At 31.1% G+C, this 72089-nt stretch overlaps 6 protein-coding genes across 6 annotated transcripts; 3 read left to right on the forward strand and 3 right to left on the reverse strand.

The window, feature by feature from the left end:
* Positions 1–2167: 2167 nt before the first annotated feature.
* Positions 2168–15102, forward strand: HELRODRAFT_109477 (hypothetical protein; the record flags this gene model as incomplete). Its single annotated transcript, XM_009013719.1, has 11 exons — positions 2168–2259; positions 2334–2464; positions 7508–7641; positions 7879–7988; positions 9300–9424; positions 9733–9852; positions 9929–10057; positions 12481–12629; positions 12859–13080; positions 13814–13934; positions 14221–15102. 11 exons carry the CDS (start codon positions 2168–2170, stop codon positions 14358–14360), a joined length of 1473 nt encoding a protein of 490 aa, XP_009011967.1. The 3' UTR covers positions 14361–15102.
* Positions 15103–23173: 8071 nt separating this feature from the next.
* Positions 23174–39289, forward strand: HELRODRAFT_73133 (hypothetical protein; the record flags this gene model as incomplete). Its single annotated transcript, XM_009013720.1, has 8 exons — positions 23174–23207; positions 25337–25477; positions 26817–27040; positions 37369–37464; positions 37899–37965; positions 38188–38342; positions 38625–38695; positions 39220–39289. Coding segments are annotated over 8 exons (858 nt in total), but the record flags the coding sequence as incomplete, so codon positions are not given.
* A 3170-nt stretch (positions 39290–42459) lies between these two features.
* Positions 42460–43411, reverse strand: HELRODRAFT_168024 (hypothetical protein; the record flags this gene model as incomplete). Its single annotated transcript, XM_009013721.1, has 3 exons — positions 42460–42554; positions 42781–43063; positions 43355–43411. The coding sequence occupies 3 exons, from the start codon at positions 43409–43411 to the stop codon at positions 42460–42462; spliced, it is 435 nt and encodes a 144-aa protein (XP_009011969.1).
* A 2118-nt stretch (positions 43412–45529) lies between these two features.
* Positions 45530–49051, reverse strand: HELRODRAFT_186716 (hypothetical protein). Its single transcript, XM_009013722.1, has 7 exons — positions 48964–49051; positions 48308–48346; positions 47710–48151; positions 47458–47619; positions 47088–47282; positions 46793–47014; positions 45530–45957 (listed from the first exon to the last, which is right to left on the reverse strand). Exons 3-7 carry the CDS (start codon positions 48122–48124, stop codon positions 45557–45559), a joined length of 1395 nt encoding a protein of 464 aa, XP_009011970.1. The 5' UTR covers positions 48125–48151; positions 48308–48346; positions 48964–49051; the 3' UTR covers positions 45530–45556.
* Positions 49052–53963: 4912 nt separating this feature from the next.
* HELRODRAFT_156397 (hypothetical protein) lies at positions 53964–59400 on the forward strand (the record flags this gene model as incomplete). The annotated part of the gene is made up of 7 exons (XM_009013723.1): positions 53964–54060; positions 54640–54757; positions 55281–55402; positions 55503–55636; positions 56452–56528; positions 58172–58328; positions 59239–59400. 7 exons carry the CDS (start codon positions 53964–53966, stop codon positions 59398–59400), a joined length of 867 nt encoding a protein of 288 aa, XP_009011971.1.
* A 3581-nt stretch (positions 59401–62981) lies between these two features.
* Positions 62982–66064, reverse strand: HELRODRAFT_73049 (hypothetical protein; the record flags this gene model as incomplete). The annotated part of the gene is made up of 6 exons (XM_009013724.1): positions 62982–63070; positions 63132–63293; positions 63582–63704; positions 64711–64912; positions 65801–65873; positions 66000–66064. Coding segments are annotated over 6 exons (714 nt in total), but the record flags the coding sequence as incomplete, so codon positions are not given.
* Between the last annotated feature and the right edge of the window lie 6025 nt (positions 66065–72089).

A 72089-nucleotide genomic window follows, 5' to 3' on the forward strand; every position in this document is an offset into this window, starting at 1 on the left:
AAAGCATGGCGACTGCAATAGTTTCAAAAAACTTATTTTGTATCTTCCGGGCTCTGCCGTTCGTTTGAATGAACGAGTGTTTGAGTTTTTGGAAATACAAAATTAAGTTTAGATAACACCAAAGTTGCCATTCATTCATTGGTATAAATAGGCAAAAATAAATTTGTGATAAAAAAAATACAAATGACTGGCATTTATTGACTGTTTCTGTCGCTTGTGCTTGTTTTCCCAACAAAATACTCATTTCTTTGTTTATTTTTCAAAATGAAACTTTATCAAATTGTTAATTACCGTATTGTAGCCGCATTATCACTTACAAATATCGTAATTTTATTCAGGAGATTATTAATTATCACTTACGAAGTTCAGAGCTGATCTCAAGACCCATCTGTTTGCAAAATTTATTGAGGAGCGCTGTTGATCATCGCGGAAATAGCGCTTTATAAGCTAATTGATTGATTGTATGATTGATTAATAATTTTAAGCTTAAAAACAATAAAATTTCACCCTTTTTGGTATATCCTTTTGAAAATACAATAGTATTATTAATCAAAAAATATTAAACTCCGCTTACATCAACTTATCTGTTTTTTATGTTGAAATTGCAGATTATATTGTATCAATTTTCCGAGGTACCCTTGGTTCTCTTCACCAGTTCAGTTTTATCCTTGTTTCATATATTGAAAATACCCTATTTTTAAAATACCCTTAAATATAACAGATGTGTTACGTCCATGAACATTATCATCCGAAATTTATTTTACATTTATTTACATATCTCATTCTTGCTATACAAGCCAAACTATTTATTTTTGTTTAATGATTTGTATCATTCCTCTTATGAAGACATGATTATTAATTAGGTCAGATCATATGGGGTTTAAAATAGGGTCAAATCAAGTAAATTGTGTTTGTTTACATAACATGCTGACGGTTGCATGCTGTCAAACGCAGGCACGTGCGTGACGAAGATCGCTGTCGTGTTAGTTTTTTTTAAATCTTATGTTTATAATATTGCTTGTATTTCAAAATTTTAATCGATTATTTGTAACGAAATGTGCAAATGGTAACTTTTTTGACAAAACTGTCGTCATTTTAGTTTAGTATTTAGTTTGCAACTTGATTAGAGTTGAGTGAGATGATCATTTTTTTTGCCATTTGTTTTATTTATTTTTTTATAATTTATAATATGAATAATTGAGTTATAATAAAATATTTAATATTATAATTATATATAATAGATAGGTATTTAAATTCAAATGAATTATTTAGTTATTATTTATTAATTAAAAATTAACTAATTAATTAATTAAAGATTATTATTTATTATTAACTCTTTCAACAGTTAACTCATAACTGTGATATGTATTTTTATTTAATTAACTGTTCGTTAACTTAATGTTAACCATTAACAACTTCAACAAAAGTTAATTAAAGTTGAGAAGTTACAGTTGAAAAAGTTAAGAAGAGCAGTCTAGTTAGTTTTTTTAACTTATAATTTTTAAGTTATTTATTTTGTATAATTTAACGGTTAAAACTAAAACCATTTAATATTTAAGAAAGTGAAATTTTGACCAATAAATGAATAAAATAATTATTTTAGTTATTGATTATTAAATTCTATCATATTATTATTCATTTCCACCCACATTTCTTAGTTTTCCTAGTTGAATTAAATATTAAAATTAAAAGCTTGGTAATGCCATATTAGGCTTTGTAAAGCCTTTTCATTTTTATATTTATTTGATTTATTATAATATTAATTATAATGTGTGTTAGGCTTGAGTGTCTTGTGTTTCTTTCCCTTTCTATCCTGTTTTGTTGATGTTGAATTAATGCTGTTTATTTTATTGCAATTTCAAATATATAGTCATTCATTCATTCATTCATTCGTTACTCTCTCGGTTGTTTGCAGTCTTCACATTGCTAATCAATACCATCCGTCTATCAACAATGAGATTTTTTTTTATTTCAATACACAATATTGAACACTGTTGTGCTTTATAAATTGATAAAATCACGATAATGAATTTTTATATTTCTGTGGAAATATTTTATGACTTACATGCTGGCTTTACATTAATTAAGCATTGTTTTTATTTTCGTTTTTCATGTTACTAAAATAAAAATGTTAAACAGCTTGCTATATAGTACAGACTGTGGGCACATGGAGGAAGCATGTGGTGTGTTTGGATGCATCTCCAGAAGCATAAATGTTGCTGACACGATAGCCGTTGGTTTGACAGGCTTACAACATAGGTATGCCTTAGATATTTTATCTATTAATCACGTTTATTTCCAAGTTGTTCATTGTTAACATTTCAAATCTCAAGAGGTCAAGAGAGTGCAGGAATTGTTATGAGTTCTGGCACAGATGACAGTTATGTAGAGCACAAAGGCATGGGACTTGTTGAACATGTTTTTAAAGATAACTTGCTCAAACTTCAGGGCCATATTGGATTAGGTATATTTTTTAAAAATATTTAAAAATTTTTGTGGTAAATATAAGCTAATAAAAATATTATAATGTCTGTTCCAGCTTTAAGTATATTTTTTATAAAACTTAGTATTTATTACACAAACAACAAAACCTCATCCCTTGTTTTTTAAAATAATTACAATACTAAATCAGAATTGATAATGAAAAGCAGCCATCTAGTATATTCTTTTCATTGTAGAATATATTGGATTTACTACTATGACTTATCAACAATGCATACACAAAATGGTGCAATGAAAAATCATCCAATGGATTCACACCAAATAAAAACAACAAGGGAAATATTAAACTCAAATATCAAAGTGTTATATTACAACCATATGTCCTGGTTATGACATTAAACTGACCCTCACTGCCTTGTGAGTGATGTTGGATCATCAAAGGCTAGGCCCACCGCTTATAACTGTGGTTGCGTAAGGAAGGGCGTCCTGCGTAAAAATTAGCCAAATAAATTACTTATGATGACAGAAGTGACAATGGTTTCATCATAGGTAGCCAAACGGCAACCCCCGATCTCGGGGAAAATGTCGTCTAAACGTGTGTTGTGTATATTACAACCATAATATAAGTAATTTGAGAATGGCAGAGGCTATATTAATAGAAAAGAGAAACCCTGTAATAAACATCCAACTACAGGCTGTAACGATCCTTCCAACAAAGAAATAACTCACACAAAGAAACAATGGAAGTTAGAGTTCCTTTGTTAAAAATACTTAAATACCAGATTAACTACATATAACAATATCACAAACTCTATTTCGCTGATGATTGTAAAGATTACCGATAAAAGTGTTTATGTATATATATGAAATTTTTATGTATATATGAAAAATACAGTCTAAAATAATTAGAAATTTTTTTTTTAATTGGAATAAATTGAATAATATTGATAAAGTTATTGTTCGAAAAATAGGAAAACTTAGTTACAAACTCACCAATGCGGAAAATGTGGGGATATTTCTTTATATCTGTATATACATCAATCTGTATCCATATATATATATATATATATATATATATATATATATATATATATATATATATATATATATATATATATATATATATATACACGAATATTTATATGGCGCTAATTGAAAAGTTTTTCAAAAGCGCTTACAAATAAAGTAACATACAAAATAGTCGAATAAATCAAAAATTAAATAAACATTAGATCAGTAAAAAAATGAACATCAATGATTGACACTACTGCGAAAATAAATATGTTTTCAACATCTTCTTAAATTTGCAATACCCAGAGCAGGGTCTCGTAGGTCTTAGGGAAGACCGTTACAGACTCTAGGACCAAACACGACAAAGCTTCTAGCTCCAAGTTTCGTTTGAGCCAACGGCACCGACAGATAGTTTAAATCGTCCGAACGCAGGCCGAGGGAAGACGATGCTTTCGACTGACATTTGTTCTTCAAAACTCTGGTGCGGAATTATTCACACTCTTGAACACTATTGTGCAAACTTTAAAAATTATTCGCTTGTCGACAGTCAACCAATGAAGCTGAGCAAGAATCGGAGATACATGATCAAATTTATACGCACCATGAACAATTTTTGCTGCACGGTTTTGAATAGACTGTAACATTCTAATAGATTTATCGGGTAAACCATAATACATACTGTTGCAGTAGTCCAACCGAGAGTGAATGAACGCATGCATTAAACCTTCAACCGTGCTTTTGTCCAAAACTGAAGTGGATTCGTTTCAACAGTATCTCATAGTCGACGCAGTCAAAAGCCGCGCTCATATCTAGGAACGCTAGCAATGAAATTTCCTGTTGTCGTCATCGCAACTGTTGTGAAGGTTTTTGCAAAGCATTTTGTTAACGTCATTCCACAATCGCTTTGGATTACCTTTATTTTCGTCCAAATGAGTTTGCCAAAACATATTTTTTTTTCAGTAAAAACACGGTTTTTCATCTTGATAGCATTGACCCATTCTTGTCTGCTACTATTTAATAAAGTTCTCCTGTAACATCTTTCCAATTTTCGACACTTCCTTTTTAGGTGCCTGCATTTTTCATCAAACCATATGACATTCAAATCACATCGACTCTCAACCATATGCAATGGTGCAACCTTATTGACAATATTATAGACTGTGCTATTGAACAGTTCAAACATCTCATCAACGTCCATGCCATCACAGGGTGTGCTTATAGGGGAATCGTGAATAAGCCTAATGAATTCATCATCCTTCACTCGCTTCCACGACCGAACCATCTTCATAATTCGTACAGGTTTTTTAAACTTGAAAGGCAGACAAACTTTAACTAGGCCATGATCGGAATAAATTCCACTTGGAAAAACTTGAGTTTCAGAGACAAGAATATCACAAGAAATGGCAATCAGGTCTAATATGCCACCTAGTTCGTGAGTCGGTTCATTAATAACATTTCTAATATGAAATAAATCGAAAATTTAAAACAGAGTTAACGTGTGCGGGCTGTCACGTCTATCAACACGGACATTAAAACCACCTGTAACAACTAAATTGGAAGTTAATATTGTCATACTCTCCAAAACAGATGACAGTTCCTTAAAAAACATAGGAGTGACAGGCAAAGACCCAGGTCTGTAGATGGCCAGGAATAAGTAGTCGTTCCGATTGCATATAATTTTTATTGCGATGGCTTCAAAAGTATTTAGTTGTGGTAGTTCCAGTCTTCTAAATTTAAAAATAGACCTAAAGTAAATTATTAATCCTCCATGATTAGCATCATATGGTCTAAGGTAATCAACATAACTGTACTCTGCAGGTTTAGCAGATAAAACAGATATTTCGTCGTGAGATCTATGCCAGGTTTCAGCTAAAATAAGAACATCAATTTAATCTCTAATTATTTCATTCACATCATCAGATTTTTTATAATTGACCTTATATTCAACAAACCTAATCTGAGTTTTTCGTCTTTTTGATTGAAGTCCTTGATTTTTCTGCCGCTCGTCTTTCTCTCTGAATCATTTATATTTTTCATCACCATTTTTTTCTGAAATCAAATCTAAATCAATTTTTCCGCTGGTGGAAATTTGACAATTTTCCATCTTCCAACAGGCCCCTTCACTCTGTATAAAAAACCTTCTTTGTCCGAGTTTTCCTTCAACTTTGCCTCATCTGTCAGGGTTTTGATTTCCTTTCGCTGTTCAATCATTAAATCATGATTCAACCCCACATGACGAAGAGTAGCATCTAACGATTTCATTTTGAATAAATTTTTCACAATGGTGTTTTTTATTTTAATATCATCAAAACATATCAGTAGCGGTCGGGCCACACCGTCACTTTTTTCCTAGTCTTGCCAGCCTCGTTATGTCTGTATCAACAACCTCATTTGACAGATGTTTTGTTTTAAGATTTTCATCACTGCTATTTTGTCATTACCTGTAGTCTCCTCAGCTAGTCGAAGTCACTGACATCATTCAATGTTTTTTGAACAGTCTTAACCCCGCTTCCAATGACTTCGACAATCTTTTTAACTTCACGACTCAATGCTCGCGAACGACATATTCATTTCAGTTTTTAGATTGTTTAATTCACCACATAGAATGTCAGGTTGATTGAATTGGTTCAACTTCTCTTCACTGGCGCTAACCGATGAATTAATGTTTTCAATTGCAGATTTAATTTCCCGATTTAGTTCATTCAGTTCATTGAATTTTGTTGTCACCGCATTTTTATATGACTCGACAGACTCAGTTAATTTCTTCAAACTCGGTCCCAAGCTCGAACACTTATCACAAAACCAACGTAAATTGTTATTTGTTTCCAAAATATCACAAATTTCATCTGGTAAATTCGCGCAAACTGTGTGAATGGTAATATCGCACTGGTAACATTTAATTCGTTTGTCTTTCTCTTTCGTATCCTTTCTCTTATTAGTTGAACATTTTAAACATTTCTCGTGGTTGGCCATGCTAAAATTTCAACAACAACAATAATAGGAGTGTATGCGTGCACGTTCAACAGAAAACTAATTATATATTAAACTCAAATATTAACTTAAAAAAAAACTAAATTAATTAATTAACTCCAATTAGATTTAAAAAATAAAATTATATTATTAATCTCCTAAATGTTTCCTATAGGTTAGAACCAAAATTAACGAAAAAACACGAAAAAATCAACAAGAAACGTCAGAAAAACGTAACCAAATTGAAATGCAGCCAACCAGTATGTAAGCAAATATATATATATATATATATATATATATATATATATATATATATATATATATATATATATACGTTCTCCAAAATACTTTAGTGAGAAAAATCGAAAAAACGAACTACAAACATATTAACGCCAAACATTCGGTAAAATTTATAGAATATTGTAATATATTACCAACATTTACTCGAAGTTCTGCGACCAACCGACGTAATCTAACAATCGAACAAGATTGCGAGCAGCGACTACTCCATCTCTCTCGAGAATTAGAAGTTAAAAAGAAGGTAGTTCAAGACTTGTCGAATCAACTAACTGAATTGTTGAATCAATGGGATAATAAGTTTATTTTGAATTTTAATAAACTAAACGTTCACCAAAAAACTTTAGTGAGAAAAAACGAACTACAAACATATTAACGCCAAAAATTCGGTAGAATTTATAGAATATTGTAAAAATTATAGTCTATTACCAACATATATATATATATATATATATATATATATATATATATACACACATATGGGTGCAACCCATCATTTTATCTGTCAATCTATTAGATCAATTGTGATTCATCTAAAAATGTTGCAATGCATTTGTTGTGTCTATGTGTATGCATGCCAGCAAATAGATGTATAATGTGAGTATTATTGAAATTTTACATTTACTTTTAAGGAGAGTTGAGAACTTGTGATTCACCTGTTGATCATGGATAATCTTGATTTTGAATGTGAACTTTTGTCCTTATTTTTTTTTAACTTATGAGAATTATTTTAACATTTTCTTTGGTAACTTTTATAGAAATCTGATGCATGCAAATATATTTTCAGGCCACACTAGATATTCAACTGTTGGTGTGTCGAGCATCATTAACTGTCAACCTTTTGTTGTTCAATCTAGTCTGGGCAAGATTGCAGTTGCTCACAATGGCGAACTTGTTGAAGCCAAAAAGCTCAGGAAAGAGGTTTTCAGACCTTATGTTTTATATTTGGTTTTTATTTGTTGTTGTAACAATTCGCTTAGGTGATCTTATTCCCATGGCAGCTATCTGTAAACCTGTTAAATTCTTCAACAAACTGATATCCATAATTGGTAGATAATTAAAGTTGTTAATTATGTTTTTACAAAAGAAAAAACTATGAAAATAAACTTTTTTTTATAAGTATGCTAAACTCGGTTTCAACATTAAAAATCTGTGCAGGTGCTGGATATGGGAACAGGACTAACCACTAATTCTGATTCCGAAGTTATAACTCAAATTTTGTGCCATCCTCCAAAAGTTTTAAATGATGGCCATGAGTGGCTGGATAGGTAGGTGCTTTCATTTTTTTAAATTCAATAATGAACTAACAAGAGAATAATAGTCAATAGTCGAATAATAATGTGGTACATGTATAAAAAAATAGCATTAATAATGCGCAGTGCTGGGTTTTCCATATTTTAGATTTTTACTTGAAGCTTAGCAAGCATTCAGAGTGAACATTTTCCCTCGAAACTTGAATTTTTGATTTGGCCATCATCCAGTTTTGACTGCTAAAATATGTTTCGTTCATCAAAATGTAGCACTTTTCTCACATGTGGTCAACAAGCGTCGAATCAAAAAACTAATAAATTAAATATAAATTACAAAAATGATTAAAGTTTAGAATTATTTTTGATATTTAAAATTTTTTCAAAGCCGGATTTCGGATCTGTGCCGGATTTTTGTAACCCAAGTTTTAATGTATCTATATTTATTTATGTATACATGTGTGCATATTTGTATACATTCATGTTCGTACGCGTTTATACATTGTACATTTATTAGTTCATATGTGAATATGTATGTAAATGTATTTTATTAATCATTGAACGATGAACGCAGAATAATTTGAAGCATGAAGAATTACGATTGTATATCTTGGATCATCTGACTGATCTTGATTTATATCTTAATTACTTTTAAATTACCAAGCACTATCATTGAGAAATTAGTTTTTCAAAAGGTGTTAACATGTGTGGTGCTTGTCTTCATTATGCTTCCATTTGTAATGTGCATGTTGTGTTTGCATAGAAGAGTATTTACGGAAATAGGTAATGATGAGTAGAAGATTCGATTTGTATTAAATAAGTTAATTTACTGAGTTAATAATTGATAGAAATATAATATAACAAAGTTTTATGCCGGGTTTGAGACTATTGTTGGTACGTTAATGAAGCCATAACGCTAACTTAACAAATGCACAAAACCGGCTCCAGCCAGATTTTTGTTTTTAAATCCGGTTAATTTGACTCCGGTCGAATTTGAGTAAATCAAATATGCTCCTAGCGTTCTATGTAAATTAATGGATTCAACTCAACTACTATTTTTTGTTGAAAACACAAATTTTCATAAACATAATGAAAATGTGGCTGCCTAAAAACTGGTGAAAATAAGTTTCGATCTGACCGAACCTATGGCCGATTTTTGGCCGAAACTTGCCGAAACCAAACCTTCGGTCGTTCTCTATGTTAAGCATTTATACAGCTGATGACAAAAAATAAAGATATACATATATTTTGTTTTTTATTTTAACGTCCTACCTCGGGGAACCGGGTCTCTTGACGCAAAACGTAGATTGATTGATTTGTTTTTTATTTTAGAATAAAAGAATTTATGAGTCGTTCATTAATCTCGTACTCTCTGGTCATCATGCACGACAACAAATTGTATGCAGCACGAGATCCATTCGGAAACAGACCTCTATGCATAGGAAAGATCAAACAAAGTGAAATATTGGGTTACTGCCACTACCACCTGTTCTACTGTTTATTATCATTGATTGCCAATAAGTTTTGTTTTATTGAAGATTTTTAATGTCATATAGGACGTTGCAATTGTGTTACTGAAAAATATTATTTATGAATACATAAATGCATTCAACATATTTGTCTTAAGTTGAATTTTTTTTCTTTTTTTCAATATTTTTGTGGTTGAACTCTAAAATTCTGTTCAGTATTTATATTGTCGTACAAAACAGACATGTTAATTGTTCATTGCAGTTGTTTTAAAAATGATCAAAACCAGGTTCAAGAGGGAACGTGTTGAAGGGGGAGGGAGATGAAAAGAAGGAAGAAGTAATAGGCTGGGTTGTTTCATCCGAGACGTGCCCTTTTAAATCTGTTGGAGCTGAATTGGAGAGATTTGTCAAACCAGGTTACCCACATTTATGAGAAAAAGAAATAATTAATTTTAAATAGAGTTGGTGAAATATATAAATATAAATATGCAGGTGAAATTGTTGAGATATCGCTGACTGGTTATAAAATATTACACACTGCACAAAGACCAGAAAACAAACGCCCTGCTTTCTGCATCTTTGAATATGTCTACTTCTCAAGACCAGATAGTTTTCTGGAAGGTTATTTTATTTAATGCAAACATCATATCAATTTATTTTGTCAAAATTAAACATTATTGAAGTAACGCTGAAATTTAAAAGCTTAAATTAATATTTATGGTTAACTTAGAAGATTTTTTCATTGCAGGAAATTAAAGAAAGAAAATTGTAACTTGTAAAATCTTGTATACACACACACGCAAATCAATCAATCAATCTTCGTTTTGCGTCCAGAGACCCGGTTTCCCGAGGTAGGACGTTGTTTTCTTTGCCATCAACTTTTTGCGCCAAATTAGACGATCAGTTGTATCCATTTCATTTAAATTTAGAGCTTTCATGTCTTGCTCGATTGTTTGCGACCAGGACTTCTTTGGACGGCCTTTGGGACGTGTGCCAGGTACTTCAACATCTGCAAGAGAAGTTATGGCACTGTTTCCACTTCGTTTGACATGACCAAACCACTGCAGACGGTGTTGCCGGCATTCGTCTTTTATATCATCTAAACCAGCACGACGCAGGATTTCGGTAGATTTGATGTGGTCCTTCAGACTAATTCGTTGCATCCATCGGAGCATTTTCATGTCGGTTCGTTGAAGTTGTTGTTCCAATTTGTTTGTCATTGGCCATGTTTCTGCACCATATAACAAGACCGGACGTATCAGAGATTTATAAAGTCTTGATCGTAGTGGTAGTGGGATGTCACGCCGCATCAATATAGAGGCAAGGAGATGCCATTTATTCCAGGCTGCACGTATGCGTGCTTGAACGGCAGCTTCAGCTGTTCCAGTACAATCTAGAACATCTCCTAGATATTGAAACGATGTGACTTTCTCTATTTTAATGGCTTCAAAAACAGTGCTATTTTGAATTTGTTGTTGTGGATTGATGCAAGCATACAATCTACTATACACGAGCAATTCAACTTGTTCATCCACGAAGGGGATGTTGCCAGCCAGTTTATAATGTAAGTTAAAACCAACTTACTATTAATACTTCTTTTTCTACTACTACTAGTATTTATTTATTAAAAAGTAGTCCTGGTTATGACATTAAACTGACCCTCACTGCCTTGTGAGTGATGTTGGATCATCAAAGGCTAGGCCCACCGCTTATAACTGTGGTTGCGTAAGGAAGGGCGTCCTGCGTAAAAATTAGCCAAATAAATTACTTATGATGACAGAAATGACAATGGCCCTCAGTGCGAGTGACAGATGTGAATGGCGTCGAGGGGTATTTCGGTTTCATAATAGGTAGCCAAACGGCAACCCCCGATCTCGGGGAAAATGTCGTCTAAACGTGTGTTGTTGTTGTTGTTGGATTGATGCAAGCAGGACAAACAAAATTGGATACTTTTGATAAAGTACCAACTATTTTTGAACAACGTTTGTGACACCACTGGTTACACTGCTGACACTTGATTGAATTGTTACCTACACCAGCTTTACAAACTGAACAGGGCCATCGTCCAGTAGCTGTGGATTGGATGGGTTCACCAGTGGTCATTGCTTTGGTTTTGCTGATGTTGACTTTGAATCCATGATCGGCGAGTCTGGTGTTCCAATCTTCAAACATCTGTGCTGCATTCTGCTCAGACGTGGCTGTTAAAACGATATCATCAGCATATACTAGATTCCAAATGTCACCAGTGCGTATCGGTTTTGTGATTTCTTCCATCACCGTTATAAATAAAAGTGGACTGAGAATCGAGCCTTGGTGAACTCCAACGCCGATGTCAAATGCAGCTGTGTTTCCAACCGTTGTGCTGATAAGAGTCTTGGTATTCGTATACATTTCCATCACAAGTCGAACAAGATATTCTGGAATGAGTTGTCGCTTGACAACTCCACCTGATTGCTTCACGGGGAACTCGATCAAATGTTTTTTCAAGGTCTACAAAAATATGTGATAGTTGTTGATGCTTTGCGAGGTACTTCTCTTGCAGTTGCCGAAGGATGTGAATTGCATCAATTATTGATTTCCCCGCTAGAAAACCAAATTGATAATTTCCGATTGTGATGCACACACATATATTTATTTATATTACTTATATATATATTTATATTCAAAAATGCTTCTATTCAGTAGACATTTAACCAATACGGCGTGATGGCTCAATGGTTCAAGGCGCCTGGTTTTGCTGCTGCAGTGACTGGGTTCGAATACAAAGAGATCCCCGCCTATCATATGCACTGTGTATGATGCGTAGTTTTCACGCGAATTCACAACTTTCAACCTTTAATACTAACAGAAAATATAAAATTCTAATAAAACCAAAACGCGTTATTCAACTAATCGTAGTTTGAACAATTACAACATAAATCTATACATTCAAATAGAATAATATGATACAGTCATGTCATGTGGAAAAGTAATTATATAAAATTAACCGATGACTGATTTTTTAGAGATTTTTCTGAAGTGTGTATATGTATATAAACTTTTAGGACAGCTAGTCCATTTTGTGAGAGAAAGATGTGGTGAGACATTGGCTGTTGAGCACCCAGTGGTAGGAATAGATGATGAGAAAGATGATTGGGTGGTCAGCACCGTTCCAGAATCTGCCACACCTGCGGCTATTGGGTACGCGAAAAAAGTGAGATTGTAAAATGAAATAGTTATTTGATATTATGCTTAATTTCTTTCATTTTGAAATTGTTCATGTATGTTTGCCAGCCAAGCCTACGCCGAATCACGAATGTCCTGATGTATACCAATGTTGTATAATGAACAATATTTTAGATATGATTAATTCAAAGATGTTTAATATGATTTGTATCATAATTTTCTTATATGCTATAGCTTCATCCCTTTTTTAATTTTAGCTGAAAGTGCAGTATGCCGAGGTTCTGTGCAAGAATCGCTACGTTGGAAGAAGTTTTATTCAGCCAACTCTGAACCTTCGACAAAGAACAGTGTCGATGAAATATGGAGTGCTGGAAGATCACGTCAAGAACAAAAAAATTGTTTTGGTGGATGATTCTATTGTGAGGGGAACAACCATCACTCCTATTGTTCAGTTACTCAGAAAGTCTGGAGCTCTCGAGGTTTGATGTACAAGTTGTATAATAAATCAATATAATATCATAATATGCCTGATAGATCTACTTTAAATTTTTAGTGTAATAATTTTTAGTTGATACATCGTTTAAAAAGAAATGTCGCTGGTTACCGAGCTGCTCCGTCGGTAGAAGTGCAAAAAATTAATATAGAATGCAAAAATTTAGCAACGCAATCAGAAAAAGAAAAAATAAAAAGGGCGATAAACTTGCACAGAGTACATGAGTGTTGTTTATCACACCTGATTTTGATTAAATCAAAATTATCAATCAATCAATCTTTGTTTAGCGTCCTGAGACCCAGTTTTCCGAGGTAGGACGTTGTTTTCTTTGCCATCAATTTTCTGCGCCAAATTAGACGATCAGTTGTATCCATTTCATTCAAATGTAGAGCTTTCATGTCTCGCTCGATTGTTTGATTGGTTGATATAATTTTGATTAAATTAAAATTATATCAATAAATAATCTACATAAATATTGAGAATTAAATAACTTTAGATTTCTAAAAGGATTTGAAAAAATCAAATATATATTTTTTGACTCATTACGTTTTTGATCATGTCCAATATTAAACTCTAAAAAATTTATTTTATTTACTCTAGCGTCAAAGTATTATCAATGTATGACTAAATTTTTATTATACGTTACAAAATTATAAGAATTACAAAATTACATTTGTAAATGAATAAATAAATAAGAATTAATAAAATATGATAATTAGGTGCACATCCGTGTGGCATCGCCACCCATCAAATATCCCTGCTACATGGGCATCAATATTCCCACCACTAACGAACTCATAGCCAACAAGTGTTCAGCTGATGAACTTGCCAAACATATCGGTTGGTAATTTTCCAGCATACTCTTTTTTCAGTATTTTTAATTTAATATCTTTCGACATGACGTTAGAAGGCATATGAACGTAGGTCTTTTACAAATTTTCGGTAATGTTTGATTTCGTATGATAAATAATATAAAATGAAACTACAATAACATTGTAATTTTGAAACAGCTTATCAATATGCAATTTGCGTTAACTTATTCGGTCAGCTATAAATACAGGCAAACAAACTTTAACACAAATGTTATGCATGTTTGACAATATTATTATTTTATTTAAATAATTAGGTGCAGACAGTGTTAAGTACATAAGTTTGAAAGGTCTGGAAGACTCCGTAAGACCGGAGAAGAGACAGGATTATGATGGCGGATATTGTACCGCTTGTCTCAGTAATGTTTATCCTGTTGAAATTGAAGATCTTGTCTGAATGTTTCACTTGATCTCTACTTGTATACATTTTTTTCTATTTGTATGCTTTAAACTTATTTTTTAGTTGGTTGTACTTATCCTTGGCTGTTCCTATTTAATATCAATTTCAACTAATGATTAGATCAAAATTAATTGTTCAAAAAATTGATTTTATTCGTTATAATCAGATATTCTATTAAAGATTGCCCGTTAATTGATGATTCGTGTTAAAGAATGTACTTGTCTTGTTAAGACTTACGTATTTTCAATTGCACTGATTTGTATAAATTTCTTTAGTTTATTGGTGTAATTAATCTAGTGAGTTTGCAGTGTGGTTACTGTCTACCTGCGTGTGTTTGTAGGTTGTACAGAATTTGTTGAACATGCATCTATCATTTTGTCTAACATTTCTTCATGACCTTTCCAAATTAGACAATTTTACTTTTATTTTCAGGTTACTGAATTAATTTCAGTTTTTTGTAAATGTACTTTGTTCGTGCAACTGAAATAATTTCCTAATTAAATAGGAATTTTTAACCTTATAGTTTGACAGTTGTTTATGTTAGATGACTGCTAATGCATTTTATATTAGTTTAAACATTTTAATGTGTGAACCTTAGCGAATGAGCTGTTTTATGATGATAGTTTTATGTTTGCATTGCTTCTGAATTCTACTATTTGAAGTTATAACTTTTATCTTGAGTTTTTAAAGTTTGTATTATTTGAATATGGTTTTATTAAAATTTTTAAATTTACCAAAAGGTCGTTCATCGTCGAAAATGGTTTAAGTTAGACGTTGGAATTCTTTACTATGAGGAACGAGATAACACATTATAGTTGGTTTCGGCATTTCGTTTTTGAAATTTTGTCTTCGTTAGTTTTTTTTGCAAATTTCATCAGTAACAAATGCGAGCACGCAGTGTGAAGCCTAGTTTATGCTTCATAAATCTTAACTGAAACTTCAGTTGGCGAGTAATAAATGATGTATAAAATAACTGAGTTTATTTTAGAGAAAAAAAAAGAAATCTAGCTTAAAACGAAAATCATTTTATAATTCAAATCAAATTTAAATTTTGTGTTTGGTCGGTTGGTTGGTTAGAGGGCCATTTTTCGCATTTGCCATGCTGCCTTAACAATTACTGCGTCAACTACGCAAACTGTGCGCTTTTGAATGCTGTTTGTCTCGTGTAAAAATGTTTATCGAACTTTGTAAGTTAGCTACACAGGAATGTCATTGCTTGTGTCTTTTAAATAATCGAAAAAATAATACTAATAGAACAATATTTTCATTCAAATTTGAAAAATTACCAATTTTTTCGCGCAATTTGTTAAAATTGCCTATTTGACGTTATTTCCACCCGGACAAGACTGTCATACTTTGTTTGTTTTTTAAATAAAAACAAAATATTTTAATTATCAACAATGATATGCCGCATTAAATTAACGCATGACTGAAAATTTTTTGTGTCATCATCTGCAATTGTTTCAAATTTGACGGCTGACTTGATTGCGTATCTTTTCAAGTGCACAACTTCAAATGATCATTAGCAGGCTGTTGATCGTGTACGTGGAGTGGACGATTGAAGTGTAGTCCCACTCAATAACAATTTCAAAGTCATATTCTCGTTATTTCACAACTATACAAAATTTCTCAAATTATTATTTTTATGAGACAACTTTGAAAACAACACGTGTCAAAATTAAATACAATGTAAAGATGTTTGCTCCTGTCTTTACTAAAAATCTGGAAGGATTACACACAAAAATGTGAAGAATATGAAAAATTAATATTAAAAAAATTGAAATTTTTTAAATTAATTTTCTTAAGATATAGTTAATTTCGATGGGATAATTTTGTTAAAGCCGTCAGAGTTGATCGACGAACAAACCGATGATAAGGTCGCTATCCAAAAATTGATCTTCCAGAGACTAATCAAAGTCGACGACGATGACAAGCTCAGGGAAACTGAAAGTAAAAAAGCTGAAAGTAAAACTGAAACTCTTGTAGTGACTGCAAAAAACAATGAGACCGTTGAGTATAAAAAAAAATAAAAATTTTGGTTACATCAGAAATAGATTTTATTATTTGAGAATTGAACAAGCAATGTTCATTTTCATTTACTACTTTAGTTTTTTTAAATAAAATGCATAGAAGGATTCAATCATTTTGTTTATTCTATTGATCTGATGGCTTAGTCTTTATAGTCGCCTGGTTCTATCACGCAGGGACCGGATTTGAATAAGATGCGTCGTTTAGCACGTATTCATATACGCTGTTTGTGCGTTTTTAATTCTTCTAAACTTTGGGAGAGTGTATAAGACTTTTAACCTTTTTTGGATGTATCCTCAAAAAAGTTGTAGTGTCGTTTAATCTGGTTCTTTCAAAAAATTTGAATCGAGATTTCGTTATCGTAGCGTAACCTATAAGTTTTTTGGTTGAATTTTCATAGCATCTCATTTCTTTCAAGACCAAATTCTCGTATCGTACCGTAATATTTAAAAAAGATTTGAAGATGCTCGCAGCTTCATGGCATGAATCTATGTCAATTTATTTCAATAGATAAAACCGATGATCCAACTCCACAGCTCCTTGTTTTTACTCAAATGGACTCCATGATTCCATTACATTGTGGCAAAATTATAAAGCTTCAAGATATGAGTAAACCTGTTCATATTTTGAGAGCTCAATTTTCTTTACGATCCAGGTAAACGTGATAGTATAAACAAAAAATCAAAACATTAAAACTAATATTTTTGGTGATTTATTACATTTTTCTGCGTTTTTATGTCACCTGGTAATTATGTTGCTGTGATAATGTCAATCAAACTGCAGTCATTCCCATTCCAAACTTCAATAGAATGCATTGACTGACTGTCTTCCATTGACTCACAAGAGAATTTTGCTCCATTTCTTTTGTTATTATTTAATATTTTTATTTAAATATTCAAAAATAACATTAAAAAAATACAAATACTGTGGCGTACTTTCTTATGAGCATGTAAGCAAAGCAAGAGGGAAATAATTTTTAAAAATTCTTCGTGTTTCGAGTGTATTGTTAATAAATAACTCGTTCATTTTCTTTAGACGCCGTATGACGTGTGCGTTGAACAAGTCACGTGCTACATTGTTAGTTCAAATGGTCAAACATTCAATTGAATGGAGCCTCACGAAGCTCAATTATCGTTCATCTTGACGTCATTATTCTTTGAAAAGAAGCACGCACTCATTCTTGATTCTATGGCTGTACGAAGATGCTTAAATTTATATTATCGTGAGAAAACCATGTACTTATAGAATGCCTTAACTCCGTTGGTCAAATTATAAACTTTTGTAGGTAAAATTAAATAAATTTTTAAATTCATAAAAATTAAATTAAAAATTAAATAATTCACTTCTATCGCATATTTGTTGAAAAAGTTCTGCTTAATTAATATTGATTAATTCTAACTGTTCAAAACTTGATAGAATTTTTAATTTCTTGATTGTTACGATAACCATTAAAGCAAGAAGCAAGTTCCTGGTTGGTTGGCTCAATTATCTCCGCACCCTCCCTCCTCTTCCTCCTCATCGCCATCACAATCACTCATCGTGTTCATTCAACTGAAATAATGCGGCACATAGTTTCAAGCGGTGATTTATCATCAACCAATGAAAAAACTCCCTCTTAGTCACGTGATATTCTTTCAAGCGATTAATATAAGACGCTAAATTTTAAGTTTAAGCACGACTTTAGCGTGTATTAATCGTTCAAACGTCGTCGCCATGGTAACAGACTCTCTGAAGACAAAAAGGATCGATCGTTAAGCAAAATTGGAAGATAAAAGTTGTAAATAAAAATGATAAACAAAAATTATGAAAAAAAGTAATAAAATGACTTAAGAAAATTATTAACAAAACAAGCAAGTTACAACAGTTGAGTGAAGCAAAATTATAGCAAATCCATGATGTTTACATTAATTAAGCGAAAATAAGCAAAAATGTCCACGATAGTTTAGAAAAACTTGATTTGCGTGTTTTCAATGTTTGTCGTAGGGTAATGGAAAGCACCTTTGAAATTTAATAAGATTGTCTAATTATTTATATTATTTAAAAGTAAACCAACCTCGTTTTAATAAGTTGGCTATACTGATATATAAATTAGAGAGGAATGTTGAAGTCCTATCATGAAATGGATGGATGACATCACTAAATGGACTGAGTTGAAACATTCTGTTTTGCAGCCAAAACCAATGAGTAATTTGCGCAAAATCTTTTACCTGAATTAGGGCCGTTTTAAGGTCATTGTAGACACCCTAGACACTTTCAAAGTCGTAGGTCTTCACCGACTTCATTTTTTATATTTTTTCGCTAGTGCACCTGCAATTCTTTGTGTTTTGAAATGTAAATAAATATTCCGCATTGTTAATTATTCTATGCAGACGATGTAGTTAGTCTCCATGCACGCATCGGAATTACATAATGAGCTTCGAATTCCTTATTTATCGATAATACTTGTGTTTCTTTTTTCTTAAAATTTTATGTTCCAGTGGCTTTCGTAGACCCTTGGAAAGTCCGTAGGCCCTAGGTGCAGTGCCTTCTGTACCTGTACCTAGTTGGTAACGTGACCCTGATTTGAATACAAATACAAACACAGAGATAGATAGATACAAGTAAATCAAAACTACAAATGAAGTTAACTTTACTATATACACTATAATAATTGTTTGTAAATAAAACGATCACTAGAAATTATTTGAGTTACAATTATGAATTTATTTAGCAACGCCTGGACAGCATCTACGTATGCATTTTGACAGCTTTCGGTTGCATATGCATATGCTTAAGGATAATGATGATGTAATGAGGAAATACTTTTATTCAAACTTTTCTTATTTACAGCAAAATATAAAACTAATTACACAAATCAAACTAAAAAAAATGTAAATGTAGAAAAGTTTATAGTTTAAAAATTTCCTTTGTTATGTTTCTTGATGTCAGAGGCAATATTTTTATTTTTATGCAATTAGTTTCTATCTTTGAGTTCTCCACTAAATCCTTTGTAAGAGACTGGCAAATTTTTCCACTTTAAAACAATAACATGTTTTTTTGTTATTTCATTAGGATGAGTCGTAATTCGTGAGGTGAAAACATTCGTTTTTTGTATCCAACTGAAGGTCGTTGAATCCTCGAATTAAATCTTGTAATGGAATTCTAAAAAAACAACACTTCCTGATTCAAGTTGTCCCAACATTTTATCTACCGTTAATGCAATGATACAATTATATCAGTAACAAATGCTTCTTATATTTTGTTTAGTTTTTTGATTTCTACCTCATGTCGACAAACAGTGTAGCCATTTGAGAATGGAGAATGTTCTCTGTGATTGATTAGACAGAATGGATTATTTTAAAAAATAAGATATCACTGTGTCGTTTTTTGATTTTAGAATTTTTTAAACAAAACTTTCGTTTTTAAAATGATAAAAACTGGAATTCCAGTAGATCATTCCCAAAAAACAGACAAATAGGAAAACAAGGGCGTTAAATGGCCTGGAAACGTAAAATGGCTGAAGTCCAATTAAAAAAATTGTAATATCTTTTCTTAACATGTAAGAGGAAGATGCCTCTAAACAACAAATTTGCTGCAATTTCTTGTTAGAATTTAATTTACTTGAATAGAAAAATTTACATGAATGTTTGTTTTTTGTAAAATGCAGTACCCATAACATTTTCAACCGCACCAACCAAAATATTTAACCGGATTGTCAACAGAAATTCTTGAAAAGTCAGCAAAGTATATTGAAACTGTTAATTGCAGCAATTATTTAATATAATAAAATAAAAAATAACCAGAATAGTTGTTCTTTAGAAATCGCTAACATATTATAGAGTTAAGCGCCAGGACAATACATTGGATACAATCCATTATTATTTAGAAATAAAAGCGAACCATTGATGTAGCGATGAAATTTTCTAAATGCGTAATAGCGGATAAAGTAAATAATTTTGACGATCTTCCTACCAGGTTGCAGATGAAATATCAAAATGCTTAATTTTTCAAAATTTCGATGTGATACACAGTGTGATACAATGTCAAAATGTCGACCGTGGCGTTATTAAATCAGCGTGTAATACAATTAAATAGCGTCTGATGAAAAAGAAAATGAAAGCAATCTTTTATTGAGTAACTTTGACACTGGACAAGGAAGATTTGTCAAATTCTGTCTGCTGGCATTCTTATAAGTACCTATAACATGTGTTTCAATCATTATTAGATCTTGCTGGCTAAATTAACTCCAAAAACCGTTATCGGTGATAAATTGGATTCGTTGTATTGATACTCCAATTACTAGAACGATGACCGTGACTTGAAAAATATGTTTGTAAATCCATGCAACTTTTGGTCTTTGGTTGATGCCTTTCAGTGAGTTTGAGTTAATAAACCTGTATCTTATTGTACGTTTCACTTAATTTTATTTATATTCACGAGTTATCTGAGTTCACGTAAAAATTGAAATTTATTATTTTTAAAATTACAATTTTAAGAGGAATAAAGGCTTTGTTGAAGTTAGAAAAGGGAAGGCATCACATCCTTACGACATAGAATTATGAAATGCATTTAAAACCAATGCATGAGTGTGGAGCGGGCTAAATTCGTTGCAGATTGAACAATTCTAAAATCCAAATAGTTGTAACGATAAGAATACGATAAAAGTAAAAATCCACTCACGAAATCGTTTGTCTTCCTCCGTGTTTTTTTGCATTGTAATACTTTTGCATCACATCATACTGGCCTGGCTGATGCATGCGTTATATATGAGAACGAACGTAGATTATATTCGTTACATTCGTTCAATTGGTAGACATTAAAGTTTTTGAACATTCTTAAAAGTTTCTTTTCATGAACAAAACTGTTTTATTTGATTAATATATTCAAAATAAAACAGCTAACAGTAGCCACCTTCATAACATTTCTCATCAGAAATTATCGAGTTTGTGAGTTTTATTTATTTGGCTTGAACATGCTTTTCGTTGGTCTACTATTGCTTTTTGTTTTTCAACTGAACGAAAAAGTTCAAGGTGGGTACATTTTTTTGCCTTTTATTATTTACGCAAAAACCATTTATCTAACATTTTATTGTTTCGAAAATTTGAGTCAGATGAATTAAGAGATTAAAAGATTTTTATCTGTTGGTTACAGTGCTTACTAACATCAAAAAATGTTATTTCAAAACTTCTACAGTTCTAAATTCGATTAATTTAATTTAAAAAATTTCTGTACTATAGCCACAGCAGCAGATGGTTTAAAACTTTGGCTTATATCAAATGACTTAACTTTGCTTATAATATTATTGTCACACCAAATTTCATTCAAGCTGCATATTCTCGATTCCACGATCAAATTTAAGGAATATCGTTATTGATGTAAAGATAGTAATTCAACATTTAAAATTTTTATTAGTTTCAGTATATATATAATTATATATATATATATATATATATGTGTGTGTGTGTGTGTGTGTGTGCGTGTGTGTGTATTTTTGTGCGTGCTTATGTGTGTGTGTGTTCGTGCGCGTGTTTTTTGTGTTTGTGTCTCTCTGTGTGCAAACGAACAAAGCGATTGTGTTTGCTTAATTAAAAATTTTTTCAGCCAAGTTGTTCAGTTTAATAATTATAAAAGTATATGAAAAAAACATCCCTACTAAAATATTGAAAAAGTATTTTAGAATTATCGCAGTATAATAACTTTGCGAGCACATCTCAAAAGTTGCCCGAGGAATCGTTTGGAGACTATTAATGAGTCGTAAAATTTAAATCTGACTCTTAACGCTGCGTATCAGTCTTGCTTAAACAGGCAGCGATTTCTATTTTATTACCCTACACCAAATTGGCCCTAATCTACCTACTCCATCCACATTTGCCCTAACCTACCTACTCCAACAAGTACATCAAACAAGCTTTCCTACCTGCCTTATCATCACGTGCAAGACATGGACCTCTTTAATCACTTTCTCATTCTTTTCAAATTGCCATTCGTATTTTTTCTTTTGAAATGTTTTTAAATTCATCATAAATTTGGTCAATCAATCAATGTTTCAACACGTAAGGGCCGTCCATAAAGGATGTCACGCTTAAAGGGAGGAGGGGGTCCAAATATTTGTGACACTTTGCGACGAAGGGGGGGGGGTAAACGCAAGTGTGACGTCCCTTTTTTTAAATAAACAAAAATAGAGTTACTAAATATACCAAAAGAAGAAAGCCCACGTATTCCGTTGGTTTCAGTTTCACAGCACCTGGCCAGCCTTTGGAAGAAAGCAATTCGTGATCTTTCATATTAATTCGTCATTTAATTTAGATATCAAACTGCCATCTTAAAAACTTGTCATTCGTTATTTTGACATCAATAAAAAATAAAATGCATTGAACAATTATATTGTTTAATGACTCTTCACTAAAAGGGGGGGGGGGGGTAAAGTTTTGTGACATGCTTATTTTCGGGGGGTTTGTTGATTTGTGACAGTTTGTAACACGGGGGAGGGGGTTCAAAAAACACGTTAAAAAAGAGTAACATCCTTTATGGACAACCTCCAAATATTTGTGTATTCCTAAAAATTTTATTTGCTTTGACACATGTATATTGTTACATTATCGTTTAATATATTTTTTCATTTGACAATTCATATAAGTTTTGATTATTTTAATAAGTGTTATAGTCCAATTTTTATGCTAAAATTGCATAAAGTTCTTTTTTTATACTTCAATTATTAAACGTGTTTTAGAATTTTAACTCTACTTATACGAAATTTTTAATTTGGATAAATTGTTGAAACCACTGCAGTTGCTGGCACGGAATGGTCCGAGTGGTGGACGCACAACGGCATCTCAGGTTGGTCTCATTCCAGTTATCTGTCCAGACTTAACAAACTTTCAGACATATTTAGTATTTAAACGTATGCACACTTTAAAGTAGGTTTATTGAATGATTAAAACTTCTTATAGAAAAACATTAGAAAAAATGGTTTTTTAATGATTTAGTTTTATTTAACCATTTTCTAACTATATACATCTTCAAAAAATTAATACAGCGGCATGAATCTTGCATGCGCGTTGTTCGTTGAAATACCTCGAAATTGTAATCGCATCATAGTTACTTTGAAATTTTAGATGATAGAATACTTCTGGTACTTCGAGAAAAAATGCTTTATAACTTGTGATTGAATACTTTTCAACGAAACTGAATCAAGTTGTCGGTCTGCATGATCCATGATGTTTAAACACTTTAGCATTACTTTTAACATTATTCAAATCTTTGAAATTTATTTCAAATGCGCAAGTCCATTACTTTTCTCCGATAACACAGATTAATGAATATGCTCCTGAAGTATAAGTAGCACATACGTGCATTGTATGTTATTATTAAATAAATTTTTAATCACCATATAGCAAGACAGCATTTTTCATATAACAGTTGATTAGAAACGTAAAATGGTTTTACTGAGAAGGCTGCCATACAGAAACACGTCCAAGAAGCCTTCATTAAAATGGACTTTGAAAGCACGCAAATCCATTGAATTTGTTTGAGAATCGCTGAAAAAATAATTAAAACAAATGCTCCTATATTTTCTAAGTGAAAATAACCTGAATGCTTCTCACAGTAAAATTAACATTTTAAATTCTAAATTATTAAATTCATCAATTTGTTTGATAAAATAAATTAAGTTAAAAAGTTTAGGCGAGGGTAAGGGAGCTTTTAAACTAACTAAACTATTTTGCAATTTTTTATGATTTTATTTTATTTTTTTGTTTAATCAATCTAGACCTATAATACTTGAAACTCATGATACCTAATGTTGCCTGTTAAATGCGAATGACTGAAAATGTAATTGGAACAGGAAAAGTATAATATATATATATTATTTTACTCATTTTGAATATAAAATTACTAAATGACGCAAGCTTGTGTTCAATGTTATCTATTGTACATGCATTTTGTCTAGAACCTCGTGTCAGCAGAAAGTTTTTAAAGGAGACAACCGCGTGTCGTCATTTTTCACGCAAACCTCTTCTAAACAAATATATTCCAAGTCACGCTATCTTACGAGATGTTCATGACTTTTGACCTCGACTGTGACAGGTCAGAGTAAAGTGACGTCATCATCTTTTCATACGTCACGTGGATGGTCTTATCAGAAGCTTTGCAGTCAATTAAGTTCACGACCTCAAGCGTGTGATTGCTGACGCACAGCAGCTGCAACCACTAATGGCTAAACTATGAAGACGACGACGATGATGGTTACAATGACGATGATAAGGGTGTCATTGAGGATAATATTAGTGGTGTTGATAAAACTAATTGCATTAATTTTAAAGATGTGATTAGGATTTTTTTAGTTTTTTTAATTAAAACAATCGATAATTTTTCATTGTACAAAACAATTTACTGGCGTGAATTTAACATAACAAATTCTACATTTTCGTCCCAATGTCATCGAAGCATCTTATTAAATATCTTTTGTCGCTAACACATGTTTGTTTCCAACTCAAAATATTTCCATCTTATGATTTAATATGCGTCAGACTTATTAAGAAAGTATGTTCGTAGTTGTAAACTTCATTCAGCCAAAAATTCTTTATGCAAAAAAATTTTTTTCATAAAATTTACCACTTTGTTTTAAACGTTTTCGAACTTATAAATCTTTTTTTAATTCATTTTACTTTTCTGAAAGAAGAGCCATCCTTCAATTCTAACCGCATGAACTAACTTTCATTTTTTTCAATGAAGGCATCGGAGTGCACATTCATTTGATTGATGTTTAAGCATTGTGTCGAAACTTCCTTTGTTCATACTGCATAAAAATCATTATTCCAACGCACTCAATCTCCAATTTTTTGCTTTTTTATCAAAATACTTTTTACACTTTAAAACTTTCATTAAAATCAGCTGTTGTTTGATGAACATTTAACAACACTGCTTGAAAATATTAGAAAATGTTAGTAATGAAATAAAACGTGCAGGTCCAAATTTTTGGGGCCTGGTCAATCCTGAATGGGTGTTGTGTACAAGGGGCAAGAGACAATCACCAATTGACATCAACACCAATCTTCTCCTTTTTGATGCAAGACTTAATAAAGTTCACCTTGATAGTGTTCAAGTTTGTATTCAACTTTAAACAAATTAAATAAAGTAACTAATTGAATTTTCAAATAAATTTACCATTTTTAATTTAAAATGATGTGTAAAAGTAAATAATAAACGACTGGCAAATAAGAAAATCTCTTGTAAATTTGTTAAAACGTTTCTCATACACTGCGTTATTTGAAAGAAAGTTTAACAATAATTGAGCGAACAGCTTAGAAAGCAGCATGTGACAACAAAAAGGAGTGAACGTCGGTTGAGCTGTCCGCAAAACCACCTACTAGGAAGGAAACATCAGAAGGAAAGGAGTGACAGAAAGTAGGATGAGAACGTTATTTGAGGGAGCAACACGTGACGGCCTGCTCGGAGTTGGTGCAGGCGACGAAGCATGCACGTGCATCTTCTCAGATATTGGAAATTGAAAAGTAATCGACCATCACTTCTTCCCTCCTCCTATATTTATATCGCGCTGCACATGCGCGTGCGAGATGTTCTGTGTCCGTCCATACGTGTGTGTGTGTGTGTATGTGTGTGTTGTGTGTGTGTAATTCTGCGTCTACATCTACCTATATATCTATACCTACCCGTGTATATGTATTCATACAAGTGTACATACATGTGCGTATGCGTCTTTACATTGCGTATGTATCTTTGCTTATATTTAATGTTTCTGTGTGTTTTCACATGTCTCTAACGCATGAATGTGCATTAGTGTGCGTATTTGACTTTGTAATTTTGTGTGTGTGTGCCTCTAGGGCGTGCATAGTTGCGATTTTGTGCTCCCTTCCTTGCAGTGCAAACTCTTATTGTAAGTGAAAATGAACAAACGGCAAGTTCTTCAAATTGTAATATTTCAAAGGTAATAAAACTTCTCACCTCCTATGATGCGTAAGCACCGTTCATTCGAGCAGATGCTATGACGACACCAATTACGTTGGTTACTTCGGCCAAGGAAGTTTTGAAACTTGTATCAGTGCGCACACTTTTGTGTTTTTATAAAAAGAACATAAATTTAAAAAACTTACCTATACAGCATAAATAACTTGAGTTATCTTTCATTTTTTTCAAATTAATAGCACACGTCGGCCTTGAACGTGCCATTATATTTTATTCTATACGTGAAACTGATGTTTTAAAAAGAAAGCAACTATAAATTTGTGATTAAAGTTTAGACCTAACTTGACTACTATTTGTTCTATTGATTGATTGCATTATTTTTCATTACGAAGACGAGTGGGACTCTCGTTAATTCAGGAACATTGTTGAAATTCATACTTGATGACAAATTCGAATCAACAAATTTCAACGGAAACGAAGACAACCACTACATTTACGAAGAAAACAACAACAACGAAAAAGACTCGGCCGGCAAAACTGCCAACAATGCAGAAACAAAATCAGCTCGCAAAGCTAGGTACAACACGTTCAAAAGCGTTAAAACCAGCGATGAACCCTTGTACGTAAACCTGACAGGGGGTCCTCTGTCTTACCAATATCGAGTGGTGGAAGTTTTCATTCATTTCGGGAGCCACGAAACCGTTGGATCAGAACATACAATTGATGGCATCTTCTTTCCAGCAGAGGTTTGGTGCTTTTAATTTTTACAAAACAATTTAATTTTTACAACACAATTTAATTTTTACAACACAATTTTTCAATTGTAATTTGTTATGTGCGACACACCCTGCTTAAAAATAAAATGTAAAAATTAATATCATTATATTATATACATATATAAAAGTTATTCTATATATATATATATATATATATATATATATATATATATATTATATATATGCAGTTGTTTAAAAAAATCACAGCTGCATTGCATACGTTGTTTAATTAGCAATTATTGAGTTTTTTAATTTTTGTACGACGAATTTCAGTTCATTACCAAGTTCGTTTACTTAATAAACAAAATTTTTATTCATTTTTGCATTTTTGTTTAAATATTTTTAAATATTTACGTACATTCCATCATAAAAAGTTTTTTTTCGACAATCATTTGTCATCATCAGTGTTGATTACGGATTTTGTTTTATGTGTCTGTTTATATAGGTTTTGGGTGACTTCATTATTGTCTTCTTCATTAAGTGAATTTGTTCGAATTCTGACTTTGTTTATGAGTGTCTTTACTGAGTTTATTCGAACGAACTAACAAGTCGGTAGGACTCCAGTTGCTGTGGACGTCTTTGATTGATGAGCAAAGGTTTTGCAATCCTTAGATTGTGTGGATTGTTGTAGTAGTGAATTATTTCTACGTTTTTGTCAAGTATCTCTCTGGTGATTTTCGCGTTGTGTTTCTTTTTCAGGTGATTCTTTATTGATCCTGACTGAATATGCATGGTAAGCCTTTTTGATAATTTGGTTGTTGTCATCCCGATGTATTCAGAGTTTTGGTGCCCACTGGGTGACTACGGAGTATTATCCTTTTTGGCTTGCTTGTGCAGTTGCTAATCATAAATAAAGATGAATTTTTATAGTTGATGTTATAGATCCTAAGTTTAACGGTTTCTTGTTCATTAAATGGTTTGCCAGCGTTTCTTATAATTCTTTTCATAATTTTCTCATCCCATATAAACGCTGTCGACGTGTGGCTCTTGTAGTATATTATAAAGTTTTTGTTTTTTATTCGTTGTTGTTATTTATTTGATCTTGATATATTGGATCATTTTTTATTAATGATCTTTTGCAGTCATTATTGATTAGAAAGTTGGAGATTCTTTGTACTTCTTTGTTTCTGTCTTCTATGTCCGATGAATGTCTGAAAACAAGATTCAAGTCCGAAGGATTTCTTATTGCACAAAACGTTAAAAACTCAGATCTAAGTGCTTTGAATTTGCAAGATCAGGATGTAAAAGTTTCAAAGCTTTTAAAATATTACGGAAATGATACAAATAAAGATCGTCTTATTCTACATCTGAAAATGTTTCGAGACCTCATCTGCCATGGTTGTAGTAATTCAAAAGGAAATCCAAATTATGCAAAATGTTATTGATCTGATAAAATGCAAATCTATGCGAAAAATGTTTTTTGAAGATTTCAATGTTTAATGCTTTTTTTGACATCACCTGTAACAACTTGCACAGCAGAGAGAAGTTTCTCAGCCTTAAGCAGTCTGAAAACGTATCTGCGATCTACAATGGGACAGGAGAGGCTGAACCACGTAGAGCGATACTGCATTGCTACCGAACCTTAACAAAGTCAATTGACGTTAAACAATTATGCAATGATTTACGATTAAAAACATTTGCATTGTTTTAATTTCATTTGGATGTTTTATTTCATTAATTTCTATATTTATATATGTTTGAAACATATAAATATATATATATATATATATATATATACATATATAAACGAACTACAAACATATTAACGCCAAACATTTGGTAGAATTTATAGAATATTGTAAACATATATATATATATATATATATATATATATATATATATATATATATATATATATATATATATATATATATTCAATTCAATTCGTTTATTTTCTCAAAAGAGGGGTAAACTAAAAAAGCAACCAAATGCTTGTAAGAGAGTCACCCTATCCAAATAAAATCAACATTGATCAACAAAAATCAAAAATTAAAATAGTTCGACAAAAATCAAGGATTAATCTAGATCGAAATAAATCAAAAGTTATTGAACTGCAGATTCTATTCTATTAATCTTATGAAACAGAGATATAGTTCAAAATGAGTACATAAAATTAAAGTTTTGAATTTAGGATTCTATAGCATTTCAATAAATTAAATGATATGAAACCAAATATAGTTCAAAAGTAAGAGTACATACATATATACATACCTACATACGCACATACATACATCCATACATTCATACATACATACGTACATACATACATACATACATACATACATACATACATACATACATACATACATACATACATACATACATACATACATACATACATACATACATACATACATACATACATACATACATACATACATACATACAAAAACAGTTTTATTCAGATCATTGATATTACTCATATACAAAAATTATTCAAATAAGATTTAGATAAGGTTAAAACAACTATAGTTGCAAAAATCGCCGTTTATCAGACATTAAATAAGTTTTACAATGTTGTTTAAAAAGACGAGATTTTGAAGTAATTGTAACAGATAGAGGCAAAATTGTAAACCAAATTTTGGGTGCAAGAATAAATATGCTATCATTTAAAATTTTTAGTCTACTGAATGGTATTATATATGGAATGAAGTGACGAGTAGATTTAAAAATATGTGAAGGTTTGAGTGAAAAAATATTTGAGAAATTAGATGGTAGCAGATTATTGACAAATTTGAACATGAAAAAGGCAACAATAAAAATATGTAATTTGTATATTGTAAGAAGACCTAAAGAAGAAAAATATATACATACATACATATTTGTATATATAACTGTAATGAAACGGTATAATCATATGGTATAATATGTCATTTGGTGGCCCTGGCCCGGGCCTCCCAATATCTTGGACAAGTTGGCGCCTCTGTACGCACGGTTTACAAACGATGCGATTGTACTTTCTAGCTATTTCTCGCGGCATTCACTTTTTTCCATTTAGGCATAAACCTTTGCTGGAGGCCTTTGTGTAAACCTACTATCACGGAGTAGTTCTCAGTGCAATATTTGCCCACGTTGTACGATAGTAGACATTATGCGTTGTAAGCTGTACACATGGACTTTGGACTTTGAGCGTTGGATTCGAAGAAAATAAGAAGTTTTTAGTATATATGTATGTTATTGTCTCATAGTTTAGTTTGGAGTAGTGGTATCGTAATTGATTTTTTTGGTATCGTATTGTTTTGTAGCGTAATATTAATAAGTAATATTAATAATCGTTTTAACATAACATAACATAACAATGATTATAGTGGTTCAGTAGATATCTCTGTGTGAGAACCACTGGATCGATTTTGAATAATAATATGGATTTAAAATCATAATCTTCAAAGTCTGACTTTGAATTTCCGCGTTGTAAGAGCTGTTACGGTTTTTTTTGACCAGCTTATTCCAATGTTCAATGAACTCTCAAAACTGAAAAATCTTTCTTTTATTGTTCCAACCCTTTTTTTGAAAAGCTTGTACTGCTCCCCTCTTGTGTTTCTATTTTCTGTAAATTGGAAGAACAGGGATGAATCTATCTTTACCCGTTATGATTTGGTACGCCTGATTAAGATCTCTTCTAGTCCTACGTTTGTCCAAAATTGTCAGTCCGCATCTTTTCAATCTTTCCTCATATGAAATTCTTTCACAATTGTTAATTATCCGGGTTGCTTCTTTGTTTTTTGCCAGTGAAGACTCCATGCCTATATGCAGTATTCTAATTTAGATTGCACTAACGTTTTATATAGATTCAACATTACTGATTAATCTCTGTTAACAATCGTCCTTTTGATCATGCTAAGCGTATAGTTTGCTCTTTTTGCTACTTCTATGCACTGGTAGATTTTCCACTTTTCTTGCGATGAAACTTTTAAAGGTCTGTTTCCAAATTCTAATATATTTTGCTTGTTTTTTGTCCCCATGTGAATTACAGAGCATTTTTCTATGTATAATTTTATCTGCCTGTTTTTCGCCCATTGGTAAAGTTTTTTTTAGATCAGTTTGCAGTCTTTCTTCATCCTCATTTTTTCTACCACTGCACAGAGCTTGGTATCATCCGCAAAGTTGACTCTTTTTGAATAAATCCCACTATCAATATTATTGATGAAAATAATAAACAACAGTGATCCCAGCATTAAGCCCTGAAGTACACCAGTTGTAACATCCACCCAGTTCGAATAGTTTTCTCTGATGCCCACTTTTTGTCTTCTCTGGGTCAACCAATTAGTTAACCAATCAAGTAAGTTTCCTCTTATTGCTGCCTCTTCTAGTATTATGCGTAATCGTTTATGTAGCATTTTATCAAATGCCTTGGCAAAGTCCAAATATACTAAGTCTACGTCTTTACCTCTATCCAAGTTGGCATAAACCTTTTATAAAAACTCTAGAAGATATTTTAGGCATGATCTTTTGTTTACAAAACCATGTGGACTTTTGCCAATTATATTATTATTATTATTATTTGATAAGTGTTTTAATATCCGGCTTTTGATTATGTTCTCTAGTACTTTACATACAATGCCTGTTAAGCTGACTGGTCTGTTATTGCACGGTTCACTTCGATATCCTATTTTGTATAAAGGTACTACTAATGCATTTTTCCAATCGAATAGTATTTTTCCAAATGAAAGAGAATTGTTATATACGGTTGTCAAAGCTTAACTTATTTTTATTCTGACTTTCTTAAAGAATTTTGGATAAAACCCATCAATTCTTGGACTCTTATTCTACTTCAATTGTCCAACTTGAAATACAACTTCCGTTTTTGTAATTCTGAACTCCCTACCAAAGATGTTCCAGTTAAGGTTACATTTAGCTACTGGTAATTTTTTTCTTTTTCATGTGTGAATACAGAACTGAAATAATTGTTTAACAGCTCCGTGGCTTTAGCGTCGGTCTCCACTATCACGTTTTATTTCATTTCTGAGCGGGCCCACTCTATCCTTTTGTTTTTGTTTGTTTCTTACATAAATATAAAAATTTTTGCTGTCTGTCTTTTTCCAACTTTTTTCTACTTCAAGCGATTCAACCTGTTTGTTCAAATTTAAGCCCTTTATTTCGTCTCTCACCTTTTCAAAGTTGGCTTTGAAAAAGTTGTAACCACTGCTTTTTTCATTCCTATCGGCTTGTTGCTCAAAAAATATTTTAGATCTTACTATTTGATCATCACTAGTGAGAAAGTGTTCTCCGACATCAACGTCTTCTTTTAGATGGTCCCCTGACGTAATTACCAGATCTAGAATATTTTCGCCTCGAGTTGTTTTATCTACCACTTGAATAAAGTGGTTATTTTCCATAAATTCTAGAAATTTTTTTTCTGTAGTTTTTTGCCAACTTGTTCTTGCCAGTCAATATGATAATTAAAATCTTCCATCAGAATGAATGTGCTTTTTCAGTTTGTTTTGTAGGGATCAAACATTCATTTATAAACTATCTCACATATTAATTATTATCAAAGATTATTGCAATTCAATGCTACTTAATCTATGTTAATTTTTAAGTCTCTGCTTCTCTCTCGATTTCTTCCCTTTTTCCTGATAGCTTGTAAACGAAACGGTTCGAGATTCACATGGAAATAAAGATAATATTTTATTACGCCTGAATTGTGTTTGTTTTATTTATTTTAACTCACAACAAGGTGTCTTGTTAGTAGTAAAGTTCGTACTAACAGTTTCCATAAGGTCACGTAATCCTGCGTCCATTTCTCTATCAGCGTGGGGCAGCCGATAACAACATATTCCAATCAGTAATTTTTTTCGTTAGCAATCTCACACCACACTGACTCCTTGTAGCCTTCTTTATCAATGTCTTTTCTGAGTTTAGCATTCAAGTTTGATTTTATACACACGTTCTTGACAAGGTTGATTTACTCTATTTTTCCGAAAGAGAACATACTTTTTTATTTCAAATTCAGAGTCATCCATATCTTGTTTGGTCTATTTTTCTGTTAGCCCTAAATAAATCTAAATTTTGTTTATGAACTGAACAAACTTGAAAATAAACCGATATTCGTCGTACGAAAAACTGAAAAATTGAAAAACTCAATTGAACAGCGCATACAATGCTTTGATATTTTTAAACAACTGCATATCAGATAATCTCAACCCAATATATATATAAAATATGTATATATATATATATAAACTTAACCTTGTGATTATGAGACAAAATCAAGTGAGACCTTGTGATTGTGACGAACATTTGTTTGTGCCGAGTCATGACAAGTGAAAGACTAAAATTTTTAAGTGTCATCAAGGTCATCCCATCAATCAATTAATCAATCAATCAATCAATCAATCGGTCGATCAATCGGTCGATCAATCGGTCGATCAATCAATCAATCAATCAATCAATCAATCAATCAATCAATCAATCAATCAATCAATCAATCAATCAATCAATCAATCAATCAATCAATCAATCAATCAATCAATCAATCAATCAATCAATCAATCAATCAATCATTCATTCATTCATTCATTCATTCATTCAATCATTAATTCATTCATTCAATCATAAATTCATTCATTCAATCATTAATTCATTCATTCAATCAATCAATCCAATCAATCAACCAGCCAACCAACCTATCTATCTATCTATTTTACACTTAGATTTTGAAGCACCATTTCCTCTATGCTCAACAGCGCTCCACAATGAATTTCACAAACAGATAGGTCTTGAGATCCGCTCTGAACTTTGTAAGTGATGAAGAAGTAGTTAGAAAAAGAGGTAGTGAGTTCCAGAGAGAAGGGCCAAAAAGCAAACGCAAATTTAGCATATAAACAAATGAACATGTACAGTTTAAACATGCTCATGCGTGTTTATTGAATAACAATCCATGTCCGTTTTTGAATAAGAATATTAACTATCCGGTCAACTATCCCACAATGATGTCTGGCCTGAGTCGGATATCGCCAGATTGTTGAAAAAAGAAAGATATCATTTTACTTCAACTAACTAAATTAATATTTTTAGTTAAACTATGCAGGAAAACGACAAAAAATAGTCTAACTATTAGTTTGCAACTACATAGCTAAACTTGCCCATCGTTCATATTATATAAATCATTATTTTAGTTATTTGTACGTACATAGTATAAAATCACTAGTAAAGTTTGATGTTTTAAAAGTTTAAAACGTTTTTTGGTGACCTGCCTAAAAGATAATCACATTCGACAAATAATATTTCAAATTAAATCAACGGATGCAACAACATGTTTCACAAATTGTACACATACACATTTTCAGTTTTAACATTTATTGAAATTTCTTTCATGCTAAACTGCTTGAACATTAATTAATTAAGCGTCACATCAAATGATTTTAATTATTTGTGATTTGTGTCTTTTCTCCCTTCAACATCATCCATATCTCTCTCCCATACAGTTACATGCGGGAATTTAAGAGTGTCACTGCGATAAACATTCGTTTAACCTGTCTCGTAGCCCGTATCCAAGTGATGGAGCTTCAGTAAATTGTTTCCCTCCTTTCTTTTCATGTTCTCCCTCTCTCCCTCTGCATCGTCCAACTTAACCACTTTCAACTGCTCCATATTCAAACTCCTAAATTTTTGAAATGTTAACCGCCGACGTCAATCGTGATTCCTATTAAAATACATTGCTTGCCGCTAATGTGATGACATTCGATGATCATCCAATTTTTAAAACAACAATTTTTTTAATAGTTAGAAATTGGATCAAACATAAAAAAAATGAAGAATGGGACAGAGAGAGAAAAAATAAATAAATGAAAAAGAGTAAAAATTGAATGGTGGATAGATAAATAAATGGCATTGTAGCACAGATGTTCGCCACTGAAGCTTGAAGTTAATAGACGCAAACAGCAGTTGTTCCTGCAGAATCAATGTACAACAAGCAGTGCACGAAGACAAGTGACGATACTACAACCACAACTGCCACTGCTGCTACTACTATACTTGGCCACAAATTTTTTTACTCTCGATATTATCGTTATTATCATTGTTTTTATTTTTCTGAGTCTAGAAGTGCATTTAACACAGAAAAATATTTTATGTTTCTAAATTCATTTTTAGAAAAATTGGCATTCATTAATATAGAAAATGCAATGTTGATTATGGACAATTTTTCTTTTCGCAAAACTCGTGCAATATGAGCTATTTTTCGGGTACGTGCTATTTTTCTTACCGCCATATAGCCCGCACCTAAATCAGATCGAGAAATTCTTCTCTAAATGGAAGAATGCAGTCAAAGAAGAAAACTGTGCAAACGAGTCTGAGCTTATGACCAGCGTTTTGGAATGTAGCCAGGAAATCACACCTGAGGACTGTAGAAATTATTACATATAATCACGTGAAAGATTTCTTGAATAAGGCGTTGCGTAGAGAACAGTTTGAATGAGGAAAAATGCCGACACAATTTGTTATATTTTTAATAAGACAAATAAAACACGTTTAATTATAAATACTGTAAAATATTTTGAAAATGTTGTAAAATATGTTGGATATGTTGTAAAATATTTTGAAAATGTCAAATTTCTTTTAAAAAAATGTAGCATTATTTCTCGAAAAAACGAAAATGTTTGAAAATGTAAATAATTTTGGAAACGTTGTAATATATTTTCTTGTAAAAAAAATGTATTTTTTTTTCTTAAAACTTGTAACACTAATTCTATCTTGAAAAAATTAAAAAAAAACGAACGAACGAACGAACGAACGAACGAATGAATGAAATAAGAGCATGGAAGAATTATATTGATTTCTCAATTTTCAGGACGTGTAATCTTCATTGAACAACTAACTCATCGGCACATGCAACATCTCTCAGCTTTTCGACAAATCCATGAAAACCATCATTACAGCTAGCAAATATTTTACAAAAACAATAATAATAAAAGCTTAAACAATATAAAAAGTGTAATAATAATAATCATTAAATAATAAAATTAATAAAAATAATTAATAATAATTATTGATGCTAAAGCCAAAATGAGATATGTATGAAACAGAAACTTATTGTTATCCTAAAAAAATAAATGCCGTTAATGCCAAAGCTTGATTAGTGAATACGTAATAAATCAACTTCCAAATTTGGTAAGAAATAAAAATTATACAATTCAACATTGGAAACACGTTTGATCGAGGTTGATTCAAAGGTGGGGCATAGAATAAAAAATATTGAAGAATCTGCAACATATTAAAACATCTTTTTACATCAGGGCGTGGACAAACTTCTTGCTGCTGTGAGGCCCGCATTGATAACTATTTTATCGGCCAGGGGGAAGAATTTGTGGCCGACGACCTCTTGAACATACATTAAACAGTGACGAATCTAAATATCTATTAGCAGAGGTTCAGCTATAGGATTATCGAAAGACTGTACTAAAAAGATCAAAATATAAAAAAAAAAATCAAACAAGTTTGCATTGTTAAAAAAAACTTAGCATCCGCCATCATTTTAATAATTTTATGTTTCAAGTTAGAAATTAAAATGTTTTCAATGTACTCTAACATTGCATTTGTTTTCAAAAGTCAATTTTTACATACACATATTTACAATTATATATATATATATATATATATATATATATATATATATATATATATCTACTTTTATTTATTTTTTATTGTAGAGGTTCGATTTTATAACATTTCTTTGGAAACCGGACTCGAACAAGCTATTTCAATTTTTATGTTTCCGCTCAAGAAATTTTCATAAAAGTGACGAAAATACTGAATGCAAAAGGAGCATAAAGAATCTGCATTGTTCTGTAATCTGACTTTCATTATAAAGCGACCATCCAGTCATTATTAATTGTTGCATTGTGAGACGAAAGCAATTGTTTTCATGTGCCTGCACGCATATTCTACGCTCGCGTCGTCTCTTCGCTTTTGCTCTTGACTTCTCGTGAGTCAGTCTCAGCGATCCGACTGATGTCTCAATGTTTTTTTATACTGCGATTTAAGATTAGTTTCACAAAATAAGATAAAATTTTTCGTTGTATTATCAACATCAAACTTTTGTGTTTTCACTATAAATTTTTAAAACCATACTTATTACTGAATTTTTTACTATTACTATTTTTACTACGGTTACTATATTTAAATTAAGTTCAATTTGTTTCATGTGACAAAAGTTAAATAAAATAAATTCAGCGGAAAAAATATGACTTAAAATCGTCACATATTTAGTGTGTGTGTGTGTGTGTGTGTGTGTGTGTGTGTGTTGTTGTTGTTGTTGTTGATCATGAAAAATTTGAAAACGATTGTTAACTCTGCAGATACAAATAGTGGCGTACAACTCGGAAATATATGGAAACTACACACAGGCCAAATCCTCAACTTACGGTCTGGCAGTTCTCTCTGTTCTCTGCAAAGTAAATAATAACATATTCAATGTTCCTTTTTTATTATTTCCACATTGAAGATTAGAATATAATTTATAATTATTTTTGGACAATATTAGAATAAAAACGAAACTTTTTCATATAGGTTTTGGTGCTATTAAATATCTGACGATATAATATTGAAAAAGTAATAAAAATTCATTCTTTAACGTTCTTTAACGTTCTTGAATAAAAATTTATTCATTTTGCATTTTTACGTATTAACGATGAAATAAAAATCTCATCATGAATATAAGAAAAGACCTAAAGTTTAAAAAAAACTTTAAGATCATGATCGACAACATCACGTTCTTCAACATCACTTTCTTCAACTTCACGACCTTCAACATCATGATCTTTAACTTCACGACCTTCAACATCACGATCTTCAACATCATAACCTTTAATATTACGACTTTTCACAGATCGGCAACGAATCGAATGAAGAATTTCAAGTCCTAGCAAAAGAATTGCATCGAGTAAAATACAGAGGTCTGTGTATATTACTGGTTGTGTTGTTTTTCATTGTATAAGTAAAACATGATTCAATTTTTAGAACATGATTTCCTATTTACAAAGGTTACGTTATGAATTAATTGACAATTTTAACAACGTAGAATTGAATACTATTTAAGAATAAGACTTACTTAAAAGACGTTAATAACAATCACTACAAATTTATTGTAAATAAAAATGATAACGATTGCTGACCAGGGAATCAGGTTCATGTTCCTAAACTTACAGTGAAGAATCTTCTGCCGAAAACATCGGACATTATAACATATGAGGGCTCCCTGACCATACCAGGCTGCGACGAAACTGTTACTTGGATCATCTTCAACAAACCCATGCTGATAAGCAACAAAGACGTTGGAACATTACATTTTTTTACAATTAGTTCACTAAAACTGACGCATTTGATGATAAGACTGACGTTATTGATAATGCAATTAGTTGAAAATGCAAGATGATAAATATGTGCAGCTTAAATAGCATTGCAATTAAAGGATGAAGAAATCCTCGCAATCTCCCTAAGGAATATTTTGTCGTCAAACTAAGCTCGTTGATTTTCAGAATGTTTTGACGTGCACGGCGTATGCCATGTTATTATTTCATGTTGTAGGTACTATTATATTTTCTTCTGATTACAGTTGTTATCATTGAGGGACTTGGTTCAAGGGGATGAAATTGATCAAAATGTTTCAATGGAAAACAATTGCAGGTTATTTCATTTCAGCTAATCCGTTGCATCTAGCAATCATTTTAATCGCTTTGTATACTTTTAAAATTAATTTGGTCAGTGTCTACTTAATGTGAAAAAACTGTCTTTAGAAATCCTACTTATCTCTACCGTTACGTCCAATACTCTCGTTACGCAATCCAAAAATATTGTTATTGAGTGACCGTAGACTGTGTGCAAATACATCTGCTAATAATCTGCGTTGTTGGTCTTACTATCATTTTCAAGAAATCCGACAGTTTCTTAAATGCATGAAAAATTTATATGCTACCAATGTGTCTTTTACGAGATAAAGTTTATGAACGTATTCCTGCCATTTGAATTTCTAATTTGACAAGTCTAGTGACTTTTTTTCCAATTCTCTTAATGTTTCATATTGTTTTTTTAATTATTTGATGTTTTTTAATTATTATTTCACATTATTTTATTGTAATTTTTTTATTTTTGTTTTGTATTATTTATTAATTATGACGTCAATTCAATCCAATTCAATATGACGTCTGCAGACACACGAATCCTCTGAATGACAGGCCGGTGCGCACCAACATAAACTTCCACGGGGCACAGGTTCAATAATAACTTTATTAAAGTGTTGTTTTCTTGACTAACAAATTTTATTCTATATAAGGAAAAATTTAAAGTTTAAACCTTAAAACGTTCCCCAAACTAAAATATTTTCAACTGATTATGAAACTAATCAACTTAAGCATGTGAATCGTGGTTTTATTTTGTAATCAACATAGATAGAGAAAACTACTTAAATGCTGGATTTATGTGCATTCAATTTATTTATTAAGATCTTCATGGCAAACTTTGAAGAACTAGTTTTGGTACTTTGGTTTCATGTTCATGTATTAATAGTTTTATAAAATCCCGTATTATCTACTGTCTCAAATTATCCCTCCTGCCCTATGTTTTAATATGACTGACAATTAATTCATACATATGAATGCATATTTTTTTTACAAATTGTGACTACAGGAAAACTGCACAATGGAGAAAAAAGTCAACTATCAAGGTTACAATAAAATATATTTATTAATTAAAGAGTGAGCGAACTACGGCCTTGAATTTAATTTAACGAAAAAATAAAAAATGAAATTATAAGATAAAAAGAAAGGTCGTCAGCCATAAATGTTGCTCTCCAGGTTAACATTTCAACAGTTAAGGACATTCTTTCCCCGGTCAACGTTCGCAAAGTTATATATATATATATATATATATATATATATATATATATATATATATATATATATATATATATATATATATATATATAAGGTAAAATAGTTTTCAACAAAATGTTTGCCCACCCCTATATTAATTTGTCGGAAAAAATATTCATCAGTTGAATAATGTGTTAATATAATGTAAACAATACATTTATTTACCATTAAAAGATAGTTGGCCAGTAAGTAAGTGTCATGTTTTGCATCGTTATTGCGATTTTCGACATAAAACGGTGCTTTTTCTGTTAAAACAATGAGTTTTATTGACTTTTATTAAAAAAAACTGCTCACAATTGGGGGCACTGGTCACCCAGCCTCCCCTAGATCCGCCACTGACTAGTTCAAACACTATCTACCCAATACCCAAAGACTATCATATGCCGTGTACAACATATGACTAGAGGTCCTGGCGAGCCTATACAAAGTTTATTGTATATATATTGAACCAATAAATCAAGACAGACAATTTTTTACTTTAAAGAAATTGAGATGAAAGAATTAGTGAAAGTTATGCAGTTTGTGAAACTGAATAGCTAAAATAACCATATAAATGACAACACAACAAATAAAGAAAACTATAGTTAACATTCAACGTCGATATTTTTAGGTAGTAAATTAGTTTTTAAAATGCGAGAAACCGGATTTTTTAGGGCCGTCGAACGGTTAAGGCAATTGGGAATACAATAATTTGTCGGCAAGATGGTAAAGAAAAAGCGCCAGGTGTTGCATTGTAGTAATAGGGTTCGAACGCAAAGAAACCTCGACTATCATATGCTGAGTATGATACTAACGATCTAACGATCTAGCAAAAATTGTTTAGGTACAGATTATGCTCCCTACATATCCTAAAATTGATCAGAATAGATCTTTCAGGACAGAATGGTTTCAACATATTAAATGGTTGGAATAATTTCAAACATTAGACGCTGCATTTTTTATCTTGCCATCAATTTACTTTATTTTCTAACGGAGAAACATATACAAAGAAGAGTTTTAATATTGGAAAGCTATATTGAATAAATCTAAAGCTGGGTTTTGCAAACATCTGAAACTTACGTGTAGGCTTTTTTATCGTGATCGGAAAGAAATATCAAAATTGATTCTAATAAACCTGTTTCATTTTTAGTACTTGAAAAACTATTTCAAGTGTTTTCAAAAATGTTCAGTTTCTTGTTGTTAATGAGCTTTCTGTGGGGACGAGGTATTCACATAGCATTAAAAAGCAAGCGAATGAATGCTCATTCAGTAGGAAAAGACCTTAAATTAGTGAAATTCCTATAAAATTATTTCAAAAAATGCCATTTATGAATCTATTATAAATTCAAAATTAAAAAATTCAGGTAATGGCTGACTTGTGATATAAAAAATGCTGATGTACCATTTTTTAATCACATGAGAATAGAACAATTGACAAAAAATGTACCGAAAAAACACAACAATTACTGTTAGGAATGTTGAAGACAGTGAAATTTCCTTGCTATCTTAAGAAACAACAATTTTTTGAATGTTAAAACATTCTTAAGTAAAATTTTATGTGCAACAGTTAAAGTTGTCCACCCAGAAATAAATTTATTTCCCACACACACTCAAACATAACGAGCTACGGGCCTAATCTCAAAGAATAAACTTAAAAACATTCAAGTCTATGAAAATGGTGTGCGACACCAACTTACAATATTTTAATAGAAATATATTTATTTATATAAGCATTCATTCTTTTTGTCAATAAAAATTCAATAATTTTTTTCATTCAATTGTGTTAATTTGTTTTTTTTTCACAATCACACAGCGATATTGAAAACAATTCTTTAGACGAGCATGATGAGGCATCCGTACGATGGGCTCTCGTACAATTTTGGCTTTCATAATTTTCATTATTTATAGATTTAGTAATATTTAATTTAGAAATGCATGTTCTAGTTGTAATAAAATTTGTAGAAAATTTATTTTTTATGATGAAGTACTTGGAATTTTTTAAATGTTTACAACTGACATTTTAGATATTAATAGTTAAATTTGATTTTTAGTACATTAGTCAATTAGCGTGAGACAAACGTACAATTTTTTGGTAAATTATTACATAACATCCAAAAAGCAATTTAATCACCACATATCTTAAAAAGCGCTTTGATTTTTCGTTAGTTTATCTTCCCTAGAATTCTTTATTAGTTTAATTATGAATAAATATTAGTGTTGCAATAAGTTTTTATTTTTTATTTAAATAACTTATTTATTTAAATAACTTAAAATAAATAAATATATATGTATATATATATATATACCGCGTATGATGCGCACCGCATGATAATCTTTGAGCGCGTGCATACGTAATGCGTATGTGAGTTGTGTGGTGTGGATAGCAACCCCGCAACAAACTGGTGACCCCGATGTGATCGAAAAAACAAGCAACGAGAGTTCCTACTCCAAAGCGAATCTTTATTCGATACGTGAAAAATGCGTGTATGCCTAACGATTGACAATCATACAGCATCGGTTGTTAACATGCTGTAAATACATCTAATCCAGCGGTTCACAATCTCTGGTTGCGACCCCATCTAGAATCGAATGATTTTTCAGGGGTCGTTTAAGACCATTGTAAATATGATTTTTGTCTTTAATGATGTGCAATGTACAATTTTTGTAACTTTTTCAAGAAAATTGTGTGCCTGCAATAACCCAAATTAATAACACAAAAAATCTTCCTCAATGTGATCCTCGTTTAAAATAGTTTTATATTGCCGCGGTATAGCTAGTTCAGTCAGCGAGTTGGTTGTTGCAAGAAAATGCCCATCTTGTTGACGTTGTCGTCGTATTGATCTTTTCTTGCTGTCAACTGACCAACAGCTTGTGAGAGATGAGAAGTGCAGTTTGCGACAATAACATGACTCGAAACTATGATTTCTGCTATTTGGGTCTTCCCATTAACCATAACTCTCTTGGCTTTGACTTTCGCACAATCTGGAACATGATTGTGATCACCAATCGACTTCACAATCTCATTGAGCCTGGTGTGACGACAAGCTGGACATTTTCCCTTTTTGTATTCGCTACACTTCCAAGAAATCGTGTCATTTCGTCTTTTTCCTTTCACAAAAAAATAGCCAGCATCCACTATCAACCCCTTTTTGGGACTACACGTGCACAAACCAAAGAGCCGCCATCAAAAACTTCAAGAAATTTGTAACTCAAAACAGTAGTGCATGGATTGGTTGTTCAAACTTTCGAAGCGAGTAATTAAGCGTAGGTCAGTAATAAAATGCGAAGATTTTTTATGGGCAGATTATTATTATATCATGATATATTATTATTATCGATTATTATTTATGCTGTCTTATTGCTTTGCGACATCTATATCATGCGACCATATCGTTTTACGACCTTTATATTATGCGATCTTGTTTGGCGACCTTACCTTGACGGTCTTTTGTCCGGCGATCTTTTCTCCGGACACCGCAAAATTTACTTTCATTCGACGTTGGCTCTAACAATTTTTTAAAAAATGTTTGCAGCCAGCCACATCCCGAGATTATGTTGTGCTTACTTTTTTCATTTCTAGCAACATAACTATGCAAAATAGGATTTTACAGCCTATTACCAAGTTTAAATACGGAAATAGACTCGATCTAAAAAATGAATTGCTAAGACTTTTTAAAATTCAATATCTGATAGAACCTCAACCTTCGTAACGAATTTCGTTAAGATTCTTAGCAACGCTTTATCATATTCTTCAAAAACTCACATTTATGGTAAATGCGTTATGCATACAGAAAAACAAAAAAAAAATTAAACCAAAATTATAACAACAACAACAATCTATAATCTCTTTTTTACTCACTAATTGCTAGTGATTTTAAAAAACACCTCAAACTGTGCAAATTACAATTTCTTAATTGTATGAACGACAATAATATTTAAATATAGGTCGCCGCACTGGGGTTAAGCAAGGTACTAGAGGGTTTGCGGTGCTAAAATTGTTGAAAACCTTTGATCAGATTAATCAGACTTGAAATCTGAGTCTAGTTAATAGTAACGAACTGTTAAGTAGTTAATCATTTATACGAATAAACAATATCAAATACAAAAATGTCTTCGGTAAAAATATCGAAACATAGTCTGAATAATATTATTTGTAACATTAATGTGGATAGACAGCAATGGAAGAAAATAAAAAAGTGATTAAATGTCAGTTTAACAGTCATTTGCTCTGTGAAAACAACGACGTCTTGAAAATATAATTAAATAATAACGTTGAATTTGGAAGAATTAAAATTTGTTGGCGCACCATAATCATAAGGAGAGGAAATAAAATTGAAAACTTAAGCCTAAGCTATTTTTTTAAAACTCAACGTGTGTCTAATTGTTGAAAAACAAAAAATAATATCTTATCAAGTTAAAAAATTAAAAATATATTTATAGAAATATAAATAAATAATATATATATTACAAGATAAGTTTGAAACAAATATCATTTTATTGAATACACATAAAAAAGCTACCATGATTTTTTTTATAAAGAAAGCTACTTATAGGAGATATAAAATGTAAAGTAATAAAATCATCTAACACAGAATATGATATCATAAAACAAACAAAAGAAAGATTTAAAAAGACTAAATGATCGTTTCAAGGTGCATCTGAATGAAACAGTTATAAGCAGAAGTATACAGCAACAATTAGTTGGAAATGTTCAAAATGTAAAAGCAAAAATTTATTCGAAATTTGAAAAAAATAAAACGTGGAAGCGCTCATTTATAAAAAAAAAACCCAACTCACAAACAATTCGAGTAATCAAATAAAATATTTTGAGACAATGAGTGAAGATTACTTATTTAAGTGTCAATTAGCATAATAAACATAATTAAACATATTTGTACTAGGGCCATTCAGGAGGAATCATCCAGCAGCGCTCAATAATTTTGCATCGTAAAAATGAAGTTACTATATTTCTTATTAACAAATAAATTAGTTTGAAGCTGATTCTGAAAAAGATTATTTGCGTTTGTGAAACGGCGTAAGTGACATGAAAAATTCATTGAGATAACTTGTTGATGCAACTTTGTAAGAAGCGAGTGATCGACATCAAAATGTGATTATTTGCAATCTTGAAATCACAAAATTTTTTTCAAACAAATTGTGGTAAATAAATAAAAGCCAAATAATTTTACAAAAAAAATAACTGACGAAAAAGTAAATACCACATTAAAAACAGTAATGAAGTTATAAAAATATTAACTAATGTAAAAACTCTGTTAATAAATCGTTAAAACTACATGGCCATAACGTAATATGGCCTATTGAATAAATAGAAACAAAACTACGGAAAAATTAAAGAGCATGAAACACGTATGAAATTGTGAATAATAGATACATATTAAACGTGCCCCAATAATTCGTTAAAAATTATTAAATTTACCACACAAATTTGCTTTTGTATGTTTAAAATAAGTTTCTTTTTTTGAAAATAAACGAGGGCACCAAATATGCATTTATAGTTTTTTGATACTATTTATAAGACAACATATTATAAAAAAGCCTATAAAATACAAACGTACTAGTTTATCATAAATGATACAATAAAGATTTCAATCTATGACGGTTAGCAGTTCAGGATTGCTCACGAAACTGATGAAATAGGATTGTGAGGTGACCCCATTTGGGTTAACACCTTATCCAACCATTGAAGTGGACCATTGAGGTGAATCTCAATCCAGCAGGGAGTACTGGTGACATCTTGGCGATGGTATTCAGCTCCCCAACCCTTCACAAAACTCAGACGAATGGTGCACATCTTTGTGAGCTCAAAAACAGCCTCATAACCAAGGCCAACCGATTGACTCAACATCTGAGCGAATTCTTGATTATTGAAAATCTTCAAACTGCACCCTGGCGGAATCTTGCACACAGTTGTTGGATGAAATCCGTGGTGACAGTTGCAGTTGCGACTTTGTACAAACACACTGCTCTCTGACAAACATTCAGCAAATACTTCTCCTCCAACATAGTACAGATGCAATCCTATGCAACAGACAAACAATTAATATAAATACACAAAATAATTTAAAAAATATATTGCAAATGTATATATAATATTTACAACAGAAAAAAATTCAGTAATGAAGGAAGTTAAAATGTAGACGGTGCATGGTGCAAGAATGTGTTTAAATATTCTCAAAAAATAAAAAGTTCTGAGATGGATGTCAGAGGCTATTATCTGCATTCCAATTGCTCCGTAACAATCTGATAACTTTGATAATAAATTGCATTCCAAGTTGTCTGTAACAATTTGTACATCATACAACAAAACGTAATCAATTACAGACATTCACATAACTTTTTAAAATAAGCTCTGACATATTTGATAAATGCAAGTCAAACAACAAAAAAGATTTTACTTTTGTCAATGGGCAACATTTTTTTGTGGTCGTTAATTACTTTTGAGTGTGAATTAAGATAGCCTAATTAAGCTTGCTTAATAAAAATTAGTTTTGCTCCTAAAGATTATTATTCTGACAAGTTGCTGGTCCAAGTGGTTTACTGTTTAGGCAACCCACAATGATAAAAAGATCAAAAATTGTCCGAGTTCAACTATTAAGAAAATGGGTTGGTTGAAATACATATATCATGAGACCATAACATAATGTAAACTAAGACAAAAATATACAGCCAGTTCTGACATGTTTTGGAAAGAAATTTTTCATGAGTTTTAATGACTTTCTACAAAATAATTCTCCTGACTTTCCATTACTTAAACAAATAGAGTAATTTTACAGAAGCCATATTCACTAGCAGGTCAGAGCAGAAAATTTAATCTCAGGCAGGTTGAAAGAATAAATTGCATGAAAACATCAACCTTTGCCTATGTGCCGCCTCGTATTCTCAATAGTTGAATTTCTGTTGACATTTGACAAGAGCCCCAAGCAGAAACGACTTGCATTATTTGATGGATCTGTGTAGCCATCAACAATGATGCTGGGAGCTGAAGCATAAAAGATGTCACCAACACGGTTGTTCAACTCATAGTATGCAATGGAGCACCAGTTGTCTGGCTCCTGATAGTTTACGGCCTGCACATCTAAAAAGTTAGATTCATCACAGTGTAAGTCGCAATTTTAAATAAAATTAAAAAAATATTTTTCCAATCATACCATTGCCATGGTACTTGGATGAATGTTTAGGGATGGATGATGATGCTGGATATCTACCAGGCATGTTGTTTGAAGGTACTTGTCCAGAGATGGATGATTCCATTGCAGAATGTTGAGGAGCCATGCTGTCTCCCCCTGCACCCAAATGTGGACTAACTGAACTGTGAACTCTATACGGTGGAGGAGGACTATCAGCTGAAACATTATAAAAAAAGTTATGTTATAATAAGCCTAATCAATTACAAATTTTCATTAAATATTCAAATGTCAGAGCATTAAAATTAAAAACTAAATAAAAATTTATAAAAACTTAAAATATACATTAACTTGTAATAATACTTTTAAAATTATATATATTAAATAATCAGACCAGGCAGACCAAAAGGACTTGATGGTCCAGATCCACTAGACGATTGGTGAAATCCATGTGGATAGCTGACATTAAAAGGAAGAACTGGTTCATTGATCTGAGAGAAGGATGTCATCCCTGAAGGGTACTCGCTGTATCTTGGTACCAAAACTGGTGGAAGAACTGAAAAAGAATAAGGATCTTAAGTTTTTATCTTTATTAGTCTGAGAGTAATATAATGATTAGCAGAAAAATGAATAAATTCAAATAAACCTGGACTTTCTACTCTTTGATAATGATAAGGATTAATGCAGACTTCTTTTTGCTTTGAAGAATAAGGAAATTCACAGCAATCAAGTGCCTTCAACTCGTGATGACTTTGAAGATCAGGCCATCTCCAAACTCGACAATAAATAACATGTGGTAATCCTTTGCGATGAGAAACTTGCAGTCGACCATCAAGAGATCTTGGCAACGTTACACATTTGCTAGGAACTCCTGGGTTGCTTAATGCTTTTTCTAAATCCTCAAGAGCCCCTTTCTTCTTTTTCAATTTTTTGACCAAAGAGTCAACAGCTTTTTCAGCCCATTTTTCTTCCTCATCCCCTTGTTTCCAGCCTAACAAGCGTTTGACAGCAGGGCTTGTAAAGGAAAACAAACTGTTGAGGCTACTGATTGGAGAAGACATCTCACAGTGTCACAGGAATCTGCCGTTTTTGAACAAAATTATTAAGTTACTAAAAATTGTCGATTTCATAAGATCGTTTGACTAATATTAAAAATGAAAATTATTCATATTTTCAAAGAAAAAAATTTTGATAAAAAACTTGGAGAATAATTTTTTTAATTTTGGCATATCCTACCTGTGTGTGTATACTATAAGTAGAAATTAACAGAGGCCAGAGTTCATCTTGAAAAATAAAATTGAACATTAATAATTAAATCAAATGAAAATAAAATGAACATGTTATAAGTGTTGATGTTGATAATCTTGATTGAATCTATTTTATGATGAATTATATTTAAATTTTTTTTATTTTTAATGAATAATAAAATAATCAATATCAAATGATCTGCTCAATGGTGCATGCATTCATTCATTTATTTATATTTTAATAATTAAAAATAAAAGTTTTTTATCTTAATTAGCAGAGATGTTGATGTTATATTGTTCTTAATATTAAAATTTTAAATATATTAATTAATTTAAAAATTTAATTAAATATTAAAAGAAAACCAATTAAGTAAGCGGTGGTCTTGTTCGTTTATCTTTATTTTATAGTCATCTTAGACTTGTCTCAAAGAATCAAACAGAATAAAAATTTGGAAAAGGAGGCTGCTGATCCAATGAAATTCATTGAATGAATCAATGCAGTACAGTACAGAGTACAAGTAGTCAAGTACTATAAGTTCAGACCGCAACAAAGAACTTGAGCGATAATCGCAACTTACGAAATAAAATATTACTAAAAATGCAGACAATAAATTAATAAAAATAGTTCAAATAACATTAAAGAAAATACTCACACAAATGCTTTGAACGGATGAAAATAATTCAGTGGAAAAAATGAAACACTGCTGGCGACGGAATGTCGGGACTTTTCGCTCATCGAAAATATAAACAAAGTATTCCTGCGCATTGTAAATTTGTTCACTAAGGGATCTCAGGCATGGATATATATACGGTTTCAGGCGCAAATCGGCTCAATAATATATTTCCAATATTCATTTTTTTTTCCTAAGTTCATGGTTTGGACGATATATATGTCCTATTGAAGTTCGTCGTCGTCATACCAATATATTCGGAATTATGGTGCCAACACTCACTAATATTACATTTGAACAACTATATCAAATGGCTGTGATCCATAATCGATTCTGGCTTACTATTGCAGTTGTTTTCCATCACAAGAGACGACGTTTTTTGGTTGGAGTAGTATATTCGTAGTTTAATGCTATCGTTTTCATTTGTTTCTTGGAGGCTATTTTTTATGATTCTTTTCATGATTTTTTAATTCCATTCAAAAGCAGTTGACATGTGGTTCTTATATATTACTATATTATTTTTGTTATTATTGTTAGTTGCATTATTATTGTAGTTGCTAATTTTTTGTTCTTTGCGTTCTAAAACGATGAGGCGATTACAATTTAAAGTTCCATCAGTATTCATATTATATTTTACTATTTTATTCAGTTGTAGTTTCTGCGTCTGTCAGATCCTGATTTTGAAAAAATATCATACATCACATTTACCTCCACACTTGATGTAGTACCTCATATTAATCCCGTCATCACAAAGGGGCACGAGTCTCGTGACGAGAAACTAGACGAGCAGCAAGAGTTAAAAGATTTACTTAAAGTATGTAGTATAACATGGCCTCAGAGGCATCAAATTATTCGACATCACTGAATCACTTATTATCTCAAACATCAAATATGCAGTTCCCTCCTCGTCTGGTTTCGCCACACAACGACAATTTCAGCAACTACAATCTTTCATTAAAAAACTAATTTGCCTCAACTATCTACCTGCATCATATTCTACCGTCACTCAGATATTCAACACACTCGATTCACGACTGTTCAAGAGAGTAGAAAATAACAACAACCACGTCATCCATCCTTTTCTACCACCAATCAAAACTACCACACAAACTTTCGTCAAAGCAAGCATAACTATCAAGTTGCCACTCAATCAACCTTCATCACAAGACATCTTAAATACATCATCAGCACTCAATATAACCTTATCATCTACTCAATTTAGTTTTCCTTTTTCTTATTCATCACTTAACTAACTTACTAAGCCATAAACTAGTCTAATCATTAATTATTTTATTTATCTGGCTTTTAAACCATTACTTTATTTTTTTTCGTACTTTTTACGCTTAAAAATTTTTTCTCCGTTGTTTATTTTTCGTTGTCATTTTATACTATTGCCATGCATTTGCACGTTGTAACAGTTTCTGCGTTTATCAGATTCTGAATTTTTACAGAATAATAATAAAGCAGAGCAAATTACAATAATCAATCCTAGATTAAAAAAAAACTAATAAATTAACACGTATGGTAAGCGAAGAGCAGGATTGTCAAGGAAAGGTAAAAGTATTTTATGCTTCGTAGATGAAAGTAAGAATTTTCATCAACTATTAATCTGAGAAAAATGAGACATGCTAAAATCAAAAATAAAGCCTAAACTACGAGTGTTAGAATCAGGTGTGATATTGATTGAGGGAATAGTAGGGAGTGTTTAGATTTATTAAAAAAATATTAGTCCGTTCCAACTTAGGAGACATTAGTTTGAGATACATAGAATCTCTCCAAGCAATAATAGAAGAAAGACGAAATTATGAAGAACACTATTGATATATATATATATATATATATATATATATATATATATATATAGAATAAATTGTAAATAGTTTAGAATGAGATTATATGGATGAAAAGAAGTATAGATATGGTCATGGGCATATAGTTGACTAGTAAATGAAAAAAATTTTCAGTAATAGAAGAGGACCAAAGATGGATCCATGAGGCATCCCATAAGTAAGAGAAGAGGAGTTAGAGGTAGAAGTATTTCATTATCTTAGAAGTTTATTAAGAACAACAGAAGAGAAATGATCATAGATATATAAAAAAAAACTAAGACGTGTAAGATTCGGTAACATTAAAAAATGATCTAGCAGTCGCATGAGAATAGTAGAATCAATAGTGTCAGGAACAAGAAGGATCGACACTACAATATTACAAAACTGATTATGCAATCAAAAGATAATCTTTTAAGCAGTTTAGTATTATTCTATAATGCTTGCACACTATATATTTAGAATAAATGCACGCACCATATACTTAAAATAATATGGCACGCACATGAACGCACAATATGAAATACACGCATTCGCAAAGAGTTTTCGTCAGAAGCTAGACACTGTTGGAAACTTCATGTACAGTCTCACCTTTGATTTCCAATCATAAGTCACTTCAGTCTCGGTGAGCCTCGCTGCATAGTTGTTTGTTGGTGTGGCCGTCGACCATGGAAGTTTTAAGAATGCGAGCTTTAATATTTTGCAGATCGACTCTTTATGAAAAATGTCTTACTCTCAGAAAAAACCGATTTTTTTCAAGTGGGTCTTATAAAATTTAATAAATTCATTTATCTGATAAATGAATTTATCACATATAATTTTTTTTTAATTTAAATTTGTTATTGTTTATTTAGCAGTTAAATAGGTCATAAAAATTTTATTAAATTAATAATTAAATTATTATATGTATATTATATAAGTTGCCAAGTTTTGCTATGAGCTATGCCTCCTCCATGTATTTTCATCTCTGTCTATCTATCTATTTGGTCTTTAATCTTTATTTTATAATAATGTTTTAACCATAATCAACCATAATGTATTTGTTAATATTTATAAAAAATTATGTAAAAATAAATGCATGGTAACCACATTACATACTCATAGGATTTAGGTTAGACTTAGACTTAGAGGGTTGGGCTTGACTTGTTGAGAAAGCTTATTATTGATACATTAAGATTTAAAAATAATAATACTAATGTGACATCATGATGAAGTTTTAGGATAAAAGGCAGTGTGGTTGTAGTTTGATTTTTTAACCAGGAGAACACAGTGCCTAGCTTTTTAGTCAAAGGACCCTAATCCACAAGGCAGTGGGTTTAGAAGTGAAAATCACCCGCTGTGTAAAGCCGTTGTCCTAAGATGACTGCTTACTTCACTGTTGTCTTTTTTCTTCTGGTTCAATTGGTTCATAACATAACTGCCTACTTCACTGTTGTCTTTTTTCTTCTGGTTCAATTGGTTCATAATACCTTATTCTGTATTATTTAGGCAATCGAGGATGTCTCCCAGTCCGGGACTTTTCCCTATCCACCACCTAGAGATAACTTCGTTGCCAGTATACCCTAGTCTGTGAGGAATAATGATAATAATGCATGGAATAATATATTTAAAATTAGTTGCATATGACCATATAAATAAACTTTTTTTCTAAACAAGCTTAACTACAAGAAGTTGAGTAATCGTATGACTACATGCTCAGCTCATTAATATTAATCAGCAAAAACAATAGTTGGAAAGACTTACTGTAATGCTTTATTTATATTTTGTTGGAAAATGTGTTCATTGTTTTTGAATTTCTAAGGCCATCTTTTAAATGGGGTTTTCCATTTTTTTTGAGTGAGTTCTGTTTAAAAAAATTTTAGAGTTTTTGTGAAAATCTTCTTTATAAATTAACCATTATTAAATTAAAGGGGAGAAACTTTACAGCCAATTTTTTATTTACACTGTTTTTATATTTTGCTGAAATAAAAACTAAAGTATTTTTAACAAATGTTATGGCTCTATTGCCGTAATAAAAAAAGTGGACTTTTCAACTACATTTAAAACGTTATATTATAAATAAATATAATTTCAATCATTTAATATTCAAATGCATCTATTATCTGAGTTATACATATCACAAAGTCCAATTACAACAGTTGCAGTTACAAAACTATAACATTCCGCAAGTTTTACAAAATGATGGTCTATGAAAAGTTGACTTCCTCACAGGAAAAGTGAAACCACCTATCTTGTGATAAGAGTTGCAAAAAATGCTGCAACAGATTTCAAATTTCCATTTTTGATTGCCATATTAAACTAATTGTTCTTTTCACATCTAAAAACTTGTGCAATAAATGTAGAGATCCCCACAAAAGCTCCTCTTAAAATTGACAGCACTGTTTTGACACTGTCCACTGCCGAATAGCAAGTTGAATCATTGCATTTTGCTTTTCTATTTTAGATTTTTTCAATTTTGAAAGTATTGAAAGCATTATTAAATTGTCAAATATTTTATAAAAAAAGTTTTACTCAAGTGTATTCATAAAATATTTTAAGAATTAAGTCACAAATCGTAATAAGTTAGCTATTTTATTGCACTCTCATGTAAAAAGGTCTATCAAAATTAGTTTAAACTTAGTTTAACTTTTACCAATTTGATCCCTCTTACACCATCATTTATATATCTTTTTTTTAATTTCACAGCCTCAACAAGAAAATTTGTAAGTTGAATTGGATTTTTATAACATGAAATAGTTGGTTTAATTGTTTGTATTGCCGGCTCTTACTCTTTGTTACAGTTACAGTTTGCATGTTGTAACTTGCCTACCTGGCCCAATTTACATACAAATTAATACTTTCTAAGCTACTGCACCACACATTTAATTGGACCATTTGAGCCAATTATTTACTGTTCATTTTTAACATCTGTAGGCCCTCATATTGTCTGAATATGTATTGTATATTCATTTTGTTTTTTATGGTCAATTCTGTTTGATAAATAAAGGTAATTTTTGCTTCTCTTATTTTTTAGCTCGTAAAGTTTGCCACTAGAATTTTTATGGTGTTGTTTTATGCTTGTTTTGTATGTAATTTTATTTCATACATTCACTTGTAGTTTATTATTTATACAAGATCAATCATGAAAAAAATGTTGGTTTCATTGGTTTGGGAAATATGGGAGGACACATGTTAAACAACCTTCTGAAGAATAAAATATCGGTAGTTGTATATGATATCAGTGAGGATGCAGTAACTAAAGCAGTTGATGCCGGTAATTAATTTGTTTAGATTTTTTAGCACCATTGAAATTCTTTATGTATTTATTTATATTTATTATTGCCTGCATTTTTATATTTAAAAAAAATGAAATAGCAATTTTTATGATTTGACCTGTTTGAAACTATTGGTGCCTTACAAAACTACAAATTGACTGGTTGTTAATAATCGACCATAATGGCACAAGGCATTGAATAAATTAATATTTCTGATTCTGGCCTAAAAAACAAATCAAAATTGGACTCTGAAAAAAAAATCAGTCACAAAAAATTGCTCTTTTGCATTTTGCTCTAAAATCACAAAAAACGAAATCAGTCACAAACAAAATATCCACTTTAAGATGGATGGCAGATCCACTTTTTTGTGGCTAATTTTCTTTTTCAGAGCCTACTCTTGATTATTGTTTTTCAGGTTGGAATCAGAAATTTTAATTTAAACAGTCTGTGTAACAAAATATAGATTTTTAAACATCCAGCAAAAACTTACACAGTTTTTATAATTCAACGTTACCATTATTTTTAACTCTTGTTCAATTAATTTGACTGTTTCACATAAAATTATGAAATGATTTTAGGAGCAAAAAAAGCTGAATCCCCTTCTGAAGTTGCTTCTCTTGCCAAAACGATCATCACCATGCTACCTTCTAGTCCTCACGTCAAGGAAGTATATTTAGGACAAAATGGAATTTTAAGGTCAGTGTTTCAGTAAAAGTAAATAGGAGATTTCATAACTGCTTTTGTTGAATTTCATAATGTCCTAAAACTTTCAAAATGATTTTATTGACAAACACTCTTGCAGCTTTTCACATTACAAAATCATTTCTAAGCTTTTGTTCAGGCTATATTTGTTCCTGACAGCGTGCCCCATTTCAAAGCTGAAAATCTTTTTTTTACTTTTTTTTAAACTAAAATATGTTTATCCAATTAAAACAAGATTTGCTTAACTTGAAACTAATAGGTTAAATGTTTTTATATACATTTTTGTCTTTTAATTTAAGAAATGAATAATGTTTATAGTTTACTACAGCTTTTAAAAACACAATAGAAATTGTTTGGGGTTTTTACAAGGTTATATATAAATATGTCTTTATTCGAAATTGAGACCCATGTAAAGCTTGTGAAGTTTTATTATTATGTTGTTTTTTAAGTTGATTATTCTTAAAGATGAATCTGTAAATATTTCTTAGCTTTTTAAATTAAATTTTATTGAGCACAGTAAAGCACAGCCTGACAGCTTGTTTGTTGACAGCAGTACAATCGATCCAGACGTTTCTCGACAGTTAGAAAAGGAAGCTTTAAAGTTTCACTCCACGTTTATTGATGCCCCTGTTTCTGGAGGTAACATATTTATTTCAATAATTTTATGACATTGACTCGAAAGATTTTTCACAAAAATATTTGGGATGGGATGCATTAACTTGATTTGATTGAACAAAAGGTGTGACTGCAGCCAAGGAAGGTACTTTGACGTTTATGGTTGGAGGCCAACAATCTTCATTCTCAGTTGTGAAAGATCTTTTGGAAAACATGGGAAAAATTGTTGTCTACTGTGGTCCCTCTGGCACAGGACAGGTTGTTTTAATTTATTTTGGTGTTTCATATGAGTTAATTTTTAAAGTGTGTCAAAAACTGTTAACACTCTATCTTTTCAGCTACTTTTAAAGGTCCTTGAATCGATTTTTGCGTGTATTTTTATATTTAGTACGAATTTACATTGGGCTGGGAGGAGGAGGGAAAATTTGAGAAAAAACAATAAAAATTAAAAAAAAAACTAAGGAACTTATAAAGACAGAAAAAATGTATGAATGATTAATGGGTATTATGATGATAATTATATGGAAATTTCAATTTTCAACATTTTGGTCTAAACAATGTTTTATTAAGCTTCATTGATCTTGCTATTGCGGCTAGTTCAAGACTTTTTATTTATTCTTAATTAAATAGTTAATACTCAAACGAATTATAATAAAAAGATATCTAAAAACATGAATTTAATTTTTGTTTTTCATTGTTCTTCATTGTTTAGCATCATCCAAAGTTAAATTTTTATTTTCTTCAAAATTCAAAGCTTATAAGTTTAAAAAAGGCAAATAAAACTTGGTTTAAAACCAGCGCATAAAAATTATTAAGAATAGGTGTAAAAAAGTTGTTTCACGTTTGTATCTAAATGTTTGGATTAAGACTGGATGAATTTGGTTAAAACATTAATGCGAAAGTGATCAGCCATATTTGATTAATTCTCAATTTAAATTTAATTAAGCGCCGATAACAGTTGTTTCCTGAATGCTACGAATTGGGCAACAAAACATAATAATCACTTTTTTCCCATAAGTCAATGTTAAACTAATAAATTTATTGTTACACTTTTATTTAACATTTTTTGACAGGCAGCTAAAATCTGCAACAACATGCTCTTGGGCATATCAATGATTGGAACTGCTGAAGCAATGATTTTAGGACAAAAGTAAGAAATATATTGTTTCCTAATTCTAAATCAATAAAAATTTCTCTACTATTTTCATTAATATTCAAGGCATGCATTCAAAATGTCGTTATTTCCATTTGACCAGCATGCAATTTTTATACTTCAGTTTTTTAAGTTGATTTTAAAGTTTGTCAAAATTTAAAAAAGATGTTCACCCCAAAAATGTTTCTAATAGAAAATTAAATATATGATGAATGCCTGGGAAGAATCCATCAGTTAGAGTTACTTCAAAGTAGTAAGTTGAAGGTAAAGTTATTGAATTAATTATATCTTTGTTAAAGCTATCGTCACCGTTTCTAATTTTGTTTTTCATTTTATAGACGACTATATTCAGTTATTGAGTTAAGAAATATAAAATGAAATATGGTGTGGCTAATCAAGTTTGTGGAGCAACAGTAGTTGACAGAAAATTTGTCTAATTTTCACGTTTTGTTTCCTTTAACTTCAACTTTAACTCCTCTACATATATACATACGTACGTACGTACATATATACATACATACATACATACATACATATATGCTGGTAAAAGACTATAATTTTTACAATATTCTATTAATTCTACCGAATGTTAATACATATTAAAGCCAAACATTCGGTAGAATTTATAAAATATTGTAAAAACATACATACATATACACACACACATATATATATATATATATATATATATATATATATATATATATATATATATATATATATATATGTATATTGGATTAAGACTGTCAGAAATGCAATTATTGATGAAAATCACAGCATGTTCGGAGTTAGTTAACATCCTGATTAACTTTTCGGTCTTTTTAATTGTTGATTGTAAATCATTCTTGAGTTCAAAAACAAAATTTTTTTCTAAATTTTGCAAGATTGATCAAAAAAGCTTTTTTTAATATTTCTATACCATCTTCGGTGTTCGAATTGTGCTCAGATGCTCAAATATATATATATATATATATATATATATATATATATATATATATATATATATATATATATATATATATATATATATATATATATACTGTGTCGCTACTCTACTTTGTTGATTCCTTGTTTGTTCAAAGTGAATACTTAACGCTCATTTAATTAGTTTTACAATCTTCAACTTTATTTAATATAACACTTTTATTTATTTATTATCTGATGTCTTTGTTCTATGAGTATTAATTCGGCTAGTGGTAAATTATAATGGTTGTTATTTTAATGTAAGATTTCAACATTAGATAATATATTGGCAGTTTATATTAGGTTTTAGCTCTGGTTTTTCTTTAAATAACATTTCTTCAATATATCCAACATAGTAGTTTGCGAAGAGTACTCCCAATGGAGAGCCCATTGCTGCACCGTCTATTTTCTGACATAATGTGTTACCCCGGGCCAACTCTTTACAAATATTCCTGTAGAGGACACACTCGGCATAATTATAGATAGAATATACAATTCCAGTCATTCACCACTACCATTTCCAAAGGATGAATTATTTGCGTTGCTAAGAATATATACAGCCGATGCGCCTTTCCTTGGCCCGGGTAACACATTATATCAGCAAATAGACGGTGTAGCAATGGGCTCTCCTTAATGCACATTTTTTTCATGTATAAATTACAATCTATTGTTAACAGATTAGGACTAGATCCAAAGTTGTTTGCAAGCATTTTAAATTCTAGTTCTGGTCAGTGTTGGTCTACATTGAAATACAACCCTTGCCCAGGAGTCGTTGAAAACATACCCGCCAGTCGTAATTACGAAGGAGGATTTGGATCTAAGCTCATGGCCAAAGTTTTAATAATTTTTTTACTTTTATAATACAAAGGTTTGAATTTTCAAGTTCTAAATATGCGAATGTAGTTAATTATCATGTCGCATCATGTTTTTTCTTTATAATATAGCTCAATCAAATGCAGTTATGCCTTCATGTTATTCTATATTTGTAGTTATTCGGACCAAAAAGCCCGTACTATCTACACCACACGACGCACATACACATTACGTATGCACCACATTATACCCGTATGATGATCTTTGAGTTTCGAGGCGTGGCACTTCTACTGACTGACCCTGGCTGCATAACTGGGTCAATTTTTAGCGGTATCTACCTTATATAGCATTTTGTACATTGGTGTCTGATAATCCAGCTCAGGTCATATATTGTTATTCAGCTAATTGACTTTGATATACGTAAAACTACTTATAAATCATTTTAAGGTGTTTAGTTTAATATTATTCTTCCTGTGCTAGAAACGCTGTGCTATATGCAAACTTCATGTCACGCAGTTTTAGGAAAACACAATGTCGAAACTGCTATTGAGCTTCACATAGGCAGTAGATTTATTTCATTGCGAGGTGTTTATATCGTCTGAGCTATTTGGATCGGTGGGTATCAATGGACTGAACTAATTGGCTTAATTATTCAATTATTTTTTCCCTATTAATCTTCAGTCTTAATTTTAACAGCTTTTTTCGAATCTGCTCCACTTATATACATGAAAATTTTTACTTGTTTCAATTTTCACCTCAAACCACAGTTTTGAGTTTTTTATGTCATTATTTTTTATATGGCAGTGGTTAACTTTTTATCCGTACACGACACACTTTTGTGACTCTTATGATGATGTAGAACTTAACAACAATATTTAGTGAATTAATTTTAAAATCTTTAGTAAATTAAACTAATTTTAAAATATTCAAGGATCTTGGATTAGCTCAAACATCGGCTATGCTGACCTCAACTCCTACTCCTCTTGGTTCTTTGGCCCATCACATGTACAGAATGCTGTGCAACAGTGGCTACGCAGAAAAAGATTTTGCATCTATTTATCTTTTTCTTCAGGGAATTGGAAAAGCTAGCTAATTTTTTTTCACAATGAAATATTTCAGTTGATTTTCTTTTCCAATCATATAAATATTATTATTTTAATTTGCTAACCTGCAAAGATTTCAATTGTTTTCATTTTTTTTAAATCAAAAAGTTATGATTTATATTTTTGATAATATTTCAATCGTGTTTTCTTTCTGCGCAGTTTTGTTATTGAACTCGTGCCTTCAATGCTGAAGCAAGCTTTTGCCATATCTGCCTTAAATTTTGAATTTTTTATTAATAAATATTGCTAAATTGATTTTTCAAATTCGTTTGGTTTATAAATTATAGATGTAAAATATTAATTTAAAAAACTAATAAAGACGAATGAGATGAAAAGCCGCTGATGCAGTGGTAAATAATTGATTTCTTCATTTCTTCTTTTGCTACTGTTTGTTTGTTTGTTGCCAATTTCTGGCATTTCAGCACAAATGGATATCTTCACGTCTATTTTTTTACTTTCTGATTTTATACCTTGGTATTGTTGATTTTGTTTAGTTTTAAATTTTTTTAATTTCGTAAATAAGATTTAAATCTGTTAAGTATTTTATTGTGTTTTGAATGCTCGCTGGATCTTCAAATATTTGTTGTATGTTGGTCGGAATATTGTGAATTTTTTTGTTTAACTGGTATTTTTGACATTCTGTGATAATGTGATGAATGGTCAGTCTTGTACCACATGTATCGCAACATGGAGGTGAAGATTTTGTGTAAATCCAAGAGTGAGATAATTTTGTGTGAAATGAGCTTCTACGAAATATTAGAAAAACATCCAAATCACATTATAATATATGCAGATGGGTCGGGACAAAAAGGATCAACATCAGCAGCAGCTGTCATTAGTAGTTTCGAACAAATCCTACTTCAACGACTTTCACCATACGCATCGACATTCACTGCTGAACTGATAGCCATTAACATGGCACTGGATCACATAAAAAACTCCAAAACAAACCAATTTCTAATTGTCACAGACTCCTTATCCAGCCTCACGGCAATAAATTCGGATAGAAATAGAAACCCTCTAGTAACAATGATTAAAAACAAAATTCACAACATTATGATAAATAATAATTCAATAAAATTAGTTTGGAGTCCAAGCCACATTGGAATTTTGGGCAACAAAAACCAGCCTGGTACACTCTCTTCCAGTGTCAAACATTTCAATACCAATGTCCGATATAAATCCTATCATACATCAATATATCGTATCCATGTGGCAACAAAAATGGAATACAATAACTTTTTAAAAAGTTCAAACCCTAAAGTAAATAGTCCGAATCCAAATGTATTGCATCTAGAAAGAAGATACCAAACTATGGTAAACAGAATCAAAATTATTAACTGATAGTGTTATTAATTCAATTATTTATAAAAATTAACAGTGACTTCATTTTATAATCGTGACGTCATCAGAAAAAGACTATATTTTCAGAAAAAGATACAGCCCAAACATATACGTTGTACACGAACAATTTATTTATCGCTTATGCAAAACAGTTTTTTGGTAAGAAGCAGAGGAAGCTAAGAAGCAGCAATTAGATGTTTATAAGAAACGAAATAACACTAAAAATATTAAGATAAAACCTACTATTTGTCAAAATTTATTTGCGACGAATATTATGTTAATCGAATCGAACAAGATATTCTGGAATGAGTTGTCGACGAAGACTCTATCTGATTGCTTCACGGGGAACTCGATCAAATGCTTTTTCAAGGTCTACAAAAATGTGTGATAGTTGTTAATGCTTTGCTTTTAGTTTTATTTATAACTGTGATGGAAGAAATCACAAAACCGGTACGCACTGGTGACATTTGGAATCTAATATATGCTGATGATATTGTTTTAACAGCCACGTCTGAGCAGAATGCAGCACAGATGTTTGAAGATTGGAACACCAGACTCGCCGATCATGGATTCAAAGTCAACATCAGCAAAACCAAAGTAATGAACACTGGTGAACCCATCCAATCCACAGCTACTGGACGATGGCCCTGTTCAGTTTGTAAAGCTAGTGTAGGTAACAATTCAATCAAGTGTCAGCAGTGTAACTAGTGGTGTCACAAACGTTGTTCAAAAATAATTGGTACTTTATCTAAAGTGTCCAATTTTGTTAGTCCTGCTTGCATCAATCCACAACAACAAATTCAAAATAGCAATGTTTTTGAAGCCATTAAGGTAGAGAAAGTCACATCGTTTCAATATCTAGGGGATGTTCTAGATTGTACTGGAACAGCTGAAGCTGCCGTTCGAGCACGCATACGTGCAGCCTGGAATAAATGACATCTCCTTGCCTCTATATTGATGCGGCGTGACATCCCACTACCACTACGATCAAGACTTTATAAATCTCTGATACGTCCGGTCTTGTTATATGGGGCAGAAACATGGCCAATGACAGCCAAACTGGAACAACAACTTCAACGAACCGACATGAAAATGCTCCGATGGATGCAACGAATTAGTCTGAAGGACCACATCAAATCCACCGAAATCTTGCGTCGTGCTGGATTAGATGATATAAAGGACGAATGCCGGCAACACTGTCTGCGGTGGTTTGGTCATGTCAAACGAAGTGGAAACAGTGCCATAACTTCTCTTGCAGATGTTGAAGTACCTGGCACACGTCCCAAAGGCTGTCCAAAGAAGTCCTGGTCGCAAACAATCGAGCAAGACATGAAAGCTCTAAATTTAAATGAAATGGATACAACTGATCGTCTAATTTGGCGCAAAAAGTTGATGGCAAAGAAAACAACGTCCTACCTCGGGAAACTGGGTCTCTGGACGCTAAACGGAGACTGATTGATTGATGTTAATCGAAAGCGGTTAAAATAAGCATTCAATGTTATTAAAACCACACACTTGTTCGGTCAGCCCCTAAAAATCGACTTGTTGCAATAGATACAATACGAAGAACCATTCATTTCTATCTGACAATTATTCATCTCTTTTCTTAAACTATGAATACCAATTTTATTTTTGAAAACTTTGTTTACAATTAAATCAATTAATTATTAGAGATTTAATTGCGAAGTTTGATTCGATAGAGTTTGTAAATGTTAGTTATTTCAAGTTGAAAAATTAGTCTTTATTGCTTAAATCATGACAACGGTTTTGAATGAAGAGTCGACAATAAAGAATTTTCACTCTGCCCATACTACGGTTCGTGTTTCATTTCAAAATCAAACATTGATAAACATTTAATATTGTATCTTTTGGAAGCGAAGAGACAGAATTGAAACAACAGATACCGATAGATCCACAGATCTTAGCGTTTTATTTTATTAACTTTTTTGCATATTTAAAATGACTAACTGATTTGTTGGTCTGATTATGGCAAAAATAAAAAAGTAGCAAATGAAAATAGTTGAGTTTAAACGAGCTGAAATCATATACAGAATGCAAATGTTAATATTTCTTTGGTGCCCAATTGAGTTTAGTTTCGTCAAGCTTGGATGCCTGATGTGAAATATTGCTCCATTCCAGTAAACATTTTTCATTGAAAACTATCACGTGCCTGTTAACGATGCATACATATATATATGGCAAATGAATGGTATACAAGTTTAAATTATTACTTTTCGTTTAACTTTCCAATCATGTTCATTGATTCAAGTGTTGTGATGATATCTTGAGGTATCATAGCAGTTATATCGCTTATATCTTGAAGAAAGATAAATTTCAATGAAACTATTCAACATTGTTACGGGAGACTAAAAAATACCTTGAATCGAAATTTCATTCTTTGAAACATTAATTCGCATTTGATTGACAAAACATTGGACCAAAGCATCCTTCCAATATGCTTGATAACTCAATCTCCCAAGGTCAGAAAGTGGTTTTTCCGGACTTCCTGGTACACCCTCCTTTTTAGAAAGTAAATAACCTTTAGAACAAATAAAAAAACTGTGTTTACACCGAAGTATTTTAAAACTAATCAATTTAAAAATATTGTTTTAAAATGCAATCAAAATTTTAAAGATTAGTACTCTTATTTCCAAATTTGCAATCAGTTATTTAAGCCGATAACACAATCAAGCATTTTGATAATCTCTTTTAAGCCAGGCAGTAAAAACGCTAATCAACACGTTGGGTTTCATTATTCGAAAATAATTTACAACATGTTACTATGAAGAGATAACGAAAACAAAATGAAATCACAAATAAAACATACTAAATCCAATGAGAAATCTCCCAAAACCTTGTCTTTGATATTGGGGTAAGGTCATTAGACAAGATAAATTAAATTTTTGAATGCAATACTTTTCTTTTGAAAAATATCCAACAATGTGCTTACCTGGAAAAAATAATCTACTAATTTTCATGCGATAAAAATTTCATGCAAAAATAGTTTTAATTTGGTTTGAAGCTTAAACAAGTTAATAATATTGTTGCTTAATAAAGCGCCCTGGCGAGCAACTAAGGCACCCCCGAAAAATGGCAGAAACGTTAATTTTGATCGAACTTCTATATTACTTAATTGAATTCAAACTTTCATTAATAAAATATTATCAAGTCGAAAATGTACAAGTGTCAGTATAGTGTTGAAAGAAGCCGCAAAATTGTTATTTAAACTTCCAGAATTAAAAAAAACTGACAAAAAAAGTTTTCGGAGCTTTTATTTGCTGTTAAGCAAGTTTTTGATAACGAAATGGAAAACAAGTTTCCAAAATTTGTAATATCAGATACTCCAAAAAAACAGTGACTGTGATAGGCTGTTCCACAATTTCAATCAATCTTCGTTCAGCGTCCAGAGACCCAGTTCCCCGAGGTAGGACGCTCTACGATTTAATAAAACAAAATATGGATGGCGTAAAACCCGCACCTTTTGAGGTGGCTTGATAGCCATGATAATTTGCTTAATGATAATCGGAGAAATGTACAACAACATGCTAATAAACACAGCGAACGCATTATGAAAAGCGTGAACACAGGTCCAACTGCAGTCAGTTTGAATAAAAACAGTTATAACTATATGAGCAAATGTTTAACCACAATTTTACATTTAAACTTCCGTAATAAACCTAAAATGAAAAACAAAGAATCTCCTAACGATTCATTAGAGTAACATGTCTTCATAGAGTAGAATGAAAGCAAATATATACCATAGCGAATAAAAAAACCAAAGGGCAATCGGCAAAACTTTGGTTAGGAGAAAATGCTAATCTGAGAACTTACCCTTTGAACATATCAATGGAAAAATGTCATAAACAGTCATTAAATATAATAAAATTTGATTGAATGTACAGCATTAAATGAAAATTATGAATTACATTATTGTTGAAATCAAAAACAATCAATACCTCTAGCGTCTTTTACAGTAAGTATGTAGAAAAGAAATGGCTCGACATCGTGATAGAGAGTCTTGTGCTGCAAAAACAACTTTGCAAGCAAGCATAAATTTTGGCAAAATGTTTTATTTATGTTGCCGTCGACTTCATATATGGAAATGTTACCAGAATTATATATTTCTACGCCAGGAGGATTGTAATAATCACATTTGTTCTGTCAAAAAATTTCTTAGTTAAGAAAATTTGTCGATATATACTTTGTGAATTTATAAGTCAACACAGAGCAACAAAGCACGCACAAAACATAATGTAAAGCTTGGTAAACAGTAGTATAAATGTTGCACAAATTTGATCTCTATTAAGCGTCTCGGGTTGTCTTCGAGATTAGTATATTATATAATCCAATCCTACATAGTCCACGGGCAAAAATCGGATGTCTAAAGTCTCCCGATTCATTACTTATGGTAGACTACAAAAACGATAATGAGAAATTTATGTTGTAGTGTGACGCTAGATGGGACAAAGAACTGTCTAGCTGTCTAGCTAAAGGCCGTTGCTGAATAAATTGCCCAACAATGTCTACTACTGTGTACTAGGATTAATGTAAGGTTTCCTTTTTCGGGTTGCGTCAATTGCGGTTCATCTTCTCTTCAAAAATGTCATCGTATTATTTAACCAGTGTCATAACAGTTCTTACCTTTACTCAGCTTAAAATGCATGTTAGTGAATCGGCACTCCCTGCAAGAGCACAACAGCTCTGCCATCCTTCATCGCGAGCGTTGCTCATCTAACCTCACTAATTTTCATTTTATACTCCCCTGATCTTCTCATAATCATTTGAGCACTCAGTAGAAGTATCTTCTCTGAAAACAGGATAAACACGTTCCAATTTATGAATTTATGGTTTTCATGATGAACGGCCGATTCCAAAACAGATTAAGAAACAAAAGCTGCAGCGAATAAAAGGTTCGAAATTGGAAGCGAGCATTAGGATGTAAATGGACAACAAAGATTAAAAATTTTGGGCCATTCAGCAAAATGGGCAATATCAAAATCACGTTAAAACTTTCAAACAAAAAAATAAATAAAATGAAAAACAAACCAAATGATTTGCCAAAGAATCATGTGATTTCATGTATTTCAAACAAAATTCACAGATGTAAAGTTTGGTGCACCTAAACGTGAGAAGAAATATTTATTTACTATTTAAACAAAAATGTATAAAAGAAAATGAATTAAATATTTGAAATAAATAAGTAAAATCTAAGAATGCACTGTTGTAAACACAGTAGTGAGCTAACATTGAATATTCATTAGGATAGGGTGATGTGTACCAAGTAGCCACTTCATATTGACCAATCTCAATATATCGAGGTCCAATGCGGTCTGAATCCAAATTATGCTCTGAAACCTATAAAATTTTTTTTATGTTCAATTTATAAACACAAAAACACCCATAATATACGGTCATGGCCCAAAAAGTAAAGACGGTAAAAATATTTCATTAAAAAATATACATTATAGAACCATCAAGTCATTTCTCTAAAGAATCTACCACCGGAAACAGTTCCAGCACTGAAAAACAACGTACAAATCGTAAATTCGTTTAAATATCTTGACTCCAAAATACACAATAGTGGTACAGTTATACAAAATTTTGTTGAATTGATAAGATGCATTCGTATAACAAATCCTTGAATCGAAATATATGGCACTTGAGTATTTTACTGGCTACTGCACAAGCAGACTACAACTCGTACTTCATCCCGTGCTGCTGTATGGAAACAAAGCATGGTCAACTATTGGCGTCCTTCTGAGAAAACTGGACACCGCAGATCAACAGTGCTTGTGCAGTATTCTTCGTGAGTCCTACCATTAATTCAATTAAAAAATTAAATAAGTTAAAACAAATCTATATTACCTTCAATGACTTTTCAGTAGCTCTCTTGAATAATGATTTGTCATGATTGGTTACATTAAGTAAACTTTCTATTCTATCCCTTTTTTTCATCTTCATATGGTGCTGACCATGCTTGTATCTTGAACTTTTTGAACCTTTTAAAGATTTCATAGACTTCAACGTTGGTATGGGCCATTATAACAATGAATAAATAAAATGTTTTAATTGATAACAGAAAAGAACAATTATTAACAAATAAGCCAGTCTACACAATAATGCCACCTCTTATCTTAGGTTGGTGTCAAATGGAGATTAAACTTAGATGTAAATTCGTTCAAATTCTTCTCTTTTCCATCAACTCATTATCATTCCTTCCTCTCCAATTTAATAAAAAAAAATTAACATTAACTATCACCTTCATCTGTCGAAGAGCATTTTTTTGCATTAAATAAACGTTAATATACAAAAAGAAAATTTGTATTAAAATATTCTTTAAAAAATCATAACTCAGCATACATATCTAATAAGCCTCATGCAACTTGCAAAATGAAATACATCAAAATTTGAGAAAATAAACAGAAGAAGAATGAAAATGAGCTACATCATTTAAAATAAAAGAGTGAGATTTTGAGTTTTTTTTATAAGTTAAAAAGCAATGAGTTGAAATACTAATAAATAAATATTAAATAATTATGATAATAAATAGCAAAAAATTAAAGCATGACAAATGTTATTGACTATAAAGACATTTTAGCTGTCATAGAATGAAGGTTTCATCTTGATAGGTTGACTGAGTGGTGACGTGGTACCTATGTTTGCGTTGATGAAGATTGTGGGTGGTAGGTAGTTTTGATTTGTGGAAGTAGAAAGTATTAGTTTCCATTTTTTTAAGTAATTTGAAATCGAACATACTAAGTATTAAAGTGACGGTTGGCTATGATGAAAATATTGTTACAGCTAACCGACAAATTAGTTTTTTATTTTTTTAAATTTTATTTGTAATGCTAACAACTTTTCTACAAGTCGACAAATTGCTGGTATGCATTGAATTTTGCAAAATAAATAACTAAATTTATTAAAAACCTTAATTAACCATTTTACCTTTGTAAAATGTTATAATTAAACTCTTTTCTGATTTGTATGCTTTTCGGATATTTTAAAATGTTGTTCTTATTCAAATGATGCCAATTGTTAGCTCTATCTTTTGAAGAATGGCTTCAATTCAAAATGTGACGTTTGACATCTTTATTTCATTATGTAACTGCATCTTGAATATATTTTAATTGAAAAAAATTAATTATTTAAACAATTGAGCTAAAATATTTAAATAATTAATTTCTTTTATGAACAGAATTACATACAGCATAAAATTATTTTCTATAAAAATTATGTAAAATATCATAGTTCCTTCACCATTTTAAACAAATGCTTTTAAAAATATAAGGATTCAAATAAACTAATTGATGCTAATGGTTGAACAATATGCTAATTTAAGTTGACTTATGCTGGTCAATTAACTTGATTCAAAATTACATCTTAACTTAACTTACTTAACATGTTCAACAACACATGAAGTCTGTCAACCATTCTTCTGTTCTCCCCCTACACATCTTCAAGATATTTTTATCCATCATTTATTTATATTACAAGTGAGTTCATATTTAGCTAAATTGGGCTAGTTCTGAACAAAATGCAATAATGAATAAACAAATATTCCCTGCACCTTTACATACCTTCTACATAAACCAGTCTGATTTAAAAAGAAATACTAAATATAAAAATTAAAACAGTTTAGTTAAAATAACAAAATGAAGTATAGAAGAAACTGATATCTTACTTGTCATAAGAAGACTGTGATTTTTTCTGTATAAAGACTGTTCAAATTGTTTCGAACTGGCACTACTCAGATCATCAGTTTGACAACTCACAGTATCTGAAACCTCTTTTTCCTTTTTGGGAATCTCGGATTTAACATTTTTGAATGTATTTTCTTTATAAAAAGTGAGACCTTTTCTGGCTCTTAGACCCTCTGTAATGTACAAATGTGAAAGACCATCGAACAAACTAATTAGTTGTCTAGGTTTGTTTGTATCAGGTTGATTGCAAAATTTATTCCTTTTTTTAAGTCTATTTTTAGTTTTTACTATCAAAATTTTTTTACAGTTACGTTGCTTAAACATGTTATGTTTTTTATTAGAACTCTTTGTGCTATTCAGGCAAGTATCATCTTCAGAAGCTTCTGGCTTACTTCTTGTCCGAATTTTTTCATAAGAAAACAAATTTTCTGCATTTCTTGTTTCACAATCGTTGGAAGAATTGTAAAATTTACTAGCTGTTCTAAAACGATTTTTGGTAAAAAAAAACTGGGAAAGTCCATCTTGCAGGGCCTGCACCTGGATGGAATATTTTATAATGTCAACATGTTGATTTTGCAGAACATTAGAAGCACGTAGAGTAAACTAATGTGTAAACTCATATAAATTAAAAAAGTAGGATACAATATAGCTATTCCAGTCTACATACAGGGTGCAAGCATGCATCTCAACATTAGAGTCGAATGAACTAAATTATGAATTTGATTCAAAGTCTGAAAGTTTTGTCCTCATAAGCCACTGAAAGCATTAATCAGTGGCCAGTTAACTCACTTCCACTCTATTAAAATAATGGCCATCTTTTTATTTCAATTCATTTGACGATTTAGACCAGTAACGACATTAGTGCATAGTTTAATGGCATAATAATGTAAAGTGGTACTTAGTACATTTGCATATATACAATGTTCAAGTAATAAGCATATTTTAAATAATATTTGAATATAATTTGAATATTTTCAAAGAATCAAATATTTTTAGTTGTTAATTAAGACTCAGCAAAAGCCATAAAATTGGCATAAGCTTAGATTTGAACAGAATTGTAAATAACTTTTAAATTGGTAAAAGAACCATCTCCTTTTTTAAAAACATCACAAATTCAATATTTTATTTAAAGTTATTTTTAATCAACTGTAAACTTTTAAATATGAGCAAAAACCATTCTGAATATAAAAATAAATGTTTCTTGGCAAGAGCAAATTGATTTTTTAAGTGACGGATTCCTGCAATTGTTTTGAAGAATTGAGGTTTCTATACAAATATATTTATATAGAATTGTAAATTACTTTTAAAATGGTCAAAGAACTATCTTTTTTTAAAAAACATCATAAATTTAACATCTTATTTAGTTATTTCATAAATAACTTTAAATTTTTAAATTTAAACAAAAAGCCATTCTGAATTTAAAATCAAACAATATTTGCTGAGTTTAGATTTCTATAAGTTTTATGGTTATTTTTGTAAAAAAAAAAGATGAACAGTTACAAATCTTCAGTTATTACATATGATCATTCTATTGTACTTTGAAAAATGTGAACTTGTATGGTTTTGCTAAAAGACTCTTCATAGATGAGACAATCCAGTTTTAAACCATTAATACAAGTTCTAGTTTAAAAACCTCAAAATTTTATAACACTAAGGGTCATTAAACCTGATGAATCTGTTATCTTTACACCTCTGAATTTAGTTTATACCATGCAGTTGACACAAATGTTTTATTGTCATTTTGGTAACACACAATCAATGAATTGAAACAGCAAAATTTTATTGAACCATTTGCAATCAATAAATTGTTAACCTGATTTTTTCTTTGCAATTTTGTGTGAATAACCCTTGAGGTTGATTTTGTAAATTTGTTGTCTTTTCCTTTTAAGAAAACTCGTTTGTTTTTAGCACATTTTCTTTCATCTGCCATTGTTTTAAGTTTAACAAAAACTCTATCAAATGAAATAGGTTTTCCTTTGTTTAAAATTGAACGAGAACACAAATTTGGAGAAAATGATCTGGTTCTATTATCAACTGATGCTCTTGTTACAATGTTTTTGCTTTCATTGATGCTTGTTACCTTCTTAGTGTTAGTCTTAGTGCAATAACTTGAACCTGGTTTAATCGACGAGGAGTGTTGTACATTGAGTTTGTTTGTGGTTGGGTGCCTTTTAGTTCGCCGAACAGATTTTGACTCTAATGAGAAATAATGAGATAAACCATCTTGCAGCTCTTTCAGGTGACGACAGCTAATTTTTTTAAAGGGCGACTTTTTTAATGATAACAAACCAACCCTTGAAGATGATTTAGAAGTAGGAGTTGGCATATTATTCAGAGGTGACTACAGGCCAACAACTTTCACCGATTCCTAAATGTAAAGAATAAATTTTACTTAAAGAAGTTAATCCGGCAAAAGGTATACAAGTCAGACTACGCTTGCAATTATATTTGTGAGAATGTGAAGTGAGTGTAAATAGACTTAAAAGTGAACTTAAATTAATAATGAAGGTACGAACTCAGAAAGTTATATATTATACGTCCTGGGGAGGGTTAAAGATTAAAGTTAGTGAAAGCAAAATACCTTTAACCTTTAAATATTTGAAATTTAAATATATCTGTATAAATAAAAATCTATATATATATATATATATATACTTAGAAAGTTATAGATTATACGTCCTGGGGAGGGTTAAAGATTAAAGTTAGTGAAAGCAAAATACCTTTAACATTTAAATATTTGAAATTTAAATATATCTATATAAATAAAAATCTATATATATATGTATATATATATATATATATATAGTTACCCTAACTGTTATGCAAGTGTAATTTCATGCCTACACCAATGTTAAAATAGTTCATCAAAGTATATTTTTATGCCTAGCATGTCAAAGATTCGTAACTGTACTTTTACGCCTACCACGCACAAAGCAAGAAGTATACTTTCCTGCTTACCATGCATAATCATTACAGCAGTTACAGCATTAAAAATATGAATTTGTCTTTTTAAAAAACATTTCCATTGTAAATATTGAGGTGGTCGATAAATAATGGCTAGACCTGTGAGTGAAAAAGTTTTAATGAGTATTAATGTGTTTGATGACTTATTAATAGACTAAATGATGATTTAGTGAGGTGATCGATAAAAGTGAGGTGATCAATAAGTAAAAACTAGTTCAGTAATGATAAAGTTTTCTTAAGTGCTAATATATTTGAGGTGCCTTGTGATGAAGGTCTTTTCCTGGTATGTAGATTGGGAGACGACTTGATAGTTATGTTTATGCTGACGGAGAACGTCAATTTAGCGTTTCGCTACAAGTTAACAATTTTTAAATGCTCAAAGTTTAAATGTTAAAGGTACTTTGATTTCTCTACCTTTAATTCTAACCCTAACGTATTTCAAATTTACTAATCTGAAACTAATATTGTTTTATTTATACATGTTTTATAGAGGGACAGAAATGAAAAGTTAACTAGTCGATTTTTGACAAGATGTTGCAATAACCGTTTTTGAACACCGAAAATACAAAATAAATAAAAATTTTGAACTTTTTAACAACCTCATTCAAATAAATTTTATTTGACGAGCAAATTTTAAAAATTAACGACATGAGTTTGGGTAAAGTTCCTCA

This window comes from Helobdella robusta (genome assembly GCF_000326865.2).
Source record: "Helobdella robusta unplaced genomic scaffold HELROscaffold_12, whole genome shotgun sequence".
In the NCBI taxonomy this organism is placed as follows: domain Eukaryota; kingdom Metazoa; phylum Annelida; class Clitellata; order Rhynchobdellida; family Glossiphoniidae; genus Helobdella; species Helobdella robusta.

Excerpts from the sequence above, each read along its gene's own strand:
- HELRODRAFT_186716 (XM_009013722.1), bottom strand. The coding sequence starts at position 48,124 with ATGTCTTCTCCAATCAGTAGCCTCAACAGTTTGTTTTCCTTTACAAGC. Across the intron at positions 47,620-47,709 it reads TCAAAGAGTAGAAAGTCCAG|TTCTTCCACCAGTTTTGGTA; the intron begins GTTTATTTGAAT and ends ATTCTTTTTCAG. Across the intron at positions 45,958-46,792 it reads GAGGCGGCACATAGGCAAAG|GATTGCATCTGTACTATGTT; the intron begins GTTGATGTTTTC and ends TCTGTTGCATAG.